The 72,089-nt window shown below is 48.5% G+C and overlaps 2 protein-coding genes across 2 annotated transcripts in view; one reads left to right on the forward strand and one right to left on the reverse strand.

The window, feature by feature from the left end:
* The window catches only part of NICOL1 (NELL2 interacting cell ontogeny regulator 1), a 7,370-nt gene extending 93 nt beyond the window's left edge, over positions 1–7,277 (forward strand). Inside the window, exons 1-3 of the mRNA XM_061556628.1 lie at positions 1–150; positions 5,093–5,181; positions 6,502–7,277. The exon at positions 1–150 is cut by the window's left edge and continues 93 nt beyond it. Of these exons, the coding sequence (XP_061412612.1) occupies positions 30–150; positions 5,093–5,181; positions 6,502–6,591 (300 nt within the window). The 5' untranslated portion in view covers positions 1–29 and the 3' untranslated portion in view covers positions 6,592–7,277. The remainder of the gene's footprint in view (positions 151–5,092; positions 5,182–6,501) is intronic.
* Positions 7,278–18,935: 11,658 nt separating this feature from the next.
* LOC133345665 (protein Shroom3-like) lies at positions 18,936–54,402 on the reverse strand. Its single transcript, XM_061556625.1, has 9 exons — positions 54,212–54,402; positions 48,359–51,419; positions 45,532–45,629; positions 43,176–44,036; positions 41,604–41,827; positions 27,589–27,889; positions 26,022–26,208; positions 23,161–23,433; positions 18,936–22,024 (listed from the first exon to the last, which is right to left on the reverse strand). Exons 1-9 carry the CDS (start codon positions 54,400–54,402, stop codon positions 21,629–21,631), a joined length of 5,592 nt encoding a protein of 1,863 aa, XP_061412609.1. The 3' UTR covers positions 18,936–21,628.
* Positions 54,403–72,089: the final 17,687 nt, after the last annotated feature.

A 72,089-nucleotide genomic window follows, 5' to 3' on the forward strand; every position in this document is an offset into this window, starting at 1 on the left:
ATCCCCCCGTCGTCACGCGCCGAGGAGACATGTCCCGGCAGCGCGTCCTCCCTTCCGTTGTCGTCGTCGTGCTGACGCTGCTTCTCGCCTGGACTGCAACAGCAGCGACAACAGCAGCCGTCTCGGGTGCCGCGCAGGATGGCAGCGAGAGTACGTGAGCTGCGTACGCGACGTGGGCCGCTGCTGCGGGGACGTGCTGTGCTCCTGTGCAGAGGGGCTGCGCTGTGTGTATTGTCATGGTGGTGGTGGTGCTGTGTGTATGGGGAGCGATTAGTGTAGCGGTCAGGGCACTGCGCTACATACCCCGCGACCCGAGTTCGAGTCCTGCTCACGGCCAATACCGGTGACGATTATCAAAACCAGTCATGGGCCTCCTCTAGGTCGACCCAGCCACAAATGAGTACCTGTTGCGGTGTGTAAACATCGCCACTCAGGAGACAAAGGCGGCCGGGCATGGGACTGGCCACCCACCCCTCGTGTGCCGTGCCGGCCTTCATAGGTGCTGCTCGCTAACCGCACTTGCCCCAACAATGCGTTAAGGCTATACGGGAGATATTTGTCTTTGGTGCAGTGTGTGATGATGAGGAATGCTGTGTTTGTGAACTGTGTGTGCTCTTGAGGTGTGCTGCCATTGTGTTTTTATTGGGTGTGTTGTGCTGGTGAGGTGTGCTGTATTTGTATACTATTTACGTGATTGTAAGGTGTGCTGTGGTTATGTACTGTATTTTATTGCTGTGCTGGTGTTGTATTTGTGTACTGTGTTGGTGTGATATGATGTTCTGTGTGTGCTGTTGGAGTGGTGTGGATGGTGAGTGTGCTGTGAGTGTGTGACGTGTTGTGTGTGTGTGTGACATGCTGCGGAGGAGAGGCTACTCTCCTCTGTCGGGAGTTGGACCGGTACCGCCTGGCAGAGGTCGCAACCGGGTACCCGATACCCGTTCCCTACCCGATACCCGGCTACCCGTACCCGGCCGGGTACGGGTACCCGTTTGCGACCCTGGTGCGGCCGGGTACGGGTAGGCCGTGAGTCACTGGTGAGTCACCGTTTGTCACTCATTTCCCAACGTCTTGTCGCTTCTCACAATTCAAGTCCCTAGAATCAACCCACCCGCGCCTGCAACATGGCTTCATCCCAGAGGTCGCAATCGGGTACCCGTACCCTACCCGATACCCGGCCGGGTACGGGTAGCCGGGTATCGGGTAGGGTACGGGTACCCGTTTGCGACCCTGGTGCGGCCGGGTACGGGTAAGGAATCAAAACCCGTTTGCGACCTCTGCCGCCTGGATCTCTGTGGCATACAGGAGGTCCGGTGGACCGGCTCTGGCTCCTGCCACCATGAGGGGTGGACAGTCCTCTACTCGGGGCAGGAGACTGCCAAACAACAGGGTGTGGCTCTTCTTCTGAACAAAAGAATGAAGGAGATGTGGGAGCGTGGCGGTAAAGTATGGGAAGCTGTAAGCCCCAGGCTACTTTGGGCTCACCTTCCCATCAACCGGAGGCGAGGAGTGGTGGTCGTGGTTACTTATGCCCCCACCGAAGACGAACATCCGTGGAGGGATGCAGGCAAGGCCGATGAGTCAGATGCCTTCTATGACCTCCTATCACAGGTGCTGGCTAAAGTGGCCCCTCGGGATAGTGTAATTTTGTTGGGTGACTTCAATGCCTGAGTTGGTCATCATGCTGGCACCTGGTTTGGAGTGATTGGAAGGCATGGGCCAGATCAGCTCAATAGCAACGGTAGGAGGCTGCTAGATTTTTGTGCAGCCCATGGGCTTGTAATTACCAACACGCTGTTCCGGCATCGGCACATCCACACAACATCATGAATGCATGCCGGGTCCAAGCAAGAACATCTGCTGGACTACATAGTGATGGACCAGCGGATGCGAGCCCATGTCCTTGATACCAGGACCTACCGTGGAGCTGATCTGCCCTCTGACCATCGACTAGTCATCTGTAAGATGCGCCTACCATTCTTCCACTCCGGTGGTGGGTGTACACCCAGGACCCCATTCCAACCTAAGGTGGCCTGGTCTCAGTTAGCTGATGAAAGTTGCAAGCGAAAATTTAATTATCGCTTGCGGCTGGGGTTGGCATCGTCCCCCACTCCTGATGTCGAGGGTAAATGGGCGAGGTTTAGGACTGTGACTCATGCAGCTACAATGGCTGCTTTGGGTACGTGATCCAGACCTCCTCAGAGACCCTGGCTGACAGAGGAGGTGTTCAGGATGGTTGAGAAGAAGTGACAGGCCCACTCGAATCGTCTACAGCATCCCACGTCAGAGAATGAGGAGGCTTACCGCAGCCTTCACTCGGATGTTCGTAGAGGCGTGAGGCGCTGCAAGGACGGGTGGTGGTCGCGGGTTGCTGAGGAGGCCCGTGATCACAAATCCCTATTTAACTCCATCAAAAAAGTAACCTGCAGCGCCACACCTATTACCATCATTAGGGGAAAAACGGTGATCCAATCTCCGACCCTCAGGAACAGGTTTGCAGATTTGCTGAGCATTTCGGTGAGGTCCTGGGGGAGGGGAAATCCCTCAGCCAGGAAAACATCGTGGCACAAAGTGGGGATGACCCTGCTGAGGCTGCGGTGCCTCAAATATTGGAAGAAGAAGTCACCCCCTATGAGTGGCTGGCTGAGGTGCCATCTGCTGAGGAAGTACTGAACGCGATCCAGAGTCTGAGACCAGTAAAGGCACCGGGCAGAGATGATCTTCCAAGCGAAATGCTGAGGGAGGGTGGCGTTTGTGCACAGACTGCCCTACATGACATCATAACAACAGTCTGGACCACTGGACGGGTTCCGCAGGATTGGAAGGATGCCCTGGTGGTCCCCCTCTTTAAGAAGGGGGAACGCGCAGACTGTAACAACTACAGGGGCATCTCACTCCTCAGTGTGCCGGGAAAGGTCCTGGCAAGGATTATTCAACATCGCCTTGCTAGGCATGCTGAGGAGAGGCTTGCAGAGCCCCAATGCGGTTTCCGGAAAGGGCGGTCCTGCACAGATGCCATATTTTCTGTCCATCTGCTGCAGCAGAGGTGTAGGGAATTCCAACAAGACCTACATCTCTGCTTTATTGACCTGGTTAAGGCCTATGATACCATCAGTAGGCCTGGGCTCTGGGTTGTTCTTCGTGCTTTCAGAGTCCCTGACCCTCTGCTCATGCTCATTAAGGACCTTCATGATGGTGAGCAGGCCCGGGTTAAACTACGTGGCCGAGAGTCAGAGCCATTCCCTGTACACCTTTGGGTGCGACAGGGATGTCCTCTGGCTCCAACATTATTTAACATCTTTTCGACCACATAGTTCGTGAAGCCTTCAGTAGCTGTACCGGAGGAATTTCCATCTGGTACAGATACAATGGGAGGCTGATCGATGCCCGGCTGCGGTCAAAGGATGGCTCCCTATTGGTCAACTACATCATGTATTTTTCATGAATATGCATTTTCCATGAATATGCTAAATTCCTCTTCATATGCACATTCTTTTGTTAAGGCGCTCTTTCCTCCACCTCCAACGCAGCTTATATATAAGCTCCTAGCTTGGCATTGTCTCATTCTTCACCTGAAGACGGCTGCTTGCGTTGTAGCCGAAACGTCGTGAGAATTATTTTATTTTATTATGTTTTATTTTTATTATTTTATTACTTCCCTTCTACGTGACTTTACCGAAAGAACTAAGAAGATACATCATGTATGCCAACGACCTGGTAATTGCGGCTCATTCAGAGGAGGAGTTGGAGGCACTCCTGCTGAAACTGGAGTGTGCCACTAAGAGGTGGGGCCTTACCATCAGCCCCACCAAAACGAAGCACCTGCCTGGGTATTTTGTACCATCGGACACTCCACCCCCACAACTCCCAATCGGTGATGGGGCAGTTGTGGAGAGAGTGGAGAGTTTCCCATACCTGGGTAGTGTGCTCATGACCGACTCCGGTTTAGCAGCAGAGGTCTCATTCCGAATCAGTCGAGCGGCAATATCTTTTCATCGGTTGCATATCACTGTGTGTAAGCTACCTGGTCTGTCGCTCCGCACGAAGCTTCAGGTCTTCTTGGCCACGGTCATTCCCTCCCTTCTCTATGCTTGCGAAACGTGGACCCCCCTAATGGAACATCTTCGCCAGTTAGAAACATTTAGGCTGGCCTGCCTACGATCCATCCTGGGTTTAATGAGGCTGGATTGTGTGAGGAGCTCAGAAATCCTTGAAAGATTTGGGCAAAGTCCCATCGGTGAGCTCATCAGGCAGGCAAGGCTGCGTTGGCTGGGTCATGTAGCCCGCATGCACAGCCACCGCATGCCTAAACAGCTTTTGTTCGGCCGGATAGAGAGGGCTAAATGGGCACGACATGGGCTAGAGAAGAAATGGAGTGACGTGGTACAAGAAGATGTGGAGCTGAGTGGACTTGCCGATGACTGGTGCCAGCGGTGTCAAGATCGGCCTCAGTGGAGGAGGCTCGTGAAGGACGCTACTGGGCAGTTGGAAGCAGTCACCCTCCAACAACAACGGAGGGCGGATGAGCGACGCTCACAACAACGAGCGGAGCGCCGGGTGGCTAAAGCACAGCAAGTTGGCACAGTAGGGCGCACAGGTGGTGCATCAGCCACTCGTCTCGGTCATCTCAGTCAGTTGACCCGTGGCACCTGGGTCTGCCCCGTGACCTCCTGCCAGCGGGCGTTCGACACTTCACGTGGCCTCAAGGTGCACATGGCCTGGCACAAGCGTCGTGGTGACATCACCGCCACTTAGTGGCGAATGGAAGTTGTTGTTATGTATGACATCATATGTGTGTGCGTGTGTTGTGTATGTGGGGGAGCGTTGGCACAGCGGTCAGCGTGCTGTGTTACGAACACGGCGACCCGAGTTATATTCTCGCCCACGACCAATAACAGTGGCAGCGAATATTTGAACCAGTCTTGAGCCTTCCGTAGGTCGGCTCAGCCTTAAACGAGTACCTTGTGCGGTGTGTAAACAGCAGCACTAGGGAGACATAGGCAGTCAGTCGTGGTGCTGGGCGCCTATGTCGCTCGCTTCATTCTGATATTTGTCTTTGTGTGTGCCTTGTGTGTGTGGGTGTGATCCTTCACAGTGCACCCTTGTGTAGACTGTCACGCTTTCCAGTTCATGCAACGCGCACTCAGTGAGATGCAGCGAGCTGCCAACAACTTGAACACACAGGTAAGTCCCAACCTCCTGCTGTACAATCGCATGGCTGGGTAAACGTGTTAATGTGAGGCTGTGTGTCGATTCAAATGAATGTAAATGCTTACCCCCAGCTCTCATACTCTGATGGTGCATTGTCTTTGAGTTGTGCGCCTTTTGGCGTCATCTGGTCCAACACCATGTGAGACTACGCTCTAAGAAAAGCTGTCTCGGGTGTGGACCAATCAATTTCAAGGGCAGTGCATACATTATCAGAGTTGTGTTTTTTGTTTGCATTCCGACTGCAGGTATTGTGGTCAATGCAAACATGACTTCTTGTAAAAAAAAGGTGTCAGTTTTGGTGCCAGATAAAAGGGTAAAAAACTAATTATCATATTTTTCTACTGGCAAAGGAGGTTCCAATGGTGTCAAACTGGAGATGTCATTCTTGTTTCATATATTCATCATGATGAGCCATAATTCACTGCTGGATTTGAGCCTTCCCAAGTCACTGTCCTGTGGTGTAGAAATCCATTTAGCACCTGCATTTTTTTTGCAGCTTTCATCCCTCCATCTTCATAAAGGGCATCCTCTAGGGCACGTTTCTTCCTTTGATTGCCACTCCGTAAGTCTTGACCACCAGCCATCATCCCTTCTAGTGACCATGCCTTGATAAAGCACAATTTTCTAAATTAAACAATTTTTAACTAAGTTTGGTGATTTCTACGTTAACTTGAAATAATAATAAATGTACAAACAGCCTTGCTTAATATCCGTGAAGGTAGGTTTGAATATTTTTTTACTAACGTTTGAATTACTGTTATCTGTACAGCAAAATAGTGATGTTTATTCTATATAATGTTGAAATGCCCAGTGGTCTTGCTCAGTTTAGTTTAGTCCTTGGGCCAGAGCAGAAAGGGATACCATTTAACAAAACAACATTTTAATGGTACCAACCTATTTATGGCTAATAAGAGTTAATTATTTGTTATAACACCTCAGGTGGTCCAGTGGGCATTGATTCTTAAGATCATTCATTCGGGCATTTAGCCCCCCTTCCCCCACCCTTCCCTTTTTTCCCTTCTACAAGAGTATAAGAGCTTAGAAAGACACCAGAGTTGCACAGTGTATTGAATCAGTTTATTGAAACATGCGGTTTAGACAGGTTTCCATTCTACTGGAATCCAGAATGTGTTTGTGCTGGTGTAAATCTCCTTTCATCCTCTGTGTGCACCTGAATCGTCTTGTTCATAAACTACTCTTGAAAAAAACACCTCAGTTGGTACAGACATATGAAATATCTGGTCTGGTCTCATAGACTAATCCTGTCGATGGTGCCCTGCATGGTGTGTGTAGACGGAGGCGCTGCTCGCCGGCGTAGCAGCACGAGAGCGTTGCCGCTGTGATCTATCCCTCCCTGTGCTGGGAGAAGACACCAAGACCTGAGAGAACTCAGGACGACCCCTGTCCCACTGCTGTATACATTTGTAGTTACCATACGCCTTCTTCCGCTTCTTTCCCTCGGCCAAAAGTATCCAATCATCCAACTCACTGTCCACTCTTCAATTCCCTTTGAGCAACCTCTTACAGATGACATCTTGAGATACAGTAAAACCACTCTCATCCATAATCATTCAACCATAGTTCCTGTTACCAGCAGAGGTTAGTGGATGTAAATTTGTACCCGTTTATTCGATACGTTTATATGAAGGATGGCAGATAAGAGCCTCTTGGTATGACGAGTTCGTTGTGACTGATGCTGTGGCTGTGGCTAAATATCTAAACCACAGCCACTGCCTCGTGCATAATACATGACATAGCATGGGGCATCCCCGGTGTGAATAAATAAACTCGACATCAGAAATATTTGAACCTTATGGCGGGACCCCGGGGTCCCGAATAAACGGAAGTCAAAATCATAATTAATTCATTTATTTTTGACGACTCCGCGCACATAAACGCCGCGACCCACCTGGCGCGGTTCATTCTGTTGTCATGTCCTCCAAGCACAGCGAGGACGAATGCGCAGAAGAAACAAAACTTTGAAACTTTGATTAGCACATCGTGTAGAGCTCGTCGAGAGGAATAGATTTCCGTATCGTTCACCTTCAACAACGCAGTTTATGCAATAGCCGGGGGCTTATGGGACCCCGGGGTCCTGCCATAAGGTTCATTTGATAAAATGTTATTTATCACGCTTTTCACTCCAGAAGATTAACCAAGCACTCCAATTTCCATGAGATCCATTTACATCTTAGAACAGAGAAAGTCTCGACATCTACATACAATATCATTTATTCTGGGACGGGCCCTTAGTTGTCACAGCAAGCATCTAAGTCATGCATGCCACGAAATTCACTGCATTTCAATGCTGGACCAATCCGAGCTAAATTGCCCTCACGTGCTTTTGGAATATATATCAACAGAAATATCTCCATATTTAAGGCACTGAATTTATAAAGAAAATCTTGGGAATTGGTAAAACTATATGAGCTTCATAAAATAGGATTATACTTGCTTTTCATTTTCCATATTTGATATAACTATAAAAAATGAATGGAATTGCTAAAAAATTACTTTACCAAAATAAATTTTGTCAAGCAATAACAAAACAATTGGAGGTGCATACTGGTTAAGTTGTACCATTATGGGGCTGCCTTCATTCAGCAGTAGATTTGCAAAATCCAAATTTATCACGAAATATATCTGTATTTCAAATGTTCTATAGCGTGATACTTTCTCATTTTTTGTCAGGTAATTATTCTGTCTGCTTTGAAGAAGGAGCATTTCCCACAAACATTGGACTGTCCTTAAAGTGTGCCCCCATAAAAAAACTGCTTATAGCTGCGTTTCAATTTTTTTCTATGTTCCGGTAAAATTACTCATTTTGTATTCCTGGTATTTAGACAGAGAAGTGATTGCGTTTTGTCACTAGGGGTGGGGGGCTGGGTGGTCCGTGGAAATATTTGCATCGGCTGAGTGGTCCGCGGGCCAAAAAAGAGAAACACTGTTGTCAGGCACAGGCAGGGTGAATAGTGACAACATAGTGAGGTTGTTTATCACTTGGTGCATCCAGTGGTTACTGATGAATCTCATCTTCCAACCGTCACACAGGAAGGCTCCAGTTTTTGCATGGAAGTCACGGAGTGGTCACGGAAATCATAAATTTAAAGTTTATGACATCTTAAACATAGCTGTGGAAACATTTCATGAGGTACTTACTTTTTTTCTTTAAAAAATGCTGTACTGCATGTGCTGCACAGACAGACGTGTGAGGGGCGTCATGAGGAGGGATGGGGCCATATGGTTATCCCCATAAGAACTGTGTCCCCGTTATTTTATTATTTTTAAAACGGTTATATTCACATTGACTTGAAATGTAAAAAATACTCAAATTGGTAACTTTATGTATTTTAAAACGTTTACAAACTTTCTTTTTAGGATTTTAACTTAAATACATATTGATATTTATCATACAAGACACGTTTTCAGATGGGGCACCATCTCATGTTATTCTGTGACCTTTCTGTGAATAGTTTTTTTCTCCTACATGTCAGTCTTGAATTTTACTAAAATAACCGAACCAAAATCAGAGCCTTATTACTCCTGTCAACTCATCAGCACCACCTCTATGATAACCGCCGCGTTAAGTTTGAATGGAGCATGTTATGCTTTCAACGACGTGTCTAGAAACGTATGTGTGGAGTGTGGCAGTCTCAGTACCGTAGGTGTTTGCTTAAAACTAAGCTTATGTTCAGTCCCCTTAACAAAATATGTTTTAAAGTGTAATTAGACTGTGGTAAATGTAATCCAATTGCTATGTTATTTAAATATGTAATCATAAGGAACTGGGCATATAGTTATATTTAAGTGATGAAACATTCCAAACATTTATGAAAAATACGTTGCATGTTTAGTGTGGTTTATTGAATTCTAATCCTGTTTTCAGACTTTTTAAAGAGTTGTTGGGAAACATGTTGAGTTTATTTTATAGACAGCACACCATTTCAATCACTTTCTACGCAGGTGAACGGCAGTGCAGTGCCTCTCCTCCATCACCCCCATATCCGAATGCCGTTACCTTTGGAGACCAGCAGATCCATAGTTCTATATAAAAAATAAATTACAGTAAATCTCCTATACATATCTGTCCCTGCACATCAAGAATTAAAGTATTTTTTTCCTGTCAACTGCAAGGCTTACTGGGAGTGAAACACAAGCAAATTCTGAGCTGGTTTTGACGCAAGGTCTCATCAGCAAAGTCCGGCTTGAAAATATGCTAGTTGAATTCTAGTGAAATCAGTTATCTACCTTGATGCACACATCTCAGGCCTATATAAGACCTTGTCTCAGCAGCTTTCTCTCTCTCACCTGAAGACGATTGCTTGTGTTGCGATCGACACGTGATGTTTAATTGTTTTTTTTTCTACGTGGCTTTACCAAAAGACCCAAAGAATATTATGGGAAGAAATTGGCTTGCCCAGAGAAAACCCACACAACTTTTGAAAATACCACTCTAATTTCTGCAGAGATGGGTTTATGTGACATGTTTGCTACGTCGTATCATACATAGCACATTTGCCATAATATGGAGTCTTACCACTCTTCAAATAATTATTAAATACATATATTGTCCACTATCATATACAGCAGGAGAGAAAATACTCCCATGCGAGGCTCCTGTAGAAGAGACGTTTGCTCATAGAAATTATGGCATGCAATGGATACTCTAGTTGATTTGCAGATGTTGGTTTGCCTGTCCTTAATGTACCATTTTCACTATTTTTTGCTTTATAGACTACTAGGGCAGGTGTTGTTAGCGAACACATATTACAGACAACACAACACAAGAGGTGGTGGGGCCAAGACTACACACTGCCGCCTTCGTCCCTCCAATACGCTGCTGCCAAACGTATCTGCGTTTTAGACGGAGATGCCCAAGAGGATCCCAGGGCAGACTCGCATCTGAATTGCTGCAGGCGTTTTACATATTCAGAATTTGAATCCGGATTGTGGGGCTCTGGTTCCACATACACACACATGCAAATTTAGTCATTTGTAAACAATAATTTTATCTATAAATATGAAAGGGAAACTTGTGAATGTGTATCTGTTCGAAATGTTTAGCGTACTTCCCGACATGCAACAAACTTTAAATTTGTCATGTGGGTAGCTTCCAGACTGTACACCATGCAAAAAGTATAAAAATAGACTTTTGCATTTTTTGGAGGGGGGGAGGGCGCAATAATGAATATATTTTGCACGGCAAGTGAGTGGTGACGTCACATCTGTGATGTCACATTTGTGATGTCACCCGCATGCGGCAGCGTTACGCAGTGTGCCTGCTGACGTCACGCACCCCCCCACCCTCCGCGTAGGCCGTGTATTAATCCAAGACAAGAATCCAAGTCTCGGGGGAAGCCGGGTAGTAAAGCTCGTCTACCATACACTGAAGATGGCATTTTAAGAAAATGTGGCAGCTTCACGATGTTTAAATGGGCCCATTATATCTATTTACATCAACAACGATTTGTTTCCCTGAGCATCTCTCCCCTCTCCCCATCACGTGGGGAAAATTGCTGTCCTACTTTTACAGCTGAAGATGATCCACACATTGTGCTGTTTGTATTAGTGAGCTGTTAATAAACCTAATGTAGCATTTGGTTATGTCTGCATGTTGTGATAAATATTGTTACTGTAATACCATAATAACAGGTGTAATTATCTCTGTTTTAATATTAAAATGTTAGTCTTAACCCACATCGGCACCGTGTGTACTGTGAATTATTGACAAAACATGCAAACACATGAATCTGGAGCCAAGTTATACATATGCGCACGTCAAAACGTGAAATACATTTTTGCTCAACAGTAGGGTGTAATTAATTTCCCCATGTACATTTAATGAATCAGATATTGGATATTAAATTATGCAAACACCATGAACAAAATACCTTGCTCCATGCCTCCATTCCCCAATATTTTTCCAAATCTCAGCACAAAGTTGAGAGCATCTTATCATTGCTCTAAGCTCGCCCTAATCATTTCGTTATTGATGCATGCGTGGACAAGATGACTGATGCTGAAGATTGGGATAATGTTCACAGCAATATTCTGTCATGTCAATCATGCAAATTGCATCTCACAATCGCCGAGGAACTACAAACGGGTTGTAAGCAGTAGCTAACAACCCGAAACACCTGGAGATGATACCAATGTTGATTGTAATGATGATGGTAATAATTTCCGTGTTCATGTTAACAAGGGCTGTATAAACTCGGCACTGACGGCGCTGTAAATGCACGTGCAATGTACCTCTCGTAACGACGCGACTCAGAGTGGTTAACCTTATTCATGTGTTTGAGCCATTGCACCTAGGTTAGTGAATAAAAGTGACAGTTTACACGAGTTTTAGAATGCACGTTCATCCATTACATCTCTGTATGTGAAGTATGGGAATTGACGGCAGGAACTTCTTGACGGGAACACACTTTTATTAAATCTTTACGTATCAAAATACAACGTGTAGTCTCCTTTCTTCCGACTTCACACTCCACTACTCTCGTGTAAACTCTAGGCCTCTGGCTACACACGATACCCTTCACTCGTGTAGACCCTACGCCTCTGGCTACACAATACACTCGACTCGTGTAGACCCTATGTCCCTGGCTACACAATACACTCGACTCGTGTAGACCCTATGTCCCTGGCTACACAATACACTCGACTCGTGTAGACCCTATGTCCCTGGCTACACAATACACTCGACTCGTGTAGACCCTATGTCCCTGGCTACACAATACACTCGACTCGTGTAGACCCTATGTCCCTGGCTACACAATACACTGCATTCGGCTCGTGTAGACCTTACGCCTCTGGCTACACACACTACACTCGCCTCTGGGTTACACAGAGTCCCGGTCCCGTTAGGACAGCGGGACTAGGTACCGCAGGGCCCTAGGTCTTCATCCCCGTCTTCATTCTTCGCTGGTTACACCCTGCCCTCACGCCTGTGTGCATCCCCTTTTATAGCCCCTGCTCACGAGAGGCGGAGCTGATGCGTACTTCAACGTGAGCATCGCTCCTTAATGAACCAATCACGACGCACTCTCTCTACGATCCGTTTTCCCCAGCGCGTGTTAACACTCCTCCACCAATCACACCGCGCTGCCACCCGATCACTCCCTCTCAGCACGTCACCCGTCCACAGCCAATCAGTACCCCGTAACCCACGACCCCGCGCTGACCCCTGATCCTCCACCGTCAGCGCACGTCACCACCTACACAGCCAATCATTACGCGCTGGCATACGATCTCTAATCCCAGCGCGTATCACCTCTACATATGTATGCTCAACTTATTTCGCACTGTACGTAGCCAACCGTGCTAGTCGAAGGTGCGGAGGAAAGACAAAAAACTAAACAAAAAAACAGTTCCAAAGAAATTAGTTTTCAATCTAGATTTCAAAGTGCATAGCTCCAGTGGCTTCCTAATATCGGAAGAAAGAGCGTTACAAACGGCTGCAGAAGCATATCTGAAAGTGGGCAATGCAGCGACCGTCTTTGTTCGATGGCTATCCAAAAGCCGCTGCTGTGAGGATGACCAGAGTTCGCATGATGGTTTATGCTCCTTGATGAGATCAGAAAGGTATTGTGGTTCATATGTCGCAAGAACTTTGTGTGTAATGAGTGTGACCTTATAATGCATTCGTTGGACAACTGGACACCAATGCAGCCCAGCGAGCACTGGATGGACATGCAGTACCTGCCATGACACGTATCAAATACTTTTGTATACGCTGCATCTTGTTAATGTTTTTGCCAGACATTCCGTATAGTAGTGATTTGCAATAATCAAGCCTTGTCGATACTATGCTACACGCTACCACATTGGCTATGCCACGACTCAATAGTGGTCGAATGTGTCGTAGAGCCCTAATATGAAAATTGCAGGAACTGACTATATTTTGCAGGTGGTGATCTAACGACATATTCCGGTTGAGTATGGTGCCGAGGTTCTTTAGATGAGTAGAAAACTGAATCCCGGAGTCTGTGACCGCCACACCTGATCCTCCCACAAATGTTTTCACCTGAGCCCTAGTGCCAACAAGCAGAACCTTCGATTTTCCTGAATTAAGCAGCATTTCGTTCAATGCAAACCACACAAGCACCACTCGCGTGCAATCTTCGAGGTTACGGAGGCTCTCCATATCTAACTTTGACTTCATTGCAGTGTAAAATTGTGTATCATCAGCATACTGATGGATTTTTTTTCTCCAATTCAGGTATACATAGAGGATATGAAAGGGGTTTGGCACCAGCAACAAACACATTACGGATTACAGTGCAATGGAAACCTATCTAAACCACATGTTTCAATAAACTGTTTCAATAAATTATACAACCCTGGTGTTTCTAAGCTCTGATACCCCTGTAGGAAAAAAATGGAGGGGAGGGGGAAGGGGGTGGGAGTGTCTAAATGCCCTAATGAATGCTCTTAAGAATCAATGCCAACTGCAGGTGAGGTAGTGAAGGGGTTACATGTGCAATGACAGGGGGACACCTGTCGGCCTGGAGTGGTAATTATGGACATGGCTGCATTACATAATGCCTTATTATAAGGGGGGCGTATCTGGGTCCTGTAGAAGTGGTGGAAGTCAAACGGACAGTGCGTGCGCATACGAGTTGGCCGTCGCCGTTGGTTTGTTCCTCCGTCGCGGTTGAAGCCTTATATTCCTCCTTAGACAGACACCTCATCTCCAAATTGTGTACGGCCGGTGTCAGTTGTGTCCGACGAACCGGCGGAGACGCCAATGGAGAGCGTGCGTCAGGAGGACTGTATTGTGCCGCCCACAGCTTCCGATCCCCTAACCGACGGGGCCTGTGATCTCGCCGAACGCGCGTAGTCGCTGACCGAGACGGAAGCCGCGATACCTGTGAAGCCGGGAGTGAAACCACCTTTTTTAGTTTTCCAGGTGGAGCCCACATCTTGTCAAGGATGTGAAGATTGTCCCCATGGGCAGACCGGCTTCGAGGACTCGGTCCAAATGTTTCAAATTTCGATAACACCGTTGGTTGCGTGTGTATGTGGGAATTGGGGGGAGGGGGGTTGCGCTCGCGTGTTTTATAGAAGACATTTATTTTTATTCTCTTCTTTCCCCTCTCTGTTCCTATTGTTGTTCTCTTACCTCCCTAGGTTGCGGGTTGAATCCTTCCCTTTTATTACAGATCGTTCTGCCCTATTCACAAACAAATTTTGTTATATTTGTTCCACTTCTGGCGGAACTTTTTCTGCCTCACGTGTGTTTTGGTTATTATTATTATTAACCGGGACGGCTATCTTTCTTTTAACCACGGGGGGGGGGGGGGGGGGTGATGTAATGACAGGGTGGCACCTGTTGGCCTGGAGTGGTAATTACGGTCATGGCTGCATTACATAATGCCTTATTATAAGGAGGGCATATCTGGGGTGAAGGTGAAAGGCGGAGTCAGTCGACAAACAAGTTGAAGTTACCCCAATGGGTTCTCCCTTATCTCCATGGAAAATGTTGAGACCGATGTCGCTGCCCACTACTTACATTAACATTGGCTGCTGACATTTGGGCTACGCACATTTCAAACCTTTATAAACAGTTTACCTTTAGAAGCTAACCCCCTCTTCCTGATGATGAACGCTTGTGTTGTGATCGAAACGTCGTAGTTTTGTTATTTTTTGTTATTTTCTTTGAATCTATCTCCGTTACTTCACCGAAAGACCCAACGAATAAGAATTCCTGCAGTCACGAAAGCTTTAAGTCAAGATTTTACACATTTATAGATGAGGATCAATCTTTGCCACCTCGTGACGTTGCTTTTCATTGTCGAGTGTTTTTGAAGATTTTCTTTTATATTAAAAGCTACCTACCAATGTGCCCATAGAATAAAGTTATCAATCATTTATGTTTAAACAGTTGCATACTAACTGCTGCTACGACATGGATAACTGAAATCAATCGTAGGTCAAGCGTGAGCAACGGCAGTAGCAGTCGTTATAATTTTCAAAGGTTAATTATTGAAAAAGGTCATAACTAAAGTGTTCGAAAGTATCATCTCTCTCAACAGAATCGATACCGACGCGAGCACGGAGGAGACAATCCTCAACCATCTACGTGGCAAGGACCCCAACGACGGTCACATCATCTGTGTCAGAGGCACGTTTGTCTTCCGCGGTCACCAGTGCAGTTGTTTCGATTTTGGAGAGTGGGACAGGAATTGTGCCACCCGGTATAGTAATAACAGTAGTAATAACAACAGTAGTAAAATGATAATATATTGATTTTAATCAATATATTAGAATCAATATATTACGTAGGCCACTCTAGAATTCACCTGATGTTGGTTTTAAATCACCAGCAAAACGTCGTACGGAAATTGTAAATGTTGTGAATTTTCTCTCCAACACACCGGTGTGTTAAAGTAGTCACTAATTGGCACGTTTTGTTTACGTGGCGACCCTAATTAGCTGTGCAGGTGGTATTGGCTTCACCACACCCAAAAAACTGTACAATATTATGAATTTTCACAGATTATTGTTGGAGCAAATGCTTTTAGCGAGCACCTATGAAGCCAACACGGCACATGAGGGGGCGGGTGGCCAACACCAAGCTCAGCCGCCTTTGTCTCCCCAATACTGATATTTACACACCACACCAGGTACTAATGTAAGGCCGAGTCGAACTAAGGGAGGCCTGGGACTTAAAAGCACACACACACAGCAGGGGTAAGATTCACATAGAAACCCATCGACTCACATAGACATCCGTGTGCAGCAGGCACTACGTGAATTATTACACTGCAGGACCGTGAGATTGATATTCATTTTGGAGTCCTTCATCCGACAGTTGATTAATCATAGCAGATCATAACAACGATTAATAATTATCAGCGGTATATGACGTTATAGGACACACACTCGTATTGTATTTTGGGGGGCTTTGCTGTACCTCGTCCGAGCAAATATTTATTGAACATTCTCTAACTGTGGTGAGTTCTCCAATCATTGCACGTTTACAATATGTAGGACACTTGCTGCCAGTTACGCAAGAGGCGCCGTAAACTCACAACAGCGACCCACAGATTCACAATGTTGCACCTCACCAATTCTCCAACGACACCACGTGATGATCTGCACCACGGCCATCATCGCCAACACCCCGCACATCGGCAATGACCTGTGGGGTCACATCTGGTGTTGTGCAGCAGCATCGGAGTCAAGCAGCTGACATCGTCGTCCTTGTAGTCCACCACATTTCCGTTGTGACAGGAGCTCAGCACAGCGAAGCCCCATGATGCTTTCCAGCAGTGGCATCTTCATGCGAGCGTTGCCGATGTGGAGCCAGTCCGAGTGTGAGCTTCGCGTGCGAGCGCTGAACACTCAGCGCTTGGCCTGTTGTGACGTCAGGCCTGCTGTGGCTCCCGTTATGGTGACGTCACGTCTGAGAGCATTTCTTGTTTAATAATTTGAACTACGTGACATCTGCGTATGCTTGCCATTACAAACATGCGGTAATTTAACATTGGATTATAATGCAATTAGTTCATTAATTTTAGTGTCACAGGAAACGTGAATCAATGTTTCTTTTTGTTTCTTTGTTTATAAATAATTTCTGCTGAGATTCCAAAATGGGCAGGAACCACGACTTCAATGCAACTCAAAGGCAAAGTCATTTCTCACTCATGAGCATTGAGGAATTAGAGGTCATCTGCTGTGTATAACCCTGAACCAGTAGGGGAAATTCTACAATACTCTAGCAAGGGAGATTCTTCCCATAGGACAACCACTGATTACTTCACCATTTAGTAGCCATTTTATTGGCACTGAATGGATGAATGCTTTATTTGGCTGTCAGGTGGATGAGAGTACGACAGACAGGGTGAACTCAAGCGGTAGCGACTCGGGAAACGGTGACTCGGATTAAGATAGTTATAGTGTTATGAAATATTTAGTGAATACTTTTTAGTGACAGTAAACCAACATTTGCCAGAATTGGCAAATTTCCTAATGAAGCTGGTTGTAATCCCCAGCGAAACGTCGTACTCAAATTGAAAATGCTGTGGGTTTACTCTGCAACACACCCGTGTGCTCAAGTAGTCACTAACTGGCACGTTTTGTTAACGTGACAACCCTAACTAATTGGTAATTGGTTGTGTAGGGTGGTAGTGGGGTTCATGACACATTAATAGTTATGCGATCTAACCCAAAAAGCCTTTGTTATGAATACTTTAAATGTGTTACTTTGGAAGAGCGCTCATTCCGTTGTTTGGCTCCCAAATTGTGCAATGACCTCACAAATGACATCGGAGAAGCTGGTAGTTTTTACTGGTAGGAACAAAGTGGACCAGCCTACAATAGATTATATCGTCCGTCCGTCCGATGTCCGATTACGTGTAGCAACATCGCCCCCTACTGCAAACACTTGGCAGGACCCTACAAAAACCTTTAGACTCAGTGAGGCTTTCCTGGCTAAACAAGTGTAATAATACATTATGTTTATATTCTTTGGTTATTTGTTCCTACCAGCCCACCCCGCAGGGTCCTGTTTTTACATTTAAAAGGCTGCTGAAGACCCATCTCCTTGGTCTAATATAATTCCGTGGGGTGATCTGGTCTGACAACTTGACATTAGTCATTGATGGTCATTTTGTGCATTGAACTCGGTTCATACTCCAGGTTTGCTGGTTTCTAGGCTCAAACTATAAACTAAACTATTCTTTATTTTATGAGGTAAGGAAGGCCCACCGAGCTATATAGCTCTTTGTAAGAAGCGACCTGGCCACACATTATAATTCTATGAAGTGGCTTATCATGTGGAAATCTATAGCAGCCAAATACTCTAAACTCATGTTTCTAAAGGAGGGAGAATATGCAAACTCCAAATATACAGGTGTCAGAGTCTGGATCGAAACCACAACATCCTGTATACCAGGCAATGTAGTTAACATCTCGCCACCGTGTTTGTGGGCTCGTGGTCTGGGCTTATTGGGTTGCTAATTCAAGTTTGTGCTTCCATAGTCCAGGTTATGGGTTCATAGTTCGAATATTAGGATCCTTAGTCCGGTATCTGGATGTATAGTGTTCGGGGTGCAGTGTGCTGGTCGACATCACGTTCAAGTGGAGTGTACCATGAACACCATCAAATAAGGAAGATGTTGTGGTTTTTAATTAGACCAAATATGTATTTTATAATCTATTTTATATATATCTTTGAACTTTGTATAATTTTTACTATTTTGTGCATCTAAAATTTGTATTATGTAATGTTAAGTTTACATGTAAGTACTGTAACAATTCTATTGTGAAGGGCGCTATATTAAATAACATTTGGTTGATTGATCCTAAACTCTTTGTGCCTTATAAAAACACATGTAAATAGTGTACTTTAGCCATCAAGATACATCCCCTTGAAAGACAACGGATTTGTAAAATGGCTTGGGTTCTATAAGAAATGTTTAATATATCACGTGATGAACCAATATCTCCCTGAATTTCACCGAGTGAAATTCCTCTGAACTGCACCGGATTGCTTGGATTCAAATAGACCCAGATTGTGTACCTGTACCGAGTAACAATTTTGCCCAATTTAAGGATTGTTGAAAATGAGAGTTGGGTGTCTTTGTACACCCATGCTGGTACTCGCTATTGAAACATGTCAGTTTTTAATGCAACAGTTTGAGATATGCAGTGAAACACAGCTGACACTTACAAACTCATGTTGCAATGGATTATGGATAAAGATAAAGCCCAGCCATGCGTGACCATTAAGGGCCTGATTTAAGGCCATTTATTTGTTAAACTCATTTAAATGCGAAATTATAATCATAATGGTTGAAATTACGGTCAATAATTAAACAAATACATTATGTACACATTTTTTATTATTTCGACATTATGTAAATGTGTCAATATGGCAAATATTGCATTAGGCTACTGAACCAATATCTTTGAGAACGTTTTCCAGCCCTGAGTTCACCGGGAGTAAAGTTCCTGAGCTGGAACGACATGCGCAGCACAGGGAACTATTTCTGTGAAATACATTGTGCTCAAGGCTTGCTCAGATTTAAGAGCTGTGCTGCCGGATGGAAAACATGGCCCGAGATGTCCACGTGCATTCGTCGCTCAGCAGATGGGAGCCAGTCCCGGGGCAGGATTTCCATTGAGACATTGTCCCGACTTGAGAAAGGTCTCGGTCTGTACGCGCGTTGTGTGTGTCTAACATTGTGGAGTAATTTCGCAAACTGTCATCCTATTCATCAGCGTGGAATATATGTCTATATATATATGCACACAGTATACACGTATGTATCATGCATATATGCACACTACATAAGTAGCAATGCATAGAAATATGCATAAATACATAAAACATGGAAAGTTTAACGCATATTTCTTGCAACAAACGGTTCGCCAGACACCCCGATAACCCTGTCTGCAAAGTTCCGATGAACTTAAGGAGAGAAATGTATTTAGGGACCTGCCGCCCACCCTGTACGTTGTACAAAATTTAAACTCCTAGCGTGCGAGTGACTACTGGCATCTGCGAGCACACGTGCACACAACGAGTTCCTCATTGCTTGGAACCTGGCCACAGCAGCAGGAAGCCTCGAGCCAATGCGGCAGAGTTGGGGCCAGATGCTCGAGCGGAATTTGCCCTGCGAGGCAAAAGACACGGCGGATATTGCTCGCTCTGAGCCCTGTTGCTGTGGAAGGGTGTGCCTCTCAGTGTGAAATGATTCCTCAATCAAAATGGAATCCTACACTCACATTACAAGCATAAAATTTCACGTGTAAGAACTATTTATGATATAAATCGTGTATGCCTTGAAGGTAATGGAATGAACACGATAGAACAAGATAACAACCAAATTAAGCAGAAAAGGCATTCCTGAATAGAATTGTGATCCAAAATTGTGATATTTAAATTAATCACGTCGTGAAGAAGGGTAGGTGAAGCATGCTTCATGGACAATTCCACATCTCCCTGGACAGGCCCAGCCACTGCGTAGTCCTCGGACTGAACCATTTATCAAAGCCGAGCTGCTGGAATGGGTTCTACAATTGGCAGAATATGTTTAGATGATTATTTGGGAATGTAAACTCATTTCCACAAAAAACAGCTGACACACTGATGACCTTATGGAATTCCCTAATGTGTTAAATGTTCCCCAAAATATATGTATACAGTTCTGTAATTTGGCATGGAAAAGCTTTAAAATGCCAAAGCTTTGAAGATGGAAAAGTGTGAGTTACATCACCAGGCAAGGCCATTATCTGTGGGGCAGTTTTCTTTGACAATGAAGTGCTGCGAGGTAAGTTTGTTTGGCCAATGTATTTACTTTTTGCTGGGGATATGCATTTTTGATAAACAGGGGTTCCAAATATGGAACAATTCTCAGTTCTTTAACCAATGCCACACGCACATTCATAAAAAAAAAATGACAAAACAAACCACTAATAGCAGATTGAAGTCAGTGTTTTGTCGCCAGGGTAGTAGATTTTTAAGTTAAAACATTGAAACAGAATAACTAATAGACGTAATAAATATTAACTTAAAAAAATTATTCCATCATTCTTGATAGAAGTGATATCCTAAAGCACGTTTCATGCCCGTGCGCTTGGCTTTTCCGATCGGACTTGCGATCGAGAGATTATCATCTCATCACGTGAGCGTTTACTTTCCACATGGTGGATTTTTCAAATAATAATCGGCGGTATTAATTAACAATGTGTGGCAACTACAAGTGTCCACCTCCTGCAAATATTGAAAGTCTCATGCATCTATCAGTGAAGGCAAACTTCACTGAATTTCAGGAATCTTTTTACGAGGGACCCTGCTTGGGAAGGATGGTCAGTATGTATGAGTTAACTTTTCAGACTGGCAAATACCAATACACAAATAAACCCCATGTATTCAATGGCATGACACTTCAAAGTCGTATAGGCCAGCAGCCCACCTGATGTGCCTTCACCCAGTGACCACCGCTGTCCGCATGTTGGTTGGTTCCAGAGCACGCTGAAGTTTTCCTGATCCACCGACCCCAAATGTAAAGAGTTTGCCATGATGCCTGTCAATAATATTAGCTTAGTGGTCCTGGTGAACAACAATATATTTTACACTAATGCAGTTCTAGAAGATGATGATCTGCTGCAGGGAGCAGGTCATTGTGTTCGCCAACCACAACCATTTGCTTCCTGAAGTTGTAATATCGTAGCTTTAAAAAAATATTTACAAATCTTCAAAGATTACACTTTTTAGGAAAGAAGATAACAACATTATACCCAAAACTGGAAGGCATTAGCTTGGTGGAGCAAGGAATAAGATTTATAGGATTTAAATAAAGAGTGCTGATGGTTGTACAATCACAAACTGTGCAAAATGCTTTTGAACAAACTTATTATCACTAAAAGACAATTTTTGGTGGACTCGCAGTAAAACACGACACGAACCTCACAGCGCGGTGGGAGTGGCAGAAGCAGCCGGTGCAAAAGAGTCTGACAACGGCAAGGCCTGCGAGGTCTGCAAGGCCGGCACATACGGAGCGGCACCGAGCTCACCGTCCGAGACCTCCATGCCGCCCACTCGTGCCACTTGCCAAGGCAGGCTCTCGCGCACGGCGCGGGCCTGCTGCTCGCGCAGACGTACACTCTCTTCCAGTCGCTTGTGAGCGATGAGCAGCGCCGGCTTGAGGCGCGTCAGGTAATAGTAGTCGCTCATCTCCCGGTCGTCCAAGCGGCTTGCCAGCACGGCCGCCATGGAGCATTCTCGCCGCTTGAGCGCTTGCTGCAGATCCCGAGCGTCCTCGCGCTTCACGCGCAAATCTTGTGCTTTGATCTCCAGCGACCGCTGCTCAGTGTAGATGAAGGATCACGTGAAACAAGACGGTTACAAGACGAGGCCCAACATTTAACAAACAAATATCAAGGATCATTTGATTTTCATATGTGCAGCACCAAAATACCAGTGCTACTTTTAAATAAATCTACCAATGAAAACTTGAGCTGCACCTCAATTAATGTGGTGCAAAACAAGCATTGAGGGAGGCTCGCCACAATTTTCAAAAAGGAAACATATATAAGACGTAACGTCCTGGGCATTGTCCCTTACTCATGAATAAAGATGCCAGGAGAGAGATGGGAGATAGATAAGAGACAGATCACTCTTGCCTCTATTTATGTGCTATAAAGAAGGGCCATTACTAAAAAAGTAGATTATTTTATTCTTTCCTTTTCAGGCCACACGGTGTTACTGACGAATTTGTTGAGCTCTTTGTTGTCTGTGCACCACTGCCAGCGCAGTGTCACCATATCATTAGGTCATACAACAGCTACACGCTCTCATGCAATAACAGGCATGCCCATCAAGCGTATATACAATAATTTGTTTTTAAATACTTCACAGCCAGACAATCTCCGATTGATAAAAGTGCAGCACATGTCCAAAGCCATGAGTATCATTCAAACATGACTTGCGAAGACTGAAATACACATCTCCAAACACCTAAAGGGTAATATTGCCTTGGTATTGCCTCCATGTTTTGGAGTGCGTAAGGCACTTACAAGTCCGTTAAATGTTGATACGTAAAACAAAGCAATTACAACAGTGTTTAACGCATTTCACTTCTGCCGCGTTGTAACAGTCAACACACAATCTCGACGCTGCCTGTTCGATCTTACGGCAAGGCGTTTGAAACAATGATGCACATTTCTTCAATCCCCCCCCACTGCCTCTGTCCACCCAGTAGCATAAACGGGTTCAACCAGAGTCAGTCACCAGGTCACGTGTGGTGTGGTCAAGTGTGGATAATCCCACTCTATCAAAGACATCTGGCCAGTGTGAAAGAGTAGGCCAAAATACCCTCTAGAGGGACTCCTTCTTCCAGTGGTGGCGCGAACCGATAATTACGGAGCTGCGCCTTGAGCTCTTCCCGCAAAGCGATGGCGACCAACCATGGCACATATCATGATATGTTTCCTACTCACCCTGCACTCAGGGTTCCCGTCAGACCCGAGTTCCTCCAGGGCGCTCTGGGTGCGCGCAAGTCTCCCGCATATGGACAGCAGCAGGGACACCAGCGTGTCCATGTCAGACATGAGCTGGGAGAACTTGTCCACTTCGCTCGGCCGGCAGCGTTGCTGGACGGCCGCCTCGACGGCACGGGCGAGGGAGCGCGCGCTGCCCACGCGCTCTGCCAGCTGCGCCCGCTCGATTTTCAGGCGCTCGAGCTGCCGCTCCACACAGCGCAGCAGCTCCTCCTGTAGCCACACACACACGCACACACACACACGCACGCACGCGCACGCACACACACGCACACACACACACGCACGCGCACGCACACACGCACACGCATGCACACACATGCACGCACGGGAGATTGTTGTCACTTCACAAGATGTTGGAGGGCACATACAGGTGCTTAATTTCAGCTGGAACAGTCCCGAGCAGTCCAATGCAGCAATTATTTTGGCACACTCCATCCATCTTGCCTTATGTTTTTTTTTTAATTCTGCAGTATCATATCATTATAGTAATATAGGCTACAGTAATATGTTATTAATACAGATAGGCATACCCTGTGCTCCTGTGGTAGTGCCTTATGCCGATAACCATTACTTCAAGTCAGCCTAGCAGCATGATCGAAAATATCGCGTGAGAAATTAAGCCCGAGGCATTTCGACGTATTGTGCCGGCATGGTGTCACGGGAGGTAAAATGGACTTGCAATCCAGAGGTTGCCGCTTTGATCTATCGGCATGGCATTTGAAACGATGGGCAAGTTTCTTAACTCACCCTGCGTCTGTCCACCCAACAGTTAGTCGATTGGCAGGTTGCACGTCGTGGGGTAAAGTGTGGCTACTCACACCTGTTCCAAGACAGCCTCGCTAACATGGAAGGGTCGGCCAAAATAACCTCGACAGGTGCGTTCCAGTAATCCCTCGAGAGGAGGCCCTTTCAGCAGTGGCGTGAGCGAGAAATTGCAGGGCTGTACCTGTATGTTAACCTTGTACACCCAAACATGGGCATGTAAAGGGCGTGCTGCTGCAGACTAACCATACCATCCCATGATCAAATCACACGGAATGCGCCCGATCCCATCAGACCTCAGAAGGAAAGTGGGATTGAGCCTGGAAAATGCTTGTGTGGGTGACCACCATACATTAAACTGGTGCGGTAGGCAATGTGGACAGTAGAGGGCAGTGCAGAAGAAATCATGTCAAATAACCCAACTGCCTGCATGGCGTGGCGTTTCAGGAAAGATAATTAAATAATGCCAATTATTTACCGACTTCAGCCCCGCCGAGTCTGAAAATTCTGTTGAACTAAAAACTAAACCATTTTTATTTCATCAGGTAGGGTCCACTGAGCTATACAGCTACTTTTCAAAAGCTACCTGGCCACAAATGCTAGCTCAACGAAGTGGCTTATCACGTGTAAATGTATAGCAGTCCCCAAATCATCTTAAGTGTTGTCACTTTATTACCCAGGGCTCACGAGGCACCTTCATTGTGACACACTCGACCGTCATCTCTTGTTTAAGGACCCAATCATCATGGAAAACATGTACATAATATAATATAGATAAAAGGGAAATTTGTTCGAAATGTTTAGCATACTTCCCAACATGCAACAAACTTCAAATTAGGCATGTGGTTAGCTTCCAGACTGTACACAATGCAAAAAGTATAAAAATTGATTTTTGTATTTTGGGGGGGGGGGGGGCGCAATATTGCATATATTTTGTACGGCAAGTGAGCGGTGACGTCACATCTGTAATGTCACCCGCATGCGGCAGCGTCACGCAGTGTGCCTGCTGACGTCACGCATCCCACCCTCCGCGTAGGCCGTGTATTAATCCAAGACAAGAATCCAAGTCTCGGGCGAAGCCGGGTAGTAAAGCTAGTATATAATTGACAGGGTGTTTCAAAACACAACTGACGTGCTTGCGTCTGGAGATGGAATTCCTTTCCAGCTCAAACCCCGCCTGCTTTCCCTTCGCCACATAAATAACCTCTTATTGTAACAGCTCTCTCGCTGGTTCAGCAGTTCCACTGCTGGATTCTTTTTTACGCCTGAGGACGTCCGCTTGTGTTGCGATCGAAACGTCGTGATTTTTTTTTTCTACCTACGTGACTTTACCGAAAGAACCAAAGAGTAATTATGTAATAGATCAGTAATCAGCCACTTAGCATGTGACTCACCTGTAAGGAATTGCAATGTGTGTTGTGTATTACTGAATAATACGCTTCCAGGCTGCGCTGAGTCTATAGCTATCACAGCGATTAAAATTATTTGAATTATTAATTTGAATTGATTCTCTAACTAATCTTGGTCAGTAATAATTAGTTCTGCATAACACTTCAACGTTATCAAAATCAATTGAATGTCCTTGTTGGCAAGCATGCTCTGCCACTGCTGACAGCTGTGTTTACGATAATTTAATGTTCCTTTGGTGTTCTTTTAGTCTTACGCTAATGTTACGTCCCGTCTGTCAAATATAACGAAACGTCACTCAAATTGTAAATGTTATGGATCCACTCTTCAACACACCGGTGGGCTAAAGTAGTGAAATATTTGTCTTTTGTCAACGTGACACATTTTTTACTAATTGGCCGTGTCGGGTGGTGGAGGGTTGCGACACATTTAAAAATAACGCGATCTCAAAAACCTTCATTATGAATAATACTGGTCGCGAAAGTCTACGTGTTAAACTGAATTTTCCTCATATGCTTTACGTATTCATATTCGCAAAATTAATATTCATGCCATTCTATAGGAACTTATCCCCGTGAACATTAAAGGTTTAATGGAGTCAGAAAAAATGCTTTGCAATGTGGCGCAACCTTCATGTTGGTGATGTCCACGTCTGCTGCCTGGCTGAGAGGGGGGTTGTCATTGTCCCCAGCGCTGTTTTGGGGGCCCTCCTTGCAACACGTATGCTCAGCAGGGGCAGCTTTTGGCGTGGAGGTGTCGCAGGGCTGTGGAGATGCGCTGGACGCTCTGCTTGGGCTTGCACGATCGTACACCAGTCTGCTGGGAGACGAAATGCTCAGAGTGCCCTCCACAGGTTGCAGCAGAAACCAAGAGATGGAGATCACACGTTGTGAAATCCGTGTGCAATGTCGCTCCCTCCGCCTATCCCTCACTCCGATTTGATTTGTTGCAATCGAACACGTAGCGCAGACATCCAAATCCCACGTATGCTCCTCCTGAGAGAATGCCCCCAGGCGTGCGAGATGAATGTCTAACCACACGTTACTCGGACAGCTCCCATTGGCACGGTGTCCTGCACTCATGTGACACCCGCCAATCGGTCGCCACGAGACGACGCTGCGGCGGCACACCTGGAACTCGTTTGTGATGTTGCCTGCCCCATGTGTTTACATGGAAGGGAGTTACAGGTGAGACAATGAAAAGTCTCAGGACAACGACATCTCAAGCTGCGAGTCCTATACTCCCCAGTGTGACACTCGGACCACGTAACGCGGGAGGAGAGGCACCACCACGGCAGTGTCTGACCTTACGACGCCAAGGAAGGCACGGAATGTTCGTGCACGCTTCGTCTCCTCTGCAGAGATGCGTGGGACAGATAATGCACTCGGGAGCCTGCCAGGCCAGAGCAAGGCTCCCCAAGTACAGGGAGAATGTCGGCCATTCTCATCGAGGCCAATGCTATGGTGAGGCCCTTTGCTCTACAATGTCATGGGAGTGGAGGCTTCAATGCCACTCCTACTCTCTCACAGAGATACGATATAGAGGACAGACACCTGTAACCAGCTGACAGTGGTAAAATCATAACTTTAAATTATCCTCTTCGTACAACTAGCTGTCTTGCCTTCTCTCATCATGTAGATATTACACCTTAAATCGCACTTTTTGTTGCTGGTCTGCTTGGCATCTTGGGTTTTTAAGGCCTGTTCTCAGCAACCCCGATCCAATCTAACAATAGGTCTGTGTTGTGACCAATGACAAGTGTTATAGCAAGAATCTCCGATAAGCATGGTTGGCGACGTACAGTGCGAAAGAAATTCTACATATATACAAATACTCACCTCACTGAGCCTCAAGACTTGCAAAAATAAATTTGATTCATAAATGAGAAGTACGTTTCACTTTCGGAATGGTAGTGCAGTGGTTTGTACACTGCGCAATGAAACCTATCTAAATCAGTAGCGAGTTTTATCCAAACCGGTCCTCCCTCACCACCGTCACCAACACATACTGATCAACGTGGTGAAGTATGATCAAACAAATCCCATGACTGGCACGTCATGGGGAGCCCTTTGTTCAGCAGTGATTTGAGAGCGGGGCTCAAAAGAGATGAAATTAATCTTGTGTTCCTGTGTGAGAGCAACGTGAACGAGTGCTACACGTGTCTGAAGTGAGCAGTGCGCTTGATGGCGGTCCTACGTTTGTGGGGGGGGGCGGTCATTGTCCTCCTCCTCCCACTCCTCCTCCTCCAGTGCTTCCTCCATCTCTGGGAAGAACTCCTCCATCATGTGTGCAGCAGCGTGTGCCTGGTTCTCGGGCAGCAGGAGGTCGGGAAATCCAACCCCTGGCTCAACTTCGGCCATGGCCTTCATGACAGCCACCAGCAGCTCCCTGGCATGTCGCTCATCCACATCCGGCACCGGCCTAGGTCTCCTCTTCCTGGGCCGCTGTTGTGGATGTCCGGCGATCGGAGTGAGCAGGGCAGGCTGACCACGTTCTCCTGCAACAAAGCGGTAAGAGAGATCTGATTAGGACAGGCGGATATCATCCCATGGCAATGGTAACAAATGGCATCTAGAAAATCGATCTTGTGTGTGTTTTAGAGAAAGGGATTGTTATAGGATGGGTTCTGAGTTAAAAACCCATGGAATAACCTTCGAAATGAATGGGCCCGTTGGTAACCTGGAATCGGATGGGCTATGAAGCTCTTTTTTACAGACGTCCAGTAGGGGTAGATCAAAAAGTTAGAACAATATAAAAACTGATACGAGTTTAAAGTATAGTCTGTTCTGCTATAACGCTGCATGTTTTATTACGCAAATTGGATATAATGCGATGAATGTATAAGGGAACACATTTTTTATAACGCGGATGTGAATTGGATATAACGCCATTGAGTGAACAGAATTACGTCGCGCGAATAGGCATAAGCGGATGTATGGCTGCCTCGGCATAGCATCGCACAAGGCACGATGCTCGTGAATGCTTCTAGATGCAACCCACGCTTCTTTGTTCAGCCTGCATATGCATCTCACATGTTATCGCAGACTGTGCTTTACCAAATATACTGTGTAAGACACTGTAATTATAAAAAAAACACGTACAAATCAACAATAATATAACAAATTATCAAGATAAATGTTAGTCATGTTGGCGTTTTCGAAAACCTACTACCCGTAACTGCTTAATTCCAATTGAATCAAAGGGTATTATAACGCCATTTGTCGATAACGCACTGTTCTTCAGGAATGCAACAACCGCGTAATTGGAGAAGAAACTGTACGAAAGGTAAGCAAGTCACGAAAACCTCGAACAAAAAGCTGTCTCTGGTGTGGACCAATCAGTTTCAAAGACAATGCATATATTATCAGAGTATGTTTTTGTTTGCATTCTGACCACAAGTATCGTGGTTAATGCAGAAATGATTCCTTGTAAAAGGTTTCAGTTTGGTGTTTTAACATCTGAAAACCTGTTTTTTGCCATAAAAAAAGGGAAAACCTATTATCATATTTTGGTACTGACAAAGGAGGTCCCATGATGAAATATAAGTAACTTTGCAAAAATATTTCAATTCCGATTTTTCAACGCTAAATGCAACCTTGCGCAAGGCTGAAGAACAATAACAACAGTCCCAGACTATCCACGTGGAATACAGGGTCTACACTATTATATTTATGCACTCTACATATATATATCAGTGATAGGGGTTCTTAATAATTTAAATATGATTTAGTAGAATTAAAGTTGCTGGTTTTAACGCCTGTGTAGTGACATCGGGGATGTCACTGTATGGTGCCGGCCCAAGAGGGCTGTGGCGTGCGATGTCCCTACATCGCGGACAGCACCGGGTGGGTTGCTGTGTGAGGCCGGCTCTAGCACAGCACGGCGTGCGATGCACCGTCATCGCATACACCCCGTAGGTGGGTGTAGTTAGTACCAGCCCTAGCAGGGCTTGGTGAGCGCTGGGATAGCGCGGGCACCACGCATAGCGTGTAGTGCGGGCTCCCACCAGGGGGAGCGGGAGAGTGTCAGCCCAGGGTCAGGGTTGCCCCGGGCCATGGCACTCTGGTTGACCCCGTAGGCACTTGATCCGGAGTGTCCACAGAGAGGGCCCCAGGTGGGGGGGGCTAGGGGGTGATCACGTGTCCGGGGAGAGCTCTTGAGAGGGATCGAGAGGGAGCTAGAACGCTCGAGAAGGCGGGCGGGGCCAAGGGCGGAGCGGCCCCGACCCGGGGGGATACAAGGTGGGTCCCTGGGAGGGACCGGGGTTCTTCGTTCTACAAGCTGGAAGCTCCACGTCTACAAGCTGGAAGCTCTACGTCCACAAGCTGGAAGCTCTACGAGGCATCAACACGTGGTCGGAGACCCGAGTGAGGGTCTGACCCTTCGTCGCTGTAACTTCCTCTGTATAAAGTAGCTAGCAGGGTGGTCACCACCCTAGGCTGTATCTGGTGAAGGGGCAGTTACCCCTTTGTGTTAACGGGTTGATGTTACAATAAAAGTCTTGCCTCTAAAGAACAACATCTGCGACTCAGTTGGACTCACTACACCTGTGCCGAGGGCTGAACCCCTTGTGCACAGAGAGATGCACCTCCCCGAGCGCCATCGAGCCACACTCTGCCCTTGTGCTCAATCACTTCCCAGCTGGGCCACATTGCGTAGGACGAGCGAGTGGTGCGCACGCCGTCTTTGCATAGACTGAAATGACAGAGCGAATCTTGTGCGGTTTTCGCGGCGGCCTGAGCTGCCTCGTTCAGATGAACAACGTTTCGCTTGTCTTTATTACAAAAGCAAATTACACCCCATCCAGTTCAACTGACAAACACATCTGGATCTGCATGAATGCAAAGGTTAGCAAAATACAAACACCTATGACAAATCAATATAAATATTGGATATGGAACCCAGGTCGCAATTCCTCCTCTGATGGTTAATTCCTGAGCCGCTCCTTTGAGCTTCTCCTGTGATTCGATGATGTGGAGAAAGAACCCAGCATTGCCGTAGCAGCATTGTAATATACGTCACCCATCACTTCGGCGCCAACAAATGCCTAAGGGGAAAATGTCAAAACTGGGTGGTTTTTAACTTTTGCCGACAAAACTGGATCCCAAATGTCAAAACTGGGTGCACCCTGGGTGGCCAAAAACTTGAGTTTTGGACACTCAGGGTGCACCCAGTTTTGACATTTGTCAAATACACTTGATAATTGTATACTAGCACAGTGTGCCAGCACCCCATTCATCCAAACACTTGGTATTTGTATACTGGCACACTGTGCCAGCACCCCATTCATCTAAACACTTGGTATTAGTATGCTGGCACAGTGTGCCAGCACCATATAACTACACACACTTGATATTTGTACGCTGGCACAGTGTGCCAGCACCCCAACGACCAACATTTCAAGCTACGGCTCGGACTCGGAAGTGAGCTCGGGGCGGGCTTGCGACCAGGCGGGCGCACTGCCACCTTGCGTGATGACCTAGACTAGTGACTCGCGTCAATACCAAACTTTTGGATTGTTGGTTGATGCTACGCGCTACTGTACACCCTTAAATTTGCCATGCATTCGACCATAGCCCGCCAAACGACCAAGCACAGAGACAAAGGCGACGTCCTTGGGAGATGGACCAGCCTGCTTGACGCTCCTGACCATGGTCCCAATGGTGCGGAACAAACCAACGAATGCGCATCTCGTTGATTGGTCAATCCTTTGGCCCACCGTTACGGTGATTGGCGGAAATATTGTGTGAAAAATCAAATTGCTGGCAATGAAAATAGACATATTGTCTCGTGAAAAATTGAAAGTAGACGTAGAAACGTGATTTTTCACAAGCATTTTTCACAAAACAGGTGGAGGAGCGGCTCACATTCGAATGGCAACCCTCCACCCCAAGAAGACTTTTACCACGCGCCGCGAGGCCATCCACGGCATCCAAGACTTTGCTTTGCAACAAGGCAAGCGCGCGGTCCTTGACCTCAAGCGAAGCGGCGGACGGCACGTTGCCATCGTCTGCTCTAGTTCAACACCTTGTTCCTTCAAGGTGAAGCTGACGAAGCTCACGGGGGAACGACGCGGCTTCCGCGTCTCGGCGCTGTGCACGGATCACCACGGCTGCACGGGCACTACCAAGATCACGCAGCGCCAAGTGGAGGCGAACACGACAGCCCGTTCGGCCTTTCGCGCCAACCCCCGTACCTCCGCACCGACTGTCATTGCCCAGGTCGCCGACGTTGCTCGCGTCATTGTCCCGACCCGGATGATGTACCGCGCCAAGGACACGTGCATCGCGGCGAACGAGAGTGCGGCCCATGCAGGCTTCGAGTTCATCAACTCGCTGGTGGAGACGTTCGGCAAGCTCAACGCGACGACCTGCAGTGTGCGAGAAGACGCGGGCATCTTCTGGGGTGCGTTCATCTGCAACCCGATCGCACGCTCGTTGCAGCCAAGTCTTCAACGCGTCGTCGGCATCGACGGGTCGCACATGAAGGCGCGCGCCTACAACGGAACCATGCTCGTCCTCGTTGGGCGCGACGGCAACAACCGCAACGTCCTTCTCGCCGTGGCGCTGGTGCCGTCCGAGACGGCAGCGGCCTACGACTGGTTTCTCAACTGCTGCACGACCAACGACATCGAGCTCGACGGCACGCCGGTCTTCTGCGATCGTGGCACGGGCATCCTAGCCTCCGACTGGAAGGACCTCATGCTCATCCACTGCACGCGGCATTTGATCTGCAACGGCGTGGACAACATCGGCTCCGCGTTCACGCCCGACCTCCAAGGCATCATCTACGATGCCCAAGGGTGCGCCTCCGAGGCCGCGTTCCGCAGCTCCTTGGGCTGCTTGGGCGTAGCTCTGCCTGCGGCGGCCACGTACTACAACAAGATCGACCCCCACACGTGGGCGCTCTACCCGCACCTGCACACGACGCCATTGTACGGCTGGCGCACGACGAACTTTGTGGAGTCCACGAACAGCGAGGCCCTGCCGGCTCGCGAGATGGACCCCTTCCACTTCCTCATGCACCACATGGAAGACATGATGACGACGGCCTTTGCCCACCGCAGCGACGCCGAGAAGTGGGCCGCTCAAGGGCGTGTCATTACGCCGTACGCTCAAGGACTCATCGACGCTCAGCAGGCGTTGGCCCCGAGGTACAAGGTCTACGAGAGTACCTCGACGCGTGCATACGTCAAGGATCCAGACGCCTACGCCTCTGCCAAGCGCCGAGTCGATCTCAGCTCTCGGTCGTGCACGTGCGGGTACATGAAGCAGATGGGCTTGCCGTGTCGGCACTACATTCGTGCCCTCATGGCGTTTGGGCGGATGCCCGAGCTCTACGACGCATGTGCGGTGTGTTACCAAGTCTCTGCCATCAACACGACATGGACCTCGGTTGCCGGTATCGAGCTGCCCATTGCCGAGGAGCTGCAACGCGACAACACCATGATGCCACCTCCTCGCCAGAAGAAGGCTGGCCGCCCGAAGAAGCGTCGGATTCGCAACCGTGGCGAAGGTGGCCCATTGGGCCTCACGCGGTGCTCCTTCTGTCGCGCCAAGGGCCACAACAAGCGCTCTTGCCCATCGAAGTAGTTATATATATGTAACAAACATGTTTTGTTCTAAGTGTGCAGCACCATACTTCTCGACGCAAACACTATCTACCGTTGTTCTACTGTAGTAGGTGTAGCATGCAAGCTGGCACACTGTACCAGTATACAAATGGCAAGTTCGTGTATGTTCGCGAGCTGAAAGTGTTGTAATAAAAGGACTCAGACACTTCTTTCTGTCTTCGTGTCCTTTATTGGGTTCTTGTCTTCTCCCACACGGCACTCTGTTATAACTCTGTATTTGTAGCCCCCGGCTGTTGACTCTATTATAGCTTCCCTTCTCTCCCCGCAGACTCTCTGCTTCATCTACTGTAACCTCTGTTCTCTCCCTGCAGACTCGTTGCTACCCCTATGCAGACTCCTGCTGCTACCCCTATATGCAGACCCTCTGGCTGCTACCGTATGCAGACCCGCTGCTGACTCTGTATGCAGCCCCGCTGCTGACTCTCTGTGCAGCCCCGCTGCTGACTGCAGCCTCCTCGCTGCTTCGGGTCGGTCACCGCTGGCCAACGGTGCCGATCCTCGCTCCCCCGTGTTCGTGGCGATCTCGCCACCCTCCGCTTCGCCCTTCGTGGCCTCTCTCTGTTCCTGGTTCCCCGTCACTCCTCGTCCTCTTCCGGTTCCCCTCCTTCTATAGCCTAACCCCTCACCCCCCCACGTGACCTAACTCCTCCCCTCCTGACGTCACCTCCGGAGGGCCGTTTACGCCCGCATTACATCACCCTCCCCCATAAAGAAAATCCAGCCGACCTCGGCTGAATTGCAACCTGACAAGAAATGCGGGTATAAAGGGCCAACACGTAAAAAGACACGAAGCATGCAACAACAATATAACCAGAACACAACACAATACAATTTTAACGAAACGTGAGGGATTTCGAGCGAGTACGGGTAGCCGGGCCGTCCCGAACGGTCGGCAGCCCACCCGCCGAGCGGGAACGTGGAAGGGTTTTAGGGGCGACGGGAACAAGTTCGTCCGTCGCCATTGGAGGCCCGCCACTGTTCCGGTCGCGTCCAGAGACATCCCGTACTCGCGTCCGCGGAGGGATAGGAAGAGCTGCAGGTCCCGTGGGTTCTGCGGCTCCGGTCGGCATCCCACGAGCGGAACGTCCTCCTCCCTGCGCTGTCACGGCCGGCTTGTCTGTGAAGGGTACGACAGGCGCTCTCGCAAGGTCAGCAGACACAGGCAAGGGCGAGTCGGCAGCAACAGACCCCGGCAAGGCAACTTCGGGAGATGACGCATCCAGCCGCGGGGCAATGTATGGCTTCAACCGGGATGTATGCACGAACCAGCGCCGCGAACCAACCTGAACACGCGCCGACTGTGGGTTGGGAACCTCAATGAGGCGGACCGGACCTTGCCACGGTTTGTGTAATTTAGGAGAGGTACCTGGCCGCACCTGTGGGCAATGAAGCCAGGCCAGGTCCCCCTTCTTCCAGGGGCACTCCCCCTTCGAACGTCGGGCGCACCGCTCATTCCTGGACTGAGCTTTGGCTGTAGCCATGCGGGCTCTTTCCCTCGCCTCAGTGACACGGCGAACGTTGTCCTGAATATACTCAGGAAGAGGCTTAACAGGTCCCCTCGCACCGGTTCCCAACTGCTCATTAATCGGCGGCACATTCTCACGGCCGTACATAAGGAAGAACGGCGAGTATCCAGTAGCCGCGTGCGGCGTCATGCGATACGCCGAAAGCACCCCAGGGATATGCAAATCCCAATCAGATTGATTTTCCCCGACTGTATGGCACAGCATGGCGGACAGAGTCCGATTCAACCGTTCCACCATCCCATCCGTTTGTGGGTGGTAGGGGGACGTCCGTATCTTTTTAGTTCCAAGAGCCGCACACACCTCCCCCAACAATTTGGACGAAAAGTTACGCCCTTGATCTGTAAGGAGCCTCTCCGGCGCCCCCTTGTCCATTACATACCCAAATAGAAAGGCGTCAGTGATAGACGCCGCTGACTGGTCAGGCAAAGGCCAGGCCATCGGCCAGCGAGAGAGGTACTCCACCCCCACCAGTAAATACTTATTTCCCTTAGCGGATGGCGGAAAGGGTCCCAAGATATCTAACGCCACCAGCTCATTAACCCGAGATACTTGAATCGATTGTATCGGCGGAACATATGGATGTTTAGGCGGTTTACGGCGGGCACAATCGGGACACGCGCGAACGTGACCGACGACATCCGTCGTCATGCCGTGCCAATAATAGTCTCGTTGCAGCGTCAATAGGGTTTTCTGCACCCCCAGATGTAAAAGTGTGTCACAGTGCAACGATCTAATCAACTCGTACCGCAATGACGCAGGCACAACGAGACGCCAGTGTTCCTGTATCCCTTCCCTCCACATCAGTAACCCATCTCGGAGAGCAGTTTCCGAAATACCACCCGCACCGAGTTCCTTACCCGCCTTCTCCGTTCGTTTTCGTAACGACACCAAAGAATCGTCCAACATTTGCTCCCGAATCCACACAGACCTCGGAAGACGCAAAATCCCGTCCGCCGGTCCCCCGTCAACCGGTCCCGGTGTAAGCGGAGTTTCGAGAACATCCACCGCCAGCGCGACAGGCTGAGGGGGGAGCTGAGTCGGTCCACACCTATGCGTCCCCGACGCACACGCACAAGGGGATTGTTGCGGCAACCTGGACAGTGCGTCCGCGTTAGCGTGACGCACACCCTTCCGATGGTGAATTTGGAAGGAAAACTCTTGCAACGTGTCCAGCCATCTCGCCAATTGTCCGGATGGCTGGTCCATCTTAAGAGCGTATTGCAAGGCTGCATGGTCCGTGCGGACAATAAACGACCGACCGTACAGATACGGTCGAAATTGGCGGAGAAAAAACACGATAGCCAAAAGTTCTCTGCGAGTGACGCAGTAACGGGTTTCCGCGGGAGACAAAACTCGACTCCCATACGCCACCACACGCTCAACACCACCTTTTGACTGGGACAACACCGCCCCAATACCAGTGTCACTCGCATCAGTATCCAGAATGAAGGGATGTTCAAAATCCGGATAATCCAACGTCGGTGCAGTAGCCAGTAAATCGCGCAGGCTCCGAAACGCCGCCTCCTCCGGCGGTCCCCACACAAATTTATGCCCCTTCCCAGTAAGGAGATGCAAAGGCCTGGCGATAGTAGCGAAATTCGGAACGAACCTCCGATAATATGAGGCGAACCCCAAAAACCGACACACATCACCCACCGTGGCCGGGGTTGCCCAATCCCGGACACACGCAGTTTTCTCAGGATCCGTGGCCACCCCGTCCGCACTAACAATGTGTCCCAAGTACCGAACGGAGCGTTGCAGTAGATGACATTTCTTAGGCTTGAATTTCAAATTAGCAGAACGCATTCTGGCAAATACAGCCTCCAACCGCAGTAAATGCTCATCAAATGTGCGGCTGAAGACAATAATATCATCTAAATAAATGAGACATGTCTCCCACTGCAACCCCATCAATACCAACTCCATCAATCTCTGAAAAGTGGCAGGGGCTGCATTCAACCCCATCGGCAGACAATTAAATTGGAATAACCCCTGCGGCGTACGGAAAGCTGTTTTTTCCCGCGAAGGCTCGTCAAGGGGGAGCTGCCAGAAGCCCGAAGAGAGATCAAGCGTTGAAAAAAACTTAGCCCCTGACAAGGCGTCGAGAGAATCGTCCATACGCGGCAGGGGATACGCATCTGCCACCGACACTTTATTCAACTTCCGAAAATCCACACAAAATCGCAATTTACCATCCTTTTTTTTAACCAACACAACAGGCGCGCCCCACGGGCTATTAGACGGAGATATAATATCCGCTTTCAACATGTCTTCCACTGCCCCTCGAACATGCTCACGCTCAGCCGGACTCATCCGACGCGAGTTCAAGCGGATAGGGGCAGCGTCCCCCGTGTCGATATGATGAGAGAGCAGCGAGGTGCGTCCCAAGTCCAAATCGTCCGAGCTAAACACATCGGAATAGCTCGATAATAATTTATGAATTGCACAACGCTGCTCGGCGGAAAGGGCCGAATTTTCCCCACATAATTCGGCGATCCAACGATCATCCACCCCTCCATCGTGTGAAACACCACCCACCAGCCCCCCGTCCGGCAGGTCACTCTGAGCCGTAAACGCCGTAGTGGCGTGTGCCACAACGGTACCAGCCGGCACACACACAATTTCAGTACTCGCATTAAACACCTGCAAAAACGGGCGCTGATCTGGACGGACAATAGTTTGCGCCCCCACCAGTGCCAGTCCGCCCGTAACAGCGGCGGACGGCGACAGCAAAATTCCAAACGCACCCTGCCGACCCGGAACCGGCTTCCGGTATCGTAAGGGAATGAGCATCTGAGAGGCAGGTGGAATATCAACCGAAACTTCCGATAACGCCTGCACCTGGGCAACCGGAGCCGGTCGCCCCCAGGCGGACTGTAAGAACGCCAATTTCCGGCCCCCTGGTAGTTCAATGCAATTTTCATTGATTCTAATTAGAATGGGCATCTTAGCCAAAAAATCCGTACCCAACAGGCAAGGAACCGCCAGGGACCTTGAAATTAACACAACGCCCGAGGCCGAGACACCCCCGATAGAAATGTTAGCGTCCACCTGTCCCACGATGCCCATACTACCCCCGTTCGCAGCGATGCAGGAAGCGTAAGCCGGCCTCACGGCCCCCGGTGGGATGTTCAAAAGATGGAATATCACATCCGAAATAATGGTCGCGGACGCCCCGGAATCCACCAAAATACGTACGTCCACCCCTTGAATCGACCCCGGGACAGTGGACGACCCGGTAGCGGCCGCGACAACCCGCCGAGCCAGCTTACGCCACTGCGTTATCGAACGACAAGGCGCAGATACTGGCCTCCCGTATTTTACAACATCCGCGTCGCATACCAACGGCGATGAGTGAGGTGTCGAGCCTTGCCGGGTGTCTGGTGCGCACCGACTTGCCTGTGCCGGAGGGTCTTTCTTTGGGGCGTCCGCTGTCGAGGCCTCCTGCTGGGGCGGCCCCGGAACCCGGGCCCAGCAGTCCCTGGCATAGTGGCCCCGACAGCCGCAGCGGAAGCAGTCGACGTCAGGGCGGCGCGCAGCGGGCACCCCGTCCCGACGCGGCCGCATCGGCGGCGGAGCCCGCGGCCCCGGCCCGCTCCGGGCCGGCCACGGAGCAGAGGCAGCCGACAACTCCTTCTGGCCGGTCGCATCCGGCACGTACACGGCCTTTGTAGGGTCCCACCCTACGGCCCCCCCATCGACGACAGGACCGCCCGTCCACGCCGTCACCTGTTTCCAGCGGCGGAGATTGAACTGGGCGTCCAAACACTTTGCCGCGGCCCGGGACGTGAGCTTTTCGTGACCGCACGCCGGCATAGGAATGCCAAGATCTCGGGACAACTCCAACATCTTCCCCAAGATGAGTGGTTCCAGCAGGTCAGGCTCCGTCTCCGGGTAAGCGGCCATAGCGAGTTCCAACACGGCGCCCCTGTACGCTACAGGTGACTCCTCAGGTGCGCGTTGCCGCTGCACGAATCGGCGATGGGCGTCATCCGGTGGCTCGTACGCGTCCGCCATTTCATCGAACACCCCTCGCAGAGTTTTCTTCTTCGCAGCTTTTATAGAGCGAAAAAAACGAACAGACTCATCATCAAGAAGAGTCGGCAGCACCTCCAGTGCCTCAGCGTCCGTCCACCTTGCCGTACGTACCGCCGCCAAAAATCTACAGGCGAACGCACTCCAATCGCCCCCGATGGAGAATTCTTTGACGGTTGTAAGGTGACGACTGCGACTCCTTGGCTTGCTTCCGTCCGTTACTGACTCTTCCGGCGGTAAGTTCAGCAAGGCGTCGCAACGCGGTGTCGCCAAGATGGCGGACGGTCCTCGCGGCGGCCCCAAAATGGCGGCTTCCCGCCTTCCGTGGTGCGCCACGCCCAAGATGGCGTCTTCACGCCGCGTGGCCGATGGCGGCGCCATCGAAGACAATCCGGGCTCCTGCCGATCACCACCCTCACCATCCAACGCCGCCCTTGGCGTGACAAGGTCACACAACTCAGTGATGACATTTTTGAGAGTTGCCAGTTGCTCCGCCATCCGAGTCCATCTTAAATCCTCGTCCTTCAACGCAGATGGGTCGGGCGAAGCGGCAACCTCCTCGACACCCGGGCCCTCACGGATCTCTCCCACCGCCGAAGCGAAGCCGACCGCAGGAGGAAGATCGTCGTCGTCCGAAGATGAAGCCGACGCCGGAGATGGAATATTCTTTTTCCTCAATTGTTTCGCCATGCCGTTTCACTTCTGACTCCAGTGTAATAAAAGGACTCAGACACTTCTTTCTGTCTTCGTGTCCTTTATTGGGTTCTTGTCTTCTCCCACACGGCACTCTGTTATAACTCTGTATTTGTAGCCCCCGGCTGTTGACTCTATTATAGCTTCCCTTCTCTCCCCGCAGACTCTCTGCTTCATCTACTGTAACCTCTGTTCTCTCCCTGCAGACTCGCTGCTACCCCTATGCAGACTCCTGCTGCTACCCCTATATGCAGACCCTCTGGCTGCTACCGTATGCAGACCCGCTGCTGACTCTGTATGCAGCCCCACTGCTGACTCTCTGTGCAGCCCCGCTGCTGACTGCAGCCTCCTCGCTGCTTCGGGTCGGTCACCGCTGGCCAACGGTGCCGATCCTCGCTCCCCCGTGTTCGTGGCGATCTCGCCACCCTCCGCTTCGCCCTTCGTGGCCTCTCTCTGTTCCTGGTTCCCCGTCACTCCTCGTCCTCTTCTGGTTCCCCTCCTTCTATAGCCTAACCCCTCACCCCCCCACGTGACCTATCTCCTCCCCTCCTGACGTCACCTCCGGAGGGCCGTTTACGCCCGCATTACAGTGTTACTGTAGTTGCAAGCTGGCACACTGTGCCAGTATACATATGGCAAGTAAGTGTTACTGTAGTAGCGAGCTGGCACACTGTGCCAGTATACAAACGGCAAGTAAGCGAGCTGGCACACTGTGCCAGTATGCAAACGGGAAGTTTGTGGTGCAAGGTATGGAACATGAGCCACGAGAAACATCATTTAGAACGCTCTAAATCTGTGGCGACATATGGATGAATAACGCAAGGACCTAAACGTGTACAAAATGATACATTAAATCGTACACCTTCTTCACCCAGTTTTGACATTTGTCCACATTGAACATTACCCAGTTTTGTCATATCAAAAAGCACCACCCTGTTTTGCCTGTCGTTTTCCAAGACCACCCAGTTTTGACATTTGGGATCCAGTTTTGTCGGCAAAAGTTAAAAACCACCCAGTTTTGACATTTTCCCAATGCCTAAGCTCTATGGCACTATTCTTTGGTTCTTTCGGTAAAGTCACGTAAAAAATAATAAATTAAATAATAGCATACGACGTTTCGATTGCAACACAAGCAATCATCATCAGGTATAATGAAACAGCGACATAGAATCTAACCAGAAAACTATAGACAGACATATAAGCAGACAGATATCACCAAGATACATAGAGAGAGCAACCCAGGTACAGAGAGGGGTGATCGTCTCTGTGGGGTGGCCTTAAATAGACAGAGGGGGGCGGAGGCAGAGAGAGGGAGGGGGTAGGGAAAAAATGTACATGTCAATGAGTACGAAGGGAGGGGAGTAAGGTAAGCAGGCTTAGAGGGAGACAGAACACACTAAATTAAATAACCTAGCAAAGTATCGAAATGTTATGTAAAACGAAACAGAGAGTCGGTCAACACACAATTAACGCATAGCCTGGTTGATTACGTATTTCAAAGATTGCTAAGTTAGAATTTAAGTGTGAAAATTCCAAAGAAAGACAAGACATAAAAACAAGAGGAACGGAGACACACAGACAGAGCAGAACCTAAGAACGATAAAAAACGAGTGTAGACAGAAAAAAGTACACTAAATATACAGGCAGAAAGAGAGAACAAAAAAGCCAGAGAGAGAGAAAAAGGTAAACTTAGAACTTCCCCGTAGAAGTGGTTCAATCTTAATTTTGGAGCTTTCGTGACTGCAGGAATTATTCTTTGGTTCTTTCGGTACTATATAGGGATATTTGGCCAACACAGTGAATGATTCAATCTTCTTGGATTGTTCCTCTGACATCCTGGATCTTGTCCTGATGATGTTTGATACAGTGCCACGAAACGCTGTATACCTACTTTTAGTTTTTTTCGGTAAAGTTACGTAGGTAAATTCCAATAAAAAATTAAAACAACTAAATTAAATCACTTCATTTTTTCAGTTTTTTACCTATGTGACTTTACCGAAAAAACAAAAAGTATGGATCGTTGCAGTCACGAAAACTTCAAATTTAGAAGCTGTATACCTAATTGATACATTTATTCGTGAAAATTGTTCTTCAACATACTGGTGTGAGCTGAACACTACAGGACAATACATGCATTTGGCTGTGTCAGGTTGTGGAGGGTACATAATGACATACATTTGGTCAGATCACTATGTGGCCTCAACCAAAAATCAAGTATGAATCAATTCAATGAGTGTTTATACGATGTGGTAGGAAACCGAAAAAAAATCCGAAGAAAACCCACACGCCATCGGACAGAGAACGGAGAGAACATAAACACGCACCTGGCACCGTGTCGTGCGTGGCCTCGGGGACGGCTGGCTCCCCCTGCTTGGCTGCCCCTTGCGGCTCCTTCTTGGGGGTCCTAGTGCGGAGAGCGGAGTCGCCGACCCCCACTTCCACAGCTCCCTCACTGGGGGGCACGGAGGAGGCAGGGTGACTGGGCGCAGGGGAGCAGACGCCAGTTTGGGACCGGCCAGTTTGCTCACCAAAGGAGGAAGCGTTCTCCCTAAAAGAGAAAGTACATTGCACCGCCAGTGAATGCTTTTGCTAAGGCGACCCTCGGTTTCAGAATTACATGTTCAAACATCGTGCATGTGTACGCATATTAATGTACAGCTCGTTTGTCAATCCACTGCTAGATGAAGGCCTCTGTACACCATGGGGGCTGTGAGGGTTATCTAACCCGACTTCACCGCAGGGTGGTGAAGGAGCTTTGGCTGCATTGCTCTCCACTGCACAATGGTTACTACACTCATCCAAGCGCTATTCAGGCCTAAACTTGCTTAGCTTCCAAGTCTCAAAGAACCAGGTACGTTCCAAGAGCTTTGGTCACAGGCCAAAAACAATGAAGTGAACAGAAATCAAATTTAAATCGTCAAAATGTGGAAATTTACATAACTCTGTAAAATGTGCATCGGCCTTCCTTGAATAAAAAAAGTGACTTCCACATATGAAGAGGCAGTCAGTGCTCCTGTCATATTTACAGCCCTAAGCGAGTAGTATAATTCCTCATTACTATGACAGGGGACGAGTCTATCCATAACACAACCATTTTGACTTCCCTACAAAGTTGTACTAATTGTATCGACCCTGGAGGGATGATGGGCCGAGTTAACCTCAAACTAGAAATTAAATTCGTAAGCTTCTGACTCCAAGCCGCTCACTCAACCACTGAGCCACCAGGCCAGAGGAGGTGTTGAATGAGGTCTGCTCATTAACAACCATCCTCATCATTTTACTTAAAAATTGTGCTTTTTACACCGATTCTCAAAGGAATTAACAGATTCATTAATGAAATATGCACGATTACAAACTATAATTTCATACCAGTTCTTAATTAACGGCATCTACAAGCGACACTGGTGAACCAATCCACACAACCAATGGTCAGAACTGCTGCCAAAACCGCTGCCCAAGCCTCCGGGTGTGACAGCTCTGGGCTCCACCGGGGACATTCCAGTTAGGAACTGAGGACCATTAGACATCGCGTAAGCATTCATCACCTCATGCAGTCCAGCGATTATCCATGCAGCGCAAAAACATGAGCTTAGTAATACTGCATATAACACAACTACTGCCTACATAGCAATATGAATATGATTGTAAATGTTAGCCTCGCTCGTACATCCGAATAACAACTCTGCTGATATAGGTCTTGGTGCACTATGCATGTTGTCTTCCTGTAACCCACACAGCCACAACAACAGTGCACGAGTGAGAAAATTACCCTGGAATCGTTTTCTCAGCAGTGGAGTATCTGTGGCTTAAGTTATCTTATGGTAAATGATGCAGCTGAAAACGATGAAGGCACTCGTGCGGCATATGGGCAGTGTTGTGGACAATGCAGCACTCACAGAGATATGTGCAGAGAACCAGGAAGCTGTGGTACGGGTGGGGGGAATGCCCTCCCCACATCCATGAAAACATCATCGTCACCGTCCTCATTCTGGGAAGATGGTGTAAATGGAGAGTCTGGATTTTGAGATAACAAGATGCGAGTCTGAGAACTCCCCCCAGACGATGAGGAAGCGCTCGTGTTTTGAGACTTTAAGATCTCCGATTGCACTTGACCATGTTTAACTGCTGGCCTCCAGCCCAGGCTTTCTGGATGAGGGAGTGGAGGCCGAGGTGGAGGTGAAGGGTTCATCAGCTCTGCCTCCTCCATGAGGCTGTCCATAGGACCTGCAGCTACTGCCGATTCCGTCGGTTCTAAATCTTTAGCATCTGGACGAGCAATGTGCCCCTCTGATCTTGCGTGGCTTTTATGGCCTTCGTGTTCCACCAGCAAAACCTTGGCTTCATTTTCGAAATCCCCACGGCTCGTTTCGTCTTCAAATGCTGATAGTGACCTCGCTGGGCTCTTCTGTCCGAGGGGGGCAGCTTCTCCAACAGCAGTCGGTAAGTGATCCTGCTGAGTCTTGATTCTTGACCTCTCTTTCACTCTAGAAAGGACCTGGCTTGCTACTGAATTCCCGCCATCATTCCACAATGAATTACAGCTCTCCGAGCCTATGGAAGTCATGTCTGGAAATGTCCTCTCATCTCCGTGATGTTCTGGCAGCTGCTTGGACCATCGTGGGTTGTGGACACCGAAGGATCGAGCATGATCCCCGACACCTCTCGGTTGTGAGCTCCATTCGCCCTTCTCAGTGCTGCTGCTGGTGCCGCTTTGCCTGGTCCCCGAAGGCACTGGATACACTCCGAATTCCTTTTCTCTGCGTTATGTGAGAGGATGAGATGTTTGGCAGAAACAGGTGAATAAGACAGCATCGAAACACCCGAAAATATAACACGTGCAAGACACGTTAAACCAAAAAGTTTTCGTGTAAGTTTAAATCGTGTGTATGTATGTTGAACTTCTTTCGCACCGTACATAGCCAACCGTGCTAATCAGAGGTGCAGGGGAAGGACAACAAAAAACGTCCACAGTGAATTACAATTTGAGGATGTATGAGTGTCCTGTGCTTTACATTTTAAGGTCAATAATGAAAGTGATTTAATTATTTATCATCCAATGTCAATTTACATTGGTACAGTGACAAAACTAGCCTAAGCCACCAGTGATCCAAGGGAAAAGTTGCTCTGTGAGAGTCGAGATTCTGTGCCCAGCACAATCATCATCTGGCTCCGGTTCACCAACTGTGCTATGTGGATCGGCATTCCTTCACTGCAGTCGAAATTACAGCCACTGACGGACATTCCGACAGAGGCACAGAACATGGGGAGTGAGGTCGTGCCACGATCCCAGAGGAAGATAAATGTGTGTCGATGGTCATGCACACAGAGCAAGTGCTGTTTGGGGGTCCTCACTGCAACTCGTTCTACACAGGCACATTAACATGCCACACTGCCTTGATATGGCTCTTGCACATTACGGATTTTCATCGCAGATAAGAAAACAAAGGTAGTGGTGGTGGTCACTCTATGAATTAACCACCTAGTGCAGGGGAGGGGGACACTGCGCATTGGGGTCTAGAGATCCCCTCGCCAGGCTTCACCAATATATAAAAAAATTACTGCAACGACAACACCACCGGACCACCAGTTGTGCGAGCGATGTATCAATTAGGGACATTTTTGTGGAAGTGCAGTTTCCCTCTTGCTTGAATATGAAAAAGAGGCACCACTGATGATCTACTCCGCGTCTCTACATGAGAGAGATGAGGCCAATGTTTTTCAAACTCCGAACTACGTGTTTAACATACAACGTCAAACAAGTGTGTGGCAGTACAGACATCATCAGAACACCCGAGCGAGCATGAGAAACTCATAACACAGCAAGAAACTTCACTGTAGCCGTCATGGGGCGGTGACGTGGCCCAGTGTGCACAGCTTGCTGTAGAGGTTGGCGGTACGAGCCAAGCGGCCGCCCTCGTTAGTATTACGGGTGGATTAACAAATCAATCCCACGGACCGTATGCTTCACAGTGGACGTTTTCGATATTCCCAAATAACTTAAGCCACACAGCAACAACGCCCCCTACTGCCAGTCTAATTGCCCACTAGTTGGCCGGTGCTGTGTTTACCTCACGCCAAACAGGGGACAGCTGCTACTGGGGGGTCTCATTGGCTATACTGCTGCAGGGCGGTCGAGAAGTCATGCATGGGAGGCGCGGTGTTAGAAAGAACCGATGATGATCATATATCACATGCCATCGTGAAACTGAAGTCCAACAGTCGTTTATCAAAAAAGGGATTCCTTGAGGTTACCTAGCTGGGATGGGCCCATGTTGCGTTTCATGCCCTCGGGAGGCCGGCACGAGCATGCAGCTAAATTTGGCGACACCAAGTTCCCCATCCGTCGGCTCCTGCATGACAGACCCAGCATGAGACAAGAGCAGAAAAAATACATGGCAGGGGCACTCGGCGCAACACGGGTCTCAGCACGGAGAACGCGATTTTTGCATCACACACAGCACAAAGCGTTCAACGCGCAGCGCAACAGCACACGGCCAGAAACACGCATTGGCACGTCGAAAGGTTACACATATGAAATGTCTGCGTGGGCACGTGCGCTGTTATTCCGTAGTAGAGACACGGCCAAGCTAAAGACCACCGCAAGGCCTGTTCCCTAGCAAAACATTCCTAGTGACATTCCCTGCGCCTGCCGCTTGCACCTGCGTACACTTACTGCCGCTTGATGCAGGCCGGCGAGTGCTACGAGCAAGCGCTGCAGCTGTGCTATTGACTGGCTCGCCTGCTGAAGCCACTTGTGGACATTTGTTTTCCTCCAGCGTATATGTGTGCATTTTCTTTAATTCACACTTGGTACTCAAATTAGTACCTGGTGAGGTGAGTAAACATCGCCACTCGGAAGACAAAGGCGGCCAGGCCTGGTGCTGGCAACCCACCGCCTTATGTACCGTGCCAGCCTTCATAGGTGCTCACTAACAGCACTTGCCCCAAAAGTCTGATGAGGCTATACGGGGGATATTTGTCTTTGTGTGTATGTCTGTGTGCGAGTGCCTGCATCCCTGTGTTTGGTATATGTTTGTGTCTCATGTAATTTAGAAAAGTGCCCTTATTATTGACGGGATAATGTTTACATATTTTGTAAAATAAATGTACTCATTCTGCAATTCACCGACACATGCCTTTTCACCACTGACATAATAATTTCAACTTATAATGCACGGCCGCACAGTAGAGAGAGGAGACGGCAGTCGCAAGCCAGGGTAGGGATCCTCCTCGACGCCCACAGGAGGGGAGTTGCATAAGATGTGTGCGATCCAACAACCCTCGCTGCCTCCACAGGGCGGGAATACAGGCAACATTGCCCCACTATTGCCTGGCTAAAGTTGCCAAAATGCAAAAACCTCCTCATGATTTGGATTCTTTTCGGGGTGTTTTATTTGTAAGCAGTTCATGAGCATAAAGGTAGAGGAGAATGTTAAAATTCTAATGAAGGGAAATTGCAAAAAAAAGAATTGTGATATTAAAATGAATTTCAACAAAAAATATCGGTCAATGAAAACACCAAACTAAAACTACAAGACAGCACCCAGACTTGCAGCAGCAGCCGCAACCACCCTTGAGTCAGAGTTTAAAGCCGAGTGTGCAACTATTCTCAAACTATATGCATGTCTAGAATACCTGAATGGCACCACAAGTTTTATGGCTACAAATAATCTTGATAGCAATTGTGCACCTTCAAATGAAATGAAAATGCACACTAAATTTAGTTAAAATGTTTATAACCGTTCAATAATGGGTCAATGAGACTTGCATTACGCCTAATAAAGTGCTTATAATGTTTGCACAATGTTAGGTGGGGGGGGGCAAGAGTCTGGGTGGGAGGCCACCAGGGTGGGCACTGGAAACAGAGCGGTGGCCCCGCGGAGCTCCTTATACTCGCTGGGGGGCGACGCGTCCACCCACACGAACGTCCACCCGGACGAGCGTCCACCCACACGAACATCCACCCGGACGAGCGTCCACCCACACGAATGTCCACCCCGACGCGCGCCCACCCCGACGTGCATCCGGCGATTACATCAGCCTCTTAGGAGCAGTGAGGCGGTGGTTTGAGTCCATTCGCCACTTGAGCAAAGGGAATCGTATCAAATGTCCCTTCACTTCATTTGGGCAAACCCAACAGAGTTTGTTTCAATACTGAGACAGGATAAGTGTAGACCACTCTCGGCCTGGCAAGAGGGAGCACTGGACGGTGCTGGGAAAGAGAAGCCAAATGCAGTCATAGCAGTTCTGTGCCCTGGGGCCACAACTTGCAGCACTCTTTCTATCTCACAACATCAGTCACCTAGTGCATGTGGAAAATCAGAGACTCTCTCTCCTGTGTTGCGACTGCAGCTACGGACACCAAACCGTTGGGCATAGAACTAAACACTCCTCTAAATATGACATTTGGCTGAGGGAGTAGGCGAGTTGAAATGACTAAATCACTTCCAAGTGCATCTCAAATAGTTGTTCTTCATGGACCAAGTGAAATAAGATTCCTCACAGCAGCACAATTGCGGTAAAATGTAAAGCATGCGATCGCAAGTGTACACATAATGTGTCGCTGCGATTGCTGTGGCCTCATCAAGCGGTCAGTGCAAGTCAAAAGTTCGCAAGTGGCGTGACGACAGCTGGGGGGCTCTCCAATGGGGGGCTCTCGAAGGCCCCCCCCCCACTTGAGGGCCCTCAAGAGACATTCCCATCTCTGTGAAGCCACCTGCCATGAAGTGCGTCTCGATGATTCTAAAGAGCCGATTGCTGCAATTGCACCGGAGTCGGCAGTGGCATGAGAGACTCTTTCAAGTGAGCCGCAGCTGTCCCACACACTGCATGGAATCCTAGTCATGCCGCAGGCCATCGCGGTGGCTTGCAATGAGCAAAGAAAATAAAACTGCGTTAAAAAAAACACGCAGGTACTGTCTCACCATCCTGTCCCTGTTAATCTTTTCCCAAATGACACGACCTATTTAAAGTTTGGAAGAAATGTCAAATTCATGCTGGAATGCAGCCTACCACATGGTTGACCCCGAAAACAAAACCAGTGGTGAACTCGAGCCTTGCTTGCACTTCCCCAACTCACCAGATGCATGATGCGGTCGGATGGCGAGGACCGGGAGCGGACGTGCACAGGGTGGCTGGGTCGTTCCAGCAGATCTTCTGCCGAGGGAAACTTGTCAGCCTTCCTGTTGGAGTTGGACGTGGTCATCAATTCCCCACGAGGACGAGGATGATGAGCTTTATGCTGATATAAATAAAGTGAATCGGAGAAGCGTGATGGTTTGCTGGAGAGATTCTGCACTCCATCTTCCCTGCTATTGAGCTCCCTCAGGGCAGAGTGGTTCAAGTTTATTTCAGACATTGACATTTGCTGTGCAGTGGGTCTGTACAAGGGGCTGGGAGTGGAGTCACTTCCACTGTGGCTGCCCGACTCCAGATTGTTCGATGAATTCCTGTATTCATACGAGTTTGGCTGGTGCGTTAAGAATCTGCGAGTGGTTTCGCAAGGCGGTGCACTGAGAGGGTGAGCCTCCTTGGTAGTGGGCTTCCTCCCCGTCTTCCTCTCCATGAAGGCGGCCAGGGCGTTGTGCTGCTGTTCGCGGAGTGGCGGCCGGGAGAGCGCTGGTCTGTGTTGAAGTGCGCTGCTGCCTCCCCCGTGCTCGTGCTCTGGCCTCTTCCTGTGATCCACGCAGCTACTCCACTCATTGTCGGGATCCGTGCACGGTGCATCGATTCTGCGTACGGGTGCCAGGGCGAGACGGGCAATCTCGTGCAGCTTCTCAGGCTCAGAGTATGAGCGTTTCTTCATCTCTGCACTCAGCTGCTTCTGGGCGTACGGATGGAACGCACGCGCAATTGTCTCCATGTCCAGTGTTTGTGGTGGCGCTGGCTTCTCCAGGCTCATTTGCTGAACCGGATGCTCCATCTTTTTGGGTTTTGGATGTGGAGTTTGTCCTGAGCTTGGAACGTGATTCCATCTAGTGGTCTTATTACAACCAGAAAAATTGGACAGAAGCGGAGCCTGCACAGGTTTAAAGTTAAGGTCTTTGCGACTAAATGAGGTTGCTGATAATACCTTGGACTGTGCTGCCTTAATGCTCTGACTGTAAGAGGTCGTGAATGCCTCATCGCTGGCGGAAGGAATATTATTGTCTTCCCTATTGCCTTCTTTATCAATCAGCTCCACACTTCTGCTTCGGACTCCAGACAGATTCGCCTTTTGTGCCATCTCCATCGCAGCACCACCAGCCACGGCACCATGAGAATTCCTGGAATGCATATGCAGCGGTGATGGATATTTAATCGGCGATGCAAGATTATAAATAACTGCATCACTGACAGATGCGTTGCTGTAGCCCTTCGATAACAAGTGCAACATCGGGGTTTTTTCAGCACTGATGACATCTTCAGAAGAAAATGACCTCTGATTGAAAGAACCGGAACTACCAGAAAACGAGTCGTCGTGCTCTTTCCAGCTTGCGTGCGCCTGCCTGTGGCCAGTTTCCAGATCTCTGCTGCTCACAGAGCTGTTGAGCTCCGAGCTGCTCTTGCTCCTGGTCCTGTCGACAGTCTTGTGCCGGGGGTGTGGGGCAGCAGCAGAGTGCGGAGTGGACGGCTCCACCGAGCGCCGACAGTAGCTGCCATCTTCTTGGCCCCTGAGCCTGTAGGCCCGGAACTGCTGCTCTGCGGGAGTGGCACATGGCCAGGCGTCTCCCGCTGGGTCCGTACGGGCCCTGCCAGCCGGCTTGCCAGGCTCGGGCACTTGCTGTGCCGTCATGCAGAAAAACCTCTCCGAATGCGCAGAGCCGAAAGCGGACTCCGCACAATCTGACCGATAGTTCACATCATTTACACTCGTCTCACTGGCCTCTCTAGTGTGCATCGAGTTCTCATGATGGAAAGGAGAGTCTGGTCCCCAATTTTCAGCGCGTCGGAGCTGTGCAAAATCATTAGGTCCAATTCTGCTCATATCATTGGGTGAATGAACCCGGACGATGTTGTAAACGTTGGCTGTTAGTCCAAGCGTTCCGGCCACGTCGCCGCTTCCCAGTAAACTATCAGCCGGCAGTGGCGCTGCGTTGTTGCTGTGTGATGACTTGTAGTTGCCGTTATGATCTTCTTGATGCAAGAAGGCGGTCGAAACCCCACCACTTACGATGCCTTCATTTCCAACGCACGTCCCCCCATGTCCAGCCTGTTGCCTGTTTTCCTTGTAAACGCCATTCTGTGAAACTTGTATCGCATTGTCCTCCGGTGCACACATATCCGCGCGCGGAGTGTGGAACGTTTTTCTGGAGGGTCTGGCCGGTACCGCAGGCTTCGGTTTGCCGCTTCCCTGTCGGTGATCCGCTGCGTGCGCCATCACCTTCTGCTGCGCGTGCGCGGCCTTACTGTCGGTGCGCTGCACATATCGGCTCTCCGTGTCCGGCTCCCCACCGTGGGTACCGACGGGACTCACGTCCACATCGGCGAACAACGGCCTGTTGGGCTGCACGGGCCCCGAAACGACGCGGTGGATCTGGTGCGACCACACGGCTAGCGTGGCCGGCTGTGCCGTGCCACACAATGGGGAGCCCCGGTCCAGGTGCCGCTTCAACCTGAGGCTGTCCCTTCGTGCCGGTGGCACCGGGGGCGACGACGCGGCCGCCTTCTGCCACCTGTTCGCTGCGGAGTGGCTCGCGAGGTCCGAGGTGGCGCTCACGCGTCGCAGGGTCCGCTCGCGAGCCGCCAGCTCGCCCGTGGGCGGCCCCTCCGGCTGGCGGGTGCCGTCCTCCCACGCGGGCGAGGGCTGCGAAGAGCCCAGGAGATTTTCCGCAGATGAAAAGTGGCGGCATCCCGCGACGGGACGTAGGCCGCCGGCACAGCCCCGGCACACCCGCGAGGCCGCCGGAGGTGCGTCGGCCCCGGCGTCCGCCCCCGGCTGCGGCGTGGAGAGGGAGCTGTAGGCCGAGTCGGTGCGGCTGCGGGGCGTCCACCGCGCGGGGGACGCAACGATTTGGTCGATGCTGCCCGTGGAATGCGCGAGCGGCAAGCGCTGGGCCAGGCCCTGGGGAGAGCCACCTTCGTTGCGCCAGCGCGAAGGGCTCCCTCTGTGGTTCGGTCCCTCGAACTGCTGGGTACTGGCCTCGCTGGAACACGACTCACTGCAAGGTGAGAGACAGCAGATCAATTACCACCACAAACATTACTCATTATAAGCACCTCATTATTACCTCCAATGGGTTAATCTATGATAAATGTATTACCACTGGGCTTATGACTGTTAACCGCTATATCACTGTCAAATCAAGTAATGCCATAAGTTAGTGTGGCACGGAAGGAATATAAGCATTGCCACAGTGGTATTAGGTTTTCCTTAAGTCAATGAAAATTATTTTATATTTCACTCTCTTATTTATATATCCTATTATTTGCAAGGGTTATAAAATCTAAAGATAGCAAAGGGTGCCATCTGTACCACTGTCTGATAAATTCTATAAAACGCGAGTTGAATTTACTTATAGATGTTCTTATAAATAGAACAAAGAATCTCATTTGTCCATAATTTACTAAATTATTAAACTGGCTGCGAGATAAGACCTGTTTCAAGGTATTGCCTCGAAGTTTCAGGGTAAATTTTCCAGGTTTCCCAGAAGACGACTGGCGAGCACAAAACATTTACTGAAATTGTGCAAAAGTGTTTGCCAGGTTTACAGTTTTCAATATGGATGCTAAAATTGCAAAAACCTAAATATTAAGGGACATTTGTCAATGGTTATCTTTTCTCACAGAACCACGCACAGAAAACACGCATGGGCGGCCTACATAGGTCTCGTCATGCCTACGAGGGCAGCGTGGGCCGTGAGCCAGCCGACGGCGCGCTAAATATGACCTGGCTTCTCATATCGAGGTGAGCGCACGGTTTCTCAAATCTCCCACCGCGTCTGCCATCACTCTCGCATCTTCCCACAGGCTTCCCAACCCATTCCCAACATTCCCCCATTATCGTCCCTTAGTTTACTCTAAGTTACTCCATGTTAGTTCACTCCGTGTTACTCCGTGCTGGTTCGGCTGTGGTGAATCCCTTCACTTAGAATTTTGGTCAGAGAGCAAGAGTGCATTTACGATGACCCGAACAAGCGGGTCTTGGTTTATGCTTGCAAATGGTCTCAAATCTTGTCTGATGCAGAAGAACATTTAATGTATAGAAGAGCTCCAAAGCGACCAGCTGAATTCACGAGACTCATTAATTAGTGAACATCATAAATTAGTGAATAGGGGTATTTCGTTGCACATGTCAACCTACGCTGAGTTTTCCCATTGTCCACAGGTGCTTGCCAGGCTGTGGCTGCTGGAGCTCAGCGTTGATGACTTTACAGAATGGCACGTGGCGGAGATGTGGCGGAGATGTCTCCACAGAGGTCGCGCGCCCTCATGCACTCTCTCTCTTGTCTACCATGGGCAACTGCCACTTCCATGGCGACTACCATTGAAACCATAATTGGAATGTAGAAAAAACTGTGTTTTGCTTAGATATCAACAAACAGATGCTGGTTAATGAAATATTAATGGATTACTTACACTTAATATCGTCCATTGACATATTACCCAAAAACCCGCAAACCACCGTGCATTTCTGCTGTGTTCAATGTGAGTTGTGGTCCCACACTGTTCACGTACGTCTTGCCTTTTACTTTAAGCCACCCAGTTGCATCTGTTTAATAGTACACATGTTGTTGATGAGAATCAAGTTGAAACCACGTCAAGGTCTGCCTGTTTTAAAAACTGTGACTAGGAAACATTGGTCTAGAAAACCTGTTCATTGAGGGGCTTGACAAAGTTTCATCCCGCTCAAGAAACAGTCCTAAAATCTGTATTCTTTGGGTTTTTCGGTAAAGTCACGTATATAGGTTCAAAGAAAATAACAAAAAACAACAAACACAAAACCTATGAACGTGACTTTACCAAAAGACCCAAAGAATATGAATTCCTGCAGTCACGAAAGCTTTAAGTCAAGATTTAGTCCTAACATCGTTTATAATTCATCTGTTTGCAATCTGCCAAAGCAGTTCCCAGTTCACATTGAATGCCTACTAATTGAATGCTGTGTAAACTGTTGAGCAAAATATTGCAAATTAAATCATCTTTGATCAATGTTAGGTTTTTTTTTGGATTTTTATCAAATTTAGCAGACATTCCAAATACAAAAGAGGCTCCTACACTTGGACCCCTGCTTCAAAAACATGAGGGCACAATCCAGGATCACATGCACCGTCTTTCACCAATGCCATCACGCGTATACCGGGGCCACTCTGGGGGCATCACACTGCCCCACACGGTTAGAGCCACTGCTGGTACCACGAGGGACCGTCCCAGGTTCGTAGGTTCCATCCCAGGCTCAGAGGGATGTGCCTCTTGGAATGTGCAGAAGCACGCAAGGGGGACACTCTGGCCGAGAGCGGCACCTAGGGAGTAAAACTAAAAAAAAATTCTACCAGGTAAGGCCGACTGAGCTATGTAGCTCTTTTTCAGAAGCCACATGGCCACAAATGATAGCTCAACAAAGTGGATTATCACGTGAAATGTATAGCAGCCTATTACTCTAAACACGTTTCTAAATGTGGAGGGAAAAACCAGAGGACGTGGCGAAAAAGCCACGCGACCACGGAGAGAACATGCAAACTCCAAATATACAGGCGCCAGTGTCGGGATCAAACTCATGGCCTCCTGCATGCCAGGCGAGGGAGTAAACATCTTGCCACTGCACGACCCTGGGACTGGAGAAAAACTGTGTGCGCAGAGGGTTGACCTGTGTGGTCTGTTCCTCAGGTTGGGCCTTGCTCTCAATCGACCAACTTCAATCCGCTGATGGCGAGCAATTTATATTTCCAGAGAAATTACATTTCTCTCTCCCTCTCGGTGTCTCATATCTATGGGAGTGAGAATGCTGGCTTGCCTGGAGTAGGAGTTGGAGTGCTGGTGGACGCGCAGAAGCCGAGACGTGGGGTGGCTGCTGCCTGCTTGCTCCAGCCATGGCCGGCCCACGTGCCACGAGACCGGTGTCGCCTCTGACTCGGCCCTCCTGTCAATAAACACGACGACGCTCATTCCATTACCGGCCTGTTCTTCAAGGATCAAACCTCGCATCGTACAGCCACTTCTGATGCTGGAGCGACGTAGGCCGAGTGAAACATTCACACCCTGTGCATTGTCTTTGAATACTGCAGATCCATCGTAGAAAATGTTATATTCCATAGTTGTTTGAGTGTCTGGCTCAATTCTCACAATCTTACCACTGTCATACAAACCATTACAAAATCAAGTTAGGTACATTTTTCTGAAAGAAATTATATTTATTGTTATAAGAGAAATCATATTTCTGTTGTCAGCACAGATCACAGCTGTAAATCATATGCACCCATTCATGTTACAACTCTATTTGGGTGCGACTGCACGTGTGTCACAGTAGAATAACGATGAAAATGTATTTTTTAATAAAGGCTGCAGAAACCTCAAACAAATAGGCCCATTATAGATTTGAAGTTTTCGTGATTGCAAGGATCCATACTATTTGGTTCTTTCAGTAAAGTCAGACCCCCCCTCACATATGACGACACAAAGCTTTAAACTATTGTCATTGTAGTGCGTATTTAATGTGGCGCTGCACTCTGATGTTGTAGGAGAAAACATTGAAAAGTATATTTAATTAAGTAGATGTGACGTCACATTTGATGTGACGTCACATTTCTTCAACACCCCCCCCCCCCCCTCGTCACACATCGTCACAAATGTCTGACCCCCCCCCCCCTAGGTGTGTGACGTCATTGATGGATGGCCCCTAGAGGTTATTTTTGGGCAAGATCGCGTAAAGATATAAATGTGTCGTTAAAACCCGCCACCACCCGACACAGCCAACTAGTAAGGGTTGTCACGTAAACAGAACGTGACAATTCGTCACTAGTACAGCACTAGTGTATAGTAGTGTAATAGTGTAGTGTATAGTGTAGTGTGTAGTAGTGTAGTATAGAGTGTAGTGTATAGTAGTGTATTGTAGTGTCGTGTATAGTGTAGTGTATAGTAATATAGTATAGAGTGTAGTGTATAGTAGTGTAGTATACTAGTACAGCACGCCGGTGTGTTGGAGAGCCAAGCCACAACATTTACAATCTGAGTACGACGTTTCGCCAGTAATTACAACTCGCTTCATCAGGCGACAGCCAGATTTGTGGGGAAGTCTGTTTCGTTCCTTATATCGAGGCGTAGATGTGGTGGCCACGCTTCTGCGCTCTTGCACAAAGTGGGGGGGGGGGGGGGGGGGGGGATTACTGAGGCAACGTACATGATGCATGTGCAATATGCGAGCCCTTTGATCTTGTCCTTCCTGTCTATTATGTTAAAATAGCCATACCAACGGTAATCCCTATTAAAGCATGCTGCCCTTTATAGGAATGCATTTAAATAATGTGTTATTTGATGGTTCGCTTCCACGCAACACTAAGGCCATCTATCCCAAAATAAAAACCTCTATGGATGATATTGGTCGCGAAAGCACGTGTTAAACCGACTCTACAACATTGGCCAAAACAATTACCACGCAACATGTCTTACAGATACAGCAGCAACTCCCTTCCGTAGAGATGCCGTTACGTTATGTAAAGAAAATCGCTGAAGGGAAACTACCGAAACAATACCGCGCAAACGAGACGCAGAGATCAGTGACGCGGCGCCTCGTGAATATTGCAGCCACGCCAGGAGCCGACACCACCACTCGCTGCTGCTGCTGCAGGTGAAGGCCATGCGAGCCGATACCCGCATGGTCGTTCAAGTGTGCACGTCCCGATATCCCGGGGGCTTGTCGATAAAGCAACACAGCCTCAACTTGGTTACACGCGGGGAGTTTATTCGTGATAAAGATGTACTTTCTTTCATGGGCGGAACCTGCTAATTTATTACCTGCACTCTCCATATGGATTGTAATTTAACCTGTTATTATAAATCGCAGGGAGCTGTCATTGTAGGCAGGTGGCTGAGGCAGCAGGGCAGGCGAAACAGGGCAGCCGCCTCCTTGAAGGGCGACGTTGAATCATGTTCATGCCCAGAGGCCGTGACACACGTGGGAAATCTGAGGCAATCATCGGCTGCAATTGTCACCGACAACTTTGGGAACTTGCAATGGCAATGGCACAGTGATGGATCTGCGGTTAGCCAATTAAAATAGGTCGTTGAAAAGTGAATGTGTAATGACCAATGATGGGCCCGCAGAGCACATGACCCAAAACAGTCACGTGATCTGTAATAGGATTGGAAAAGCACTCAGCCTTTGGCTATTATGCTAAAAATGAAGTCACCATCAAAATCAAACAAGCAAATGTGACTGTCAGGCAGTCGCACGGAGATAGACAACGGCCTACTGGTTTTGCTCTGATATAGGACAGTGTGGACGTGGGGACTCCACATGTGTTCCTAGAGGCAGACTTTGCAGCAGTGAGCATTGGTGACTGCTATAATCACGTGCTGAACTAAGTTTTCACAAAAAATCAAGGTTTTAATTAAAATGAAGTTCTGCACATTACAAAATGTTTTGTACAGGATAATGACATATCTTTTAAATATTAACCCCCTTTGTCAACCCACTGCTGGATGAAAGGTTGTTTGACCATTCTTCACCACGCAGCCACATCAGGTAGGGTAAAGCGGAGAGGGGGCCCAGCCTCTGATGTTTGCAGAGGCTGGGAATCAAAGTCAAGTCTCCAGGTCCATAGCGCAGTTCGCTCACCATTGCACCCCTGAGAACTACCTTGCCAAGTATACAGGAGGCTGTGGGTTCGATTCCAACCATGACACCTGTATATTTGGAGCTTGCTTGTTCTCCCCGTGGTCACGTAGATTTTAGGTTTTTCCCTCCACACTTAGAAACATGCGTTGGAGAGTATTTGTCTGCTCTACATTTCCACATAAGCCACTTTGTTGAGCTATCATTGATGGCCAGTGGCTTCTGAAAAAGAGCTGCTTCGCTAAGTGGGCCTTACCTGGTATAATAATAAAAATTAAATAGTTTTTTTAATAGGAGACAATGGCACCATAAGCCAGGCAATGTATAAAATGGTGAAAGTTTAGAAGGACAAGAGCATTGAATCGGAACCACAGTAATACGCTAAAATATAATTTGATAAGTGGTATATATCGTGAGCTTAGGCAACACACGTAGCTGCGAGAGAAGTAATGCACAGATCGCCAGGTATTCCACCGCCACTGTTTGACTACTGCCACTGGGACTGTGAACTCGTGCCGGGGTCAGAGCCTGTGAAGGGCGCTCGTGCCCTCGTCGGTGCTGGCATGCATACCTGGTGCGGTGTTGCTGCAGACATCGAATCAAACTGTGCGCGACTGTTTGCTTTTCAACAGACAGGCAGGAGAAACAACGCGAACGTACACACCCTCATGCATGGCGAACACCTAATCACAATGGTCAACACTGCTCAAGTCTTTCACGGCTTCCTGTTCAAGATGTTCTTTTAAGCATCCAGAACGGAAAAGTCAAACAGCGGACCTACAGTATTGTACATCCGCTGTACTGCTGCTCGCATCACACTGATGCACAAATCCCTTCACTGCCCCCATCATTCAACAACTCTCACACTGTCCAAACCTACTGCAGGCATAACCAAATACCAAATAGCAAGCAAATGCTTAATAACACCACAAGAACCCTTCAATCTAATGCAGCAAATGAAGGCAGTTCTTGTAATAATAAGGCAAGTTATACAGAACATCCCAGGACTGAATCTCATTGGAACACGGTCGACTTTTCATGGCTTTTAGGTTGCACAAGGGAAACCATGGACATCACTTACCTTTGGCACAACCTTGTAAAATATTTGACCTCGAAAGTCCCTTGAGATGGCAGATCTCGTTTGCAAGGGTGGTAAGATCAGTGGGTCACGTTCGAGACAAGATGTGATATTTAATCGTTTCCTCTTCAACACGTTCACGAGTGAACGCCCCACACCGCTTAGACAAATCTGGAGATAATGCGATTACATCTCGATGAAGAGCGCATCACAACAATCCTATCGATGCCCCCACACCTCATCGTCGCTTCTGACTGCTTGATTCTCACGCTGGTCCCAAGTTGACACCCAACCACCAAGTTCTGCGCTTCGGATCACCACCATCTGGCTTGAGGCTTTCCCTTGGTCACCGACCTGTGGGTGCCATTCCGCACCTCCAATAAGCGCGGTTGGCTACGTACAATGTAAAATAAATGTAACATACATACAATCAAGTGCCCATCTCTATATCCTGCCCTCCTCCATGCTGCACACGCATCCCACCCATCACAGCCTCAACTTGCATTATCAGTGCTTTCTTTTCATGTTCCATTCCAGACTTCCAAACGGCTTACCGCATCCTGCCATGAAATACCAAGTATCCTGTACTTGCAGCATGTGTACTAAAATAAGCTCTTTTGAAAAAACATCTCATCCGAAACATTGTAGACCACAGCTCCAGGTCTTCCCGGTAGGATGCGCACAGACACATGCGCGCATGACGTGAACCGTGCGATCACAATGAAAAGCGCAGATAAAACTTCCGGTCTGCAGTGTCTTGACAATTTGCAAGGTAATGATCTGTAATTACATACATTTTCTCAAAAACGATTTGCAACGTCATTCAAATTGAAAGTAATTAAAATGTGAAGAGATCTATGAAGCTCAAGGGACAGAAAATGTCCCCACCGGTGGTTATTTTCTCATGCAATTACGCTCACGGACATTGAACAGCAATTAGTTTCCATGGGCAAGATGGCTGGCAAGCTCGCAGGCATCTTGTTTACAACGTTGGCATGTGTTAATCTGATCCAACATCTGTTTTTTGGGCTAGGCCACGTAGTATATTTATGCCACATTTATTGTCATTGACCCTCCACCACACGAAAATATGGTCACGTTTCCACAGATACTATTTATACGTTCTACATTCTAATGCATTTATCAAATTCTGACCATTAAAGCTCCTCCTGCTCCTCACCGTTGGCCTGAGACTTTTCATAACTCAATTTCAACGCACAATAACGTTTCACTCAAAACTGACACAAGCCAGGCGGTGGGAACTATGCACGTGGCCTGTGAACCAGCTCTGTGAGGGAAGCAGCGAGGCTTGGTAGCTTGCACACAAATTGCAAAACGTCGCGAGACTTCTTTCCCCTGGGCATCGAGGTGCAATACCCTGGCTCGCCAACAGAATGCAGTACAACAAAGTGTGTACTGATATCAGCCGCCCCCTTGTGTAAAGGACACAGTGTATGTGGGTTTCCTACGGGTGCTCCAGTTTCCTCCCACATAATAAACACTCACTAAGTGGCGGAAAACATTGTAATACATTATAGATTTGAAGCTTTCGTGACTGCAAGGATTCATATTCTTAGGTTTTTTCGGTAAAGTCACGTAGGTAAAACATCAAAATTAATTAAAATAAAATAAAATACTTGATGCAGCTAATTCGGCTGTGACGGTCCCACCTGATGACGGAGACTTGTGTTGCCTCCGAAACGTCGTGATTTTTGTTTTATTTTATTTTCATTAATTGTGATGTTTTACCTACGTGACTTTACCGAAAAAACCTAAGAATATTGTAATACATAGAGAACGAACTGCACAGTAATTGATAGCGCTGGCTCACCGCCTGGCAGCCTTCCAGCTTGTCTGTGGTTCCTCAGTGATTGTGATATGCAATTCGCATTAACCGAATATAAAATAAAGAATTCATTTGAGTATTTTACAGGTACACAAATCCGGTTCAACGCTGTGGGGCGCTGTGGGATGCGGTGTGCGGTGACATCACCGTCGAACACAAGCAATTGGCCACGCGCCAGCCAGGAATCCAGGAGGCAAAATATGTTTCTTATATAATATGATGAGTATGGTTACACTTGGTTACCCAGGAAAGCCTCACCGAGTCGCATGAACCTTTTCCAGGAGGGTACTGTCAAGTTCTGCAGAATCCGAATTAAGTAATTTGCAGATATTTTTTTATTCAGCAAATATGGACCCTGACGTCGGCACACAATGACCTACTCTTTCGAATGAAACCACGGGATTTTTGAAGTCCACTCTGAGGCATACGGCGCATAGTAAAATCCGATTCCAGATTAATACAAATATTAATTAAACATAATTCCAGAGTCGTCCATGCGCACGAAGGCTCTGTTAATGAGTCGACATGAGCAGCTGTCGTCCTTTGCCGGCGCCTTCTGCACAACTGTTGGGGCTACCCTGAGCGTAGCCAACGGGTTCACGTTTTGTGGAGCTACACAAAGGTGGTGCTTTATTTTGTTCAAATGTTAAATTGATATTGGTAACAAATGCACGCACCTGTTGAATTTCACCAGCCAGACGGACCTGTTCAATCGCCGAATGAAAAGCGATGTGAAACCCGAGCACCGATGTTTGTCCTTTCGCACCGAGCGTTTTGTTCACCCAAGAAAGGACCAAAACAAAAGAAACCTCATCACGTTATAACGTTCGCCACCCATCACTAAAATAGCTCCAGCGCAGCTAAACACGACGCGTTATCATCCAATTTTTTTCCTTTTTGGACCGAGGAACCAGACGCTGCCTATGCTCGTGAGACGAATCTCCTCTCAGGGTCCCCACACGCATCTCCTGCCCAGCACCACGTGGAAGTACATGGCCATACTGCTCAGACTCTCCAGTTTCAACGTGGTTTTCTGCAACACATACACACGCACGGGTGTGTGCATGCAAGTGCATGCGTACACCCGCCAGCCTACCCAGGGTATGAAACCACAACAGCAAGGGTGTGCTATGATCTCTTGTAAATGAACCTCAATTTCTCCATGTGTACGAGAAGTACACCTAGCCTGGCACAGGAACCCGGCTGATCTAAAAACCGCTTCAAGGCAAAGGGCAGTGGTCCTAAGCATGTTTGTACATGCGCGTCCGTTCTGTCCTGTCCGTGCGTCACTCGAGAAACGCCGGTTCTCGCTGCTATGCAAACACACACAAAACACCACAAACTGTATAAGTCCCCACTCTTTTCCTTCTGCATTATGCAAGTTTCATCAAATTTCCGTGGATAAAGTGCGCAGGTGACAGCTCAAGGAGCGACTGTCCCCTGCTCCTCGTTGTATAATTTAAAGCTGTGGCGTTGGATTACTCTGCCGATGGTGATGGGGCAGGATCTCGTGTGTCAGGTCCTGACGGACATGAGGAACCCGAGAGCCAGGCAGGGCGCAGGGATGTGGCTCACGGGAGGCGGCTGCTGTTCTCTGGGACACGCGGGCAGTGGCATTGTTGAACACAGAGACCCAGCGAGTGCCCTGTTGGGGGTTTTAGGAGCAGCACTTTCCACCCTTGATGTACTGTGCTCAGCTGTACTGGGCACCAGAGGCCAGGCAGCACGAGTGCCTATTAGGGGATGTGCTCATGGGGCAAGTCCTGTGGCTCATTTGGGCGACATCTGGTAAACAGCTCAAGATTCGTCGCCATTCACACCCCTTTCCGAAGACGGCTTCCATCCCATCGACCCCAATCCCAAACGCAGACCCACCCTACACCGCGTCGCCAGCATTGCCTCGGGCCCATCCTGTCTCCACGAAGTTTCCTGGCTCTAAGCAAACACAAACGAGCTAACTCTGAGCCTCCCTCACTCGAGAGGAGACGTAAGGTGAATGGTCACATTTGCCCACAAATGGGAAAGTTTGAGCGAAACGTCGTCATGTTGATTCCAGTCCTAATCAACCAGTGAATAACTTTATTGGTCAGAATGTGCTCAAGACATTGGCACATGCAAATAATAGACAATATTGTCAAGGGAATGGAAAGTTGACGTCAAGAATTTGGGCAGAAGCTACCATCTGACAAACCTAATAACAACATATGGATCAGACGTTAAAGATCTCACGGCTGTTTCTTTTCACCATCAGGCTCAGCGTACTGCTGACAAAGCACAAATCGATCGCTTTACATCATACACAGTGCCACAGCCTGATAACAAGCGTGGCTTCTCTCCATCAACACATTGTATACATTACTGAGAGACGCCGTAGTGTGCCGTTTGTCATTCACAATTCGTAAACGGGGCCTGGGCTATATGCAGCCCAGCGGCACGATCTTGCAAAATATTTAATTGCAAAAGACATTGCTGGCAGCGCTACGTGAACTTTGCGGCTTTGCCAGTAACAAGACATAATGTGTCCAACTGAATAAGCTTAAGCGTATCAATGTGTGTTTATACCAGTTTATCATTTTACATAAACTAGCACTATCCACGCATTTGCGTGAGTTCCACGACCTGGGAAGAGGGTGGGTGGTCGGGAGGGCGGCGTGACTGTCGGCACACGCGAACACGTGACAACGCTGTGGGACGCGGTGAAGTCACCGCCATGCATCAGCCAGCAAAACGTTTTTATATTATAGTGTACGACGAGCTTCATTGCCCGTCCTAAGACGGAAGCTGTAATATTTACGAAAAAAATTGAACGGAGTATAATTGTATCTTGTGTAAATTTAATGGAAGTGAATCTTGCACGAAAGTATGCCATCATACACTTCACAGCATTTCACTGTAGCACTGTATTAATGGCAGTGAATCTGTATATAACTGCTTTGAAACTGTATTTTCTTCTGCTTTCGGTCGCTGGGGTTGAAATAAATTGGAAATCGATACAATATCTGGAAAATCACCGAGAAATTTCTATTTTACCATAACGTAGAAGCATAACTTAGACTTCCATTTTGTCTCAAGTGCTGAAGAAATAAATAAAGACACCAAATCCACTTTGTTGCTGCGTATAATTATTTATTCTATTCACTTTCATTAAAGAAGCGTCTAACTTAAAGCGAATTTGCGAAAAAAAACATTTCCGCTCGACCTTCTGCGTGAGTGTAAAAATCCACCCACTCATGAATATTAATGACGGGGGGGAGGTGCGGCATGTGGAGTGACGTCACACGCGGGACACACAGACATTCTCGGCTCATTATCGTCGTGATGTGCAGTCATGAGAGTGGGAATCCTCTTGCACCCCCCTTCCTATTTTCCACGCCCCCAAATCCATCTTCAGAAAATCGCGTTATCTGCTGGGTAATTCCTATTATCCACAGATAACTGAAGTGGTGGCACATGCTTCCTATCATCCACTCTTATCTACGGATCATGGGGAGTGGTCTCCTGGCAGCATAAATTAACTCATCCTATTAACTCCAGCTGCAGATAAGAGCAGCGAGCTGCGAGTGGTGGCAATGTCATCAGATTATCTGCTTCATCGGTGAATAGCTGGAGTAATTTTCCGATATCAGGAGTCATTTCTATGGATAAGCACAGATAATAAGATCCACCAATCGCGTCCCCACATCACCACAGTTAAGAGGGATCCATCCTCCCTCCACTATACGTTGGGGAAAACAACATCTACATGCAGAATTATGCATCGCGTCCATCTCTCCTCCAAGAAACACCTATCTGAGAAAGGTCGCAACTCTTGCTCGATTAACCCAACAATGAAGACCGTCACCGCCGAACTCGTCTTTATTTGTGGCACCAAGTGAATGTCGGGCCCGAGGTGAGACACGCCGCTCGCGAAGGCTGGTGCGTTAGAGCAAGGGCCGTGGCGGGGACCGTGGCCAGGGCCGTGGTGGGGACGATGGGTCCCACCGCGGTGTCAAGGGCTCCCCACCACCACCGACAGAGGCGGTGACGCGGCTCAGTGGTAGCGCATTTCGCCGCTTGTTGGAAAGATTCGAATGTAGTGGCCACCCTGATTAATACTGCTGTGTGTATGAACCATAACAATACTAAGCACCGTCTGCTTCACAGTGTGAAAGATCCCGTGATGTCATTCGCAAGAGGAGGCCAATTTTTGTGCAAGCGTTATGGTCCTGGTTTGCAAAAAAAAATGTTATCCGCAAATTACTCAATCGGAAGTTACAATCATCGCCTCCAACTGAGAATATGTAGCAAGACCCTCCTGAAAAAGAGTCATGAGGCTCAGTGAAGCTTTCCTGGGTAAACAAGCAGAGTACTCACAACACTCACACTGAGCTCACTTTTTGAGGCCCTCGGCATCACCCCCCTCTCTGCCAAAGCCTCTCGCCTGCAAGGGGCAGTGTTTACAGTCATCGCACTGTGCACAAACACCCATGGGTCACGTGATGTCACCGCTGCGACTACGTTGCGTGGGGTCCCCTCGCCGGCCCTCCACCCCCGGTCCCCCCACCCCAATTCCCCCCACCTCGTTCCCCCCACCACAGGTCCCACCACCACCCCGGTCACCCCCACCCGGGTTCCCCACTCCCTGATCTCCACGATGATGACGCTACAGCGATGTGATCCCTTTCGAGAAGGCTTCCACGCCAAATAACCGAGGCAATTGTCACCATGTAAAGCTCACTTTGTGTTCGATATTCTTTGTGTATAATGCTTGTTAAAAACACCGCCACCACATATCACTCACTCTTCTACCATCAGCTGCAACAAACCGCCAGGGCCTGTGCAGTAGCCCCGGCCTCCTCGCCCATGCACCACACCGGGCATTCCTTGGAAGTCTGCGGTCGGGCACCACTCCCTAACGAGGGCAAAATTAAACTTGTACAAAACAAGGAATGGACGCAAGCTGAGAGACGGGGGAGTTTGCCATCACGCTCCCTTGAGCGCCGTACACATCTCGCCTGATGCCCCAACGGCTCTCCTCATGCCAGCCCCGGGCGGGTGACATAGCCAGGGATGAGAATTCCACATTTCCGTGGAGGTGGCGGGCTTACCCACTGGATCATGGCCGTTGGATTTTCACAAATGAATATTTTTTGTTGACCTAAAATAATAATTGATGGCTCTGATAGATTGCGCATTCTGCTCAGTCTCCTCTGCCGCCCCCATATTTCCCGGCCATCTGTGCTGTCGACTCCCTGCCCCTGATCAAGTCAAAGCTGAAAACAATGTTTCCTCTACCTGTCACAGACCGCCTCTCTCTATAACACAAACATGCCCACTTGGTCAGTACAGCATCTTGACATGTGGTCGCGTTTAGACTCCGCTATATAAATCCACATTGTAAATTTGTTATCCCATGTGGGTAGGTAACGCATGAGTTAATTTACCTGTCTGTGTGTTCGTGAGTCCATGCACTCGCACATATGTTTAGTACAATGTACATGGTTTTCAGGTGTATTTATGTTGAACTTCTTTCACACCATACATTCCCAACCATGCTAATCGGAGGTTCGGGGAAATCGGAGGTGCACATCATTAAAGCAGCGTGTATCTCTACATACGTACAGCGTGTGGCATGGGGCTCATGATCGTCTCGCGGTGGCGACTCGGTGCGTGGCACCCAGCACCAGCCAGCTGTGTAGGGGCAGGTGTATGCAAGGCAGTGTTTCCTGCTGTGGTTAAACACTGGTAACGAGGGCGCCGACTCCGAGGCTGCTGGGGACACATCTATGCGAAGCGTGGCAAGAGCCGCGAATCGCGTTATCCCGACCAGGCCGCATGGAGGGCAGCCGAGTCGGCACGATATCTCCTGAATTATTTTAAATTTCAATATTTACCGCTGTAATCATCACTACGTTTTCTAGATTTGAAGCTTTCGTGGCTGCAAGGATTCATACTCTTAGTTCTTTCGGTTACCAACGTGACTTCACCGAAAGAACTAAGAGTATCACTACGTTTGTCAAGGTGCTCCCCCATACACACGAGCACGCAGCTGTCCTGGTGGCGATTACGGCCTGAAAAGGGACGCTCACAGCTCTGAATACACCGCCACATTCCTCTAGCAGGGCCCAGGCAGGACAGCTGCTGGAGACGTCCCGCAGAGTGCTGAGACGAAGCGCCGACAAGTCAACACCACAACTGGGATTTTAACTGTCAACTTTCGCACTGCAAGCCGGCGATCTAGCTGCAGCGCCAACAGCTACACGAGTACAAAACTAAGCAAGGTTGTGCACCGCAGTGTAGCTGGCTGTGACGTTACAGCAGCTGCTTGTGCAGACTACAGAGCTCATGGACGAAGGCAGTTTTCACCTCCTGTTCTCTACTAATATTGTGCTCATCAGCAAATCGGGGCAAGTCATGTTTTCCACAATATTTCAGAGAACACAGCAAATGCTCACAGGCACAAACAAGCGGATAGCAAGGCGTGTGGTGTAATCTGACCTGTGATTGTCCACGTGTGGATGCGTCCAGTGCAATGTACAAGCGCCTGATCCACGACGCAGCATTTCGTGCCCATTGTAAAAACACTGCAATTTCTCTTGAGCCAAGAACAAGCCCAACGATGACTTTAACCTTAACCTGACTTGACTCAAGTAATTACTCAGAACCAAATAAGTTGCAAGCAACCTGTGAACTAAATTCTCTGTGCAAGGCAAATGCTTTGAATGTGCGTGGACCTTCATACACGGGTGGGAACCCCAACACTACCTCCACTGTTGAATGAAGGCCTCCCCTTGCCACGTCAGTCATTGGGGATTTGGCCATGCTTCACCACGCTGGTCAGTGCAAACTGGTGAAGTGGGGCCACAGGTCTAGTTCAGACATGAATTGCCCAATCATTCCAGCTAATATTAGCTGTGGCATAAATCAAACTCGGGTCACCAGGATCATCACCACTGCACCACCACTCTCTTCATATTATTATTTTAATGCTCGTTTATCCAGGAAAGCCTCACTGAGTCATGAGACAATTTATAGTTATACAATTATAGATATGCCACAAAATATGAAGAAATTATCTAGAGAACAACATTTTAACTCAAAGCCTCTCACCGTGTCGCATCAATCTCAATTCACTGTTAAATCCCTTAACACTCCTGGAACACTTTGCCCTGACAAGGAGCCATTGCCCTCTCAATATTTACTCACCTATTGAGAAGTACGAGGGCCATTAGAAACCCGTGGGGTGCCTAGAAATGAACCGTGTGGTATGATTGTGGAAAATCACGAAGGGGTTGAAAGGCAAAAACTCCCTCCGTACCATCAGTACAGAGGACAAACGCCATGGCATCGTGGAGACAGAGCACTGGAGTGAGTGATGGCAATGGCATGGGGAGGCCTTCACCCAGCAGTGATTAGAGCGCAGCTCACGATGATGACAGATGATGATGACAGACAATGATGACGATGAGGAATTATTTTTTATAGAGCGGCCTTTCTTTACACTGGGGCGTCTCCGAGCGCTTTATGTGCGATAAGCGACTTACATCGCAACTCAAATCCCTGTGGGCACAAGGTGGCTCAGTATCAAACTTGTAATCGGGCATTAGTCTGCCAGTAGGAGGCGATGATTGCTATATGTAATCCCAATTGAGTAATTTGTGGCAATGCATACGAATTTGGCAACGCGCAGGCAGCACGAGGCCACACCGCACACCCTGTAGTATGCAGCACACAGGGATGGAGGGCGCACGGCCCAATTCACGGGGAACCTCATGGCAGCGACATGCAGGGCGAGAGCTTGGGGCAGGCAGCTGCCCGTGTGGGGGACAATGTGAGCACTCGTGTGCACCCAATATCACCACCACAATTAAAAAAACGTCTCAATTCAGTCGTATCGACACGTACAGTGATCGATAAGCAGGAGGCGGAGCAGCAGCGAGGTTTGGTGAGGTGAGGAGGCAGGAGAAGAGAGCGAGGTCCAACAGGTGCGACACGCAGCCAGGAGACTATGGGCGTGACGTCCAACAAGAAGATTACTGTCGGGTCAGAGATTATGTAAATAATTATATATTATGCACCGTCAGGGTGGATTGTGGGTAATGAAATACTACAAAGAGGAAAAGTTGATACGATTCATCATCATATTCATCAATGCTCTGCACTGCTGGATGAATGCCTCCCCAAGCTATTGCCAACCCTCACAGTCCTGTGATGTCTCAATCCACCTCATGCCTACACGAAATTAATGCGGTGCATTTGATGAATGGAAACGTCTGGAACTCTAACAATTACTCTAATTACTTTCGAAAACTGAAGCAAAAACTCCACTGTGAAAAAAATCGACAATTTTAATAAAACGCTGTGACGAACAATAACTTTAACACCTTTTTGTTGCTGGCCGCTTGACGTTGTGGGCCTTTGAACCTGTACTTGGCAGCTGCGTTAAAATAAGAAAGTCAGATGGACAGACGGCGATTGCGCAACAGCTGTTGGCGTGGAATAACGATGACAGATTATGAAGACGATAATGACGGATGATGAAAATGTATTGTGATAATGGTTGATGATGTAGGAGGATAATGACATTTTAAGACAGTAAATGATATCACAATAATGTTGTTTGATAATTAATGCGACGTTGATGACGATGATGATAACGTCCTCTCGCCAGTTGCCACCAATGTTGCTGATTCTATACCATTCAGGGCACCAAGCATCACAATTGTTGATCGCGCCCGCCTGCTTGTATGTATGTGGCTTTCCCGCGCCTCTGTGCGAAAACTGCATGCGGTCAGTTTTCTCGCACGTCTGATTATCACGGTTAGCTACGTACGGCGCGAAAGAAGTTCAACATACGTACGTTATAAATTCTATTGCTTCTTGAGATACAAATTGCATGAATGATGCTTACACAATTACCAGGCAACAACACAACGTATCTGCGGCAGAGCCGTCTGTGGATACCACGAACAGACAGCAGAGTGACCTTTGTTATCTGTGTGGTTTTTATCAAGCTCAAGAGCAGCTGTGTAATAAACATATCTATTGTTCCAACTGTGATTATCGTATAAGCCAATACGTGTTAACTATGGACGTGTCAATCGACACTCTGGACACCCACGAATAAAAAAAGGTTCCCCGTATTCATTCATTTGGTTAATTCCCACAGAATCCGCCCACTCTTCATATAAGAAGTTCCCCCTGTTGATGAACTCGCATCCGCTATATCCTGTACTCAAGCTGCGCCGAACGGACCAAACGTGTTCAGCGAACTGATGAAATCAAGGGACGAGCGTACGGCGCTCAGTGCTTTCTCATGGTGAGAAGCAAAGTGCCAACGTGCCTAAAGAGGAGAGCTTTCAATCGAACGCACAAAATGAAAATGCACACAAAGAAAACACGGAGAGATGCAACAAGGAATTACAATGAGATAAGAAACACCTGGATCGGAGACCATCTCCAAATTATAAACGTCCTATTGACTGTTAAGAATGGTAAGTGGCATTTGGCAGGACATCTCTCAAAGGGTTGCTGTCCAATGGATGAGACTGGTGATGGAATGGCAGCCAAAATAGGGAACCCCACCACAGAGGGGAACCAGCAGGGAGATGGAGCGATACGAGGTCATGGGCAGGAGCGAGCGTGGATTTGCAAGACTGAGGGATGGCGATATCATGGTTCGTCCAGCAGTGGACTGATCATGGCTATTGATACGAAGCAGGTATTAGGAGTTATGTAGGCAGAAACCCAACTCCCAATTACAAGGTGGATGTCTGTAAAATATGCCGGTGTGTCGTCGAGTAACATGAACTGGATATCAATATTTTGCAGATTTCCAGTAATTTGAAGGCACTGCTTGTAAAAGTAATTTTCACATCGTAGTTTCATCGCCAAATCTGAGCTGTTACGTCCCTCGGTCGACACACCGTGTGGACGTCCTGTTATAAGGTGGCGATAGAGAGATGAGAGTGATCTGTACTCTCTAGAGGTACACCCACCTACAGCTTACGTGTGTACGACTGTATGTGGATATGACACACTCCGGGGGCGGGAGAGGTGAGAGTAAACAAAACACATCACTGCATGCTGTGTACACAGTACAGTGGTCACATGCTGGCCGGTATTGTCACGTGCTGTACACACACACGCGACCACTCTCTGCCTCACCTCTCCCCTGTGGGGGGGGGGGGGTTAGAGAGACGTAAAAGCAATGGAAAAAGTAATTGCAATTTTACAAAATTCTCGAAACAATATCGCCCACCACAAACAATGGGCAGCCCAGGTAAAGAGAGAGACCACAAGATCATGGGCGGACACTATCAAATGCACAATTCATTTTTTACCAGCAAAGGCACACTTTTCTATAAAGCACTTGGTCACAAATGATAGTTCGACGGTGGCTTGCAATGTGGAAATGTCAGGCAGCCAAACACTGTAAATGCAAGCTGATTCCATATGTGGAGGGAAAAACTGGAGTAAATCCACGCGACCACGGGGAGAACATACAAACTCGAAATATACAAGCATCAGGGTCGGGATCGAATACACGCCCCCATCTATAGCAGACGAGGTAGTCAACGTCTCTCAACTGTGGTGCCAGTGACACACTTTAGGCGAGGGCCACCTGCGGATGACGGCCGAGCTGCGGGTCAGGGCCACACTGGGCGTGGGGCCACTCTGCAGGCACCTTGGGAAGAACAGGGACTGAAATTAACCAGGATAGGTGCTCAGACATCCACTGTCGAAGGCCATGTGTGTCTTCTCCACGTGCTATTTAATCAGTGGATGCAGCCAGCCAGAGAGATTGTGCTGTTCATTGTCCAGCTACAGTTTGCTTGTTAGCATCCGCTGGAAAAACAGGTCGAAGACCACCAGCTTAGACAGTCAAGTTAATCCACGCCTCGTTCAGGCAAACCGTACACAACAGGTCACGAGGTCAGGAACTGCCGTTTAACAGCACACACACACTAGTCACCCTCACAACACACACACACTGGTCACCCTCACAACACACACACACTGGTCACCCTCACAGTACACACACTGGTCACCCTCACTGCACACACACACTGATCACCCTCACACACACACACACACTGGTCACCCTCACTGCACACACACACACACACTGGTCACCCTCACAGCACACACACACACACACTGGTCACCCTCACAACACACACACACACTGGTCACCCTCACAGTACACACACTGGTCACCCTCACAGTACACACACACTGATCACCCTCACACACACACACACACTGGTCACCCTTACTGCACACACACACACACACTGGTCACCCTCACAGCACACACACACACACACTGGTCACCCTCACAGCACACACACACACTGGTCACCCTCTCACACACACACACTGGTCACCCTCACAACACACACACACTGGTCACCCTCACAACACACACACACTGGTCACCCTCACAGTACACACACTGGTCACCCTCACAGTACACACACACTGATCACCCTCACACACACACACACACTGGTCACCCTCACTGCACACACACACACACACTGGTCACCCTCACAGCACACACACACTGGTCACCCTCACACATACACTGGTCACCCTCACACATACACTGGTCACCCTCACACATACACTGGTCACCCTCACACACACACTGGTCACCCTCTCACACACACACTGGTCACCCTCACAGCACACACACTGATCACCCTCACACACACACACACTGGTCACCCTCACAACACACACACACTGGTCACCTCACAGTACACACACTAGTCACCCTCACAGTACACACACACTGGTCAACCCTCACAACACACACACACTGGTCACCCTCACAGTACACACACTGGTCACCCTCACAGTACACACACACTGATCACCCTCACACACACACACACACTGGTCACCCTCACAACACACACACACTGGTCCACGCTCACAGTACACACACACTGGTCACCCTCACAGCACACACACTGGTCCCCCTCACACACACACTGGTCACTCCTCACAACACACACACACTGGTCACCCTCACAGTACACACACACTGGTCACCCCTCACAGTACACACACACACACTGGTCACCCTCACAGCACACACACTGATCACCCTCACACACACACACACTGGTCACCCTCACAGTACACCA

Source organism: Lethenteron reissneri, chromosome 22 (genome assembly GCF_015708825.2).
Source record: "Lethenteron reissneri isolate LAM-NWPU_2019-01 chromosome 22, ASM1570882v1, whole genome shotgun sequence".
Taxonomy (NCBI): Eukaryota; Metazoa; Chordata; class Hyperoartia; order Petromyzontiformes; family Petromyzontidae; genus Lethenteron; species Lethenteron reissneri.

What these genes read in the sequence shown, in the direction of transcription:
- LOC133345665 (XM_061556625.1), bottom strand. Translation starts at nt 54,402, where the DNA reads ATGCGAGGTTTGATCCTTGAAGAACAGGCCGGTAATGGAATGAGCGTC. An exon ending in CACGCACGACACGGTGCCAG is followed by an intron (nt 27,890 to 41,603) that starts GTGCGTGTTTAT and finishes GCTTTGTTGCAG; the next exon opens with GAGAACGTGGTCAGCCTGCC. An exon ending in ACGGGAACCCTGAGTGCAGG is followed by an intron (nt 22,025 to 23,160) that starts GTGAGTAGGAAA and finishes TACACTGAGCAG; the next exon opens with CGGTCGCTGGAGATCAAAGC.